This window comes from Lactuca sativa, chromosome 8 (assembly GCF_002870075.4).
Source record: "Lactuca sativa cultivar Salinas chromosome 8, Lsat_Salinas_v11, whole genome shotgun sequence".
Classification (NCBI taxonomy): Eukaryota; Viridiplantae; Streptophyta; class Magnoliopsida; order Asterales; family Asteraceae; genus Lactuca; species Lactuca sativa.
In genome coordinates, this window is record NC_056630.2 from 342,540,914 (window position 1) to 342,613,002 (window position 72,089).

General features: G+C 38.1%; 5 protein-coding genes across 6 annotated transcripts; 2 read left to right on the forward strand and 3 right to left on the reverse strand.

Moving 5' to 3' along the window:
• Window positions 1-27,389: 27,389 nt before the first annotated feature.
• LOC111916169 (uncharacterized) lies at window positions 27,390-29,142 on the reverse strand. The gene is made up of 6 exons (XM_023911802.1): window positions 28,906-29,142; window positions 28,684-28,818; window positions 28,162-28,202; window positions 27,666-28,086; window positions 27,451-27,545; window positions 27,390-27,396 (listed from the first exon to the last, which is right to left on the reverse strand). Exons 1-6 carry the CDS (start codon window positions 29,140-29,142, stop codon window positions 27,390-27,392), a joined length of 936 nt encoding a protein of 311 aa, XP_023767570.1.
• Window positions 29,143-32,336: 3,194 nt separating this feature from the next.
• Window positions 32,337-33,101, forward strand: LOC128128032 (uncharacterized). The gene has a single exon (XM_052766803.1). The coding sequence runs from the start codon at window positions 32,337-32,339 to the stop codon at window positions 33,099-33,101; it is 765 nt and encodes a 254-aa protein (XP_052622763.1).
• A 6,987-nt stretch (window positions 33,102-40,088) lies between these two features.
• LOC128128033 (uncharacterized) lies at window positions 40,089-40,853 on the forward strand. The gene has a single exon (XM_052766804.1). It carries the CDS (start codon window positions 40,089-40,091, stop codon window positions 40,851-40,853), a length of 765 nt encoding a protein of 254 aa, XP_052622764.1.
• A 9,177-nt stretch (window positions 40,854-50,030) lies between these two features.
• LOC111916170 (uncharacterized) lies at window positions 50,031-50,898 on the reverse strand. The gene is made up of 3 exons (XM_023911803.3): window positions 50,716-50,898; window positions 50,520-50,640; window positions 50,031-50,436 (listed from the first exon to the last, which is right to left on the reverse strand). The coding sequence occupies exons 1-3, from the start codon at window positions 50,754-50,756 to the stop codon at window positions 50,080-50,082; spliced, it is 519 nt and encodes a 172-aa protein (XP_023767571.1). The 5' UTR covers window positions 50,757-50,898; the 3' UTR covers window positions 50,031-50,079.
• Window positions 50,899-54,587: 3,689 nt separating this feature from the next.
• LOC111916168 (uncharacterized) lies at window positions 54,588-55,791 on the reverse strand. Of its 2 annotated transcripts, none has more exons than XM_023911800.3 (2): window positions 55,288-55,791; window positions 54,588-54,714 (listed from the first exon to the last, which is right to left on the reverse strand). In XM_023911800.3, the coding sequence occupies exons 1-2, from the start codon at window positions 55,655-55,657 to the stop codon at window positions 54,662-54,664; spliced, it is 423 nt and encodes a 140-aa protein (XP_023767568.1). In that variant the 5' UTR covers window positions 55,658-55,791; the 3' UTR covers window positions 54,588-54,661. The 2 variants fall into 2 exon arrangements, with proteins under 2 accessions (XP_023767568.1, XP_023767569.1); XM_023911801.1 differs by lacking the exon at window positions 54,588-54,714 and adding an exon at window positions 54,864-55,193.
• Between the last annotated feature and the right edge of the window lie 16,298 nt (window positions 55,792-72,089).

The following is a 72,089-nucleotide window of genomic DNA, read 5'->3' on the forward strand; positions in this document are numbered from 1 at the left end:
CCCGGTTTCTGCTTCAGTCTTTTCTTTTGTGGTTCATCGGCAACGAATAGCTGCAAAACATAATTCAAAGTATTATGAGTACTTTTTAGTTCTAAAATAGAATAAATAAGGCCAAAATATTAAGATAAAGTGTATAAAAATATATATAAAAATACACATATCAAAATACCCCACACTTAGCCTTTGCTTGCCCCCAAGCAAGTTTACTTTTATTTTACCAATATTGCACTAAACAATCCATTTAAAACTCAGCCATTATGCCAAGACCTCAACGCGTACATTTGTGTCTAATATTTTCCTAAAGTACCCCCCATATTTTAAATACTCACAATCTTCAGAAACACTCGCCCACTTTTTCCGAACAATGCTCATTTTATGCAACCCTCCGAATCCATCCGCAGAAAACCTCCTAATCCTCAAGGTATTTTTAATTGAGCAACCTAAGCATACATAATCTAGAATTACAATTTATGATACCACTATGGAGCTTTATTTGAATTCTTCATTTCTTTGGCATTTTGATCTTTGATTTCTTTGAATTCCACACCTTATTTGATTTGATTTCTGGTATCTTCAACTTTTTGGATTTCTTGGAATTTTGATCTTTTGATCTTCACTTTATTTGCTCCAAAATTCTTCAAACTTTTTCGTAATTCTTTCTTTTTTTTTTTCACATGTAACTCACTTTTTTTTTTTTCACTCAAAACCTACATGCTTAAGCAGAGGCGCTCAACCTCAACCTTTATTGGTTAATGATAATAATTTTCCTGGATACATTTCAGGTTTAGGCTGCTAAACATATTGCATCCCTCAAACCAAGCGGGGTTATGTTTTTGTTCCATGATTTCACTAAAATAAGGGAGGCCACAAATGCACTATAACGTATATTGGCTCAACTAAACATTTGAGTTCTCATCGGATCATTTCATACAATATTAGCAAAATTTAAATTATCACTAGATTTTTCTAAATTAAACTATTATTTCAAGTTTTTCAAATTTTTAAATTTTCCAAATTCTAGCAATTTCATTTTTTTCTCTTAATTTTAATTTACTTTTACCGATCCCCTACCCCACACTTATTTCATACAATGCCCTCATTGTATGCTAAAACAAATTAAGAACATAAAAAGGGAGAAAAAGGAACAGACTCCCCTGGGTAGTTGTGGCGAGATCGAATGGGCTGCTACAAGTTGCTTCAAATATCGCCGAAAGACTGAAAACTGGAACTGTTGCCTCTGAATTTGCTGAAAAATAAAATCAAGACCGCCATCTTCAAAAATGTGGTGCAAATAATGCAAAGCATAGTAACCATGACGTGGGAAAGTGTCGACCACGTCGTCTCGTCAAGAATGACATCCTCTACTCGCGATGAAAAATCCCCCATAACATAGGAAAGTGTCAACCATGTCATGGCAGCCGGAACGATACTTCTTCCTCGCATCGAAATAAAACTCTATGGTATGGGAACTGCTCATCCATATCATAAGAGTCAAAACATCGTAACAATGCCAATCTTCAAAACGATCGCTCACGAAATAAATATGCACCCCACACTTATGACAAATTGTGGGTCTCGACTATAATCTTCAACTCTCATACCGCTCTCTCTAGCAACAGTCGGACCTAGCTGCTGAACTTACTGCCAGCTTCCTAAGGGCGAAAATTCTGCAGAAATCTAAACAAGCAAAGAGCATCAACATGGAAAACAAACTAAATCAAACTAAATCAAAGTTTAATTACATACCAAATACTAAAAACTAAACTAAACTAAAAATAACACAAAACAAATAAAACAAAATAAAAAGGATCACTCGTCATCTCCATCATCATGTGGCTGTGTCCCAGAAGTACCGGCCCCATCAAATCGTGACTGGAATGGTGGTGGAAATGGAACCGAATACTGAAATCCCTGATGAGCAAAGAATGCGTTCAACGCATTCCCATACCACCGATGTTGCATGTCCACATGTGCAACATACTCGCTAAGACGATCAATGCCCTGAGCCAGATAGCGCATATCAATCTCCCGCTCAGGTCCCTGCTGCGCTCCCCGAGGAGCAGGTCGACGCCGCTGGACCCGTCTCGGCTGTGGCTCTGCAGCACCCTCCTCATCTGCCTCATCATCTGCTCGAATCCTCAAAACACCATCACCACCCCGCTCCAATACGCGCATCGACTCCAGTAGCTGAAGACTCATCGGCCTCATGTCGTGAAACACCATCGATCTCGTGATCTCACGTGTCATCAACTGGTATGATCGAGCTAACCGTGTGATAAAATGCCCTCCGCATATCGGGCTATCTCCCCTAAGTCCCCTGGCCCTTCGTCCCAAGTATGCAGCTAAAGCAACTGGAAGGTTCAGGTGCCTCCCTGGAGTAACTAGTGCCCATAGGAAATACAGGTCCGTCGAAGGCACTCTCTCACTATTCTTGTGATGCGTGAGAGACATAGAAATCAACCGGTGCAACATTCGGTATGTAGTGGACCGAATCATCCCCCCTCGAGCGGTAGATGGTGTATAGACTCCTCCCGTAATCTCGGCCCAAAAGGTGTTCTCATTATAGTCCGCTGGCCGTTCTGTGATACAGTCAGCAAGGAATGTCGGGAAATGGACACTCCTCGTCTCGTTGGCTGTGTAAATACCCACCCGAGTCGCAAGCTCTATCACGCTGCATTCCCGGCTCACTCCTCCCAGTCTGAAAGCAAAGGCTGTCCTGTCATCGAGTGGCTTCCTAGGATCATAGGAAACTGTAGCGTAGAACTCCAGCAAAAACTCCCGATACACAGGCTCCTGGATCCTGAACAAACGCGCCCATCCCTGACACACAAACAATTCCACACCACTCGCGTCCGAGTGTGTGTATTGCAAAAATTCCTGGATCAATGCAGCAAGTCCAGTCCTGGTAGCCAACTCCCAGTCGAATGAGGGTGCAATATCAATCTCCTTTGTGAGAAGCAAGCTCAAGTTGGTGACATAACGCGCCCGGGTAGCATCGTTCAGCGTTTGCGGAAATTGTAAAAAGCGATGATCAGTCACATCCTCGGGAGGGTTGGTTCTTTGTGTCCTTCGAGCCATAATCTGCACACATTAACACAAAACACAAAACCAACCCAAATATCACAGCATTAATAGATTTTTAAACCAAAAAAAATGGGGGTGGATATGGCATTACGCTGGGCGTACATCCAGCGTACGCTGGGCGTACGTCCAGGTTCAACAGATCTGTGTCGGTTCTATTACTCGTGCATAAACCATACCCCAACTCAAAATAAACACAGCAGGGCAGCAAACTGTTAACATTTCGTGGTCCAAATGCAGTAGGAACAAAAAAACGTGACCACCCTTAAAAATCAGTCCCCGTTATCTCGTAACTAGTGACAATCAAGAGTAGCAGTCAAGAACTCGAAGTCAGTCAAGAAGTCAAAGTCAACAGGGGTACGCTAGGCGTACGACCCCAAGCTCAAATCGATGGTGTGGGACGGAATTAAGACGAAATTAGGTTCTAGGGTTTAGTGTATTAACCGAAATCGGTCCATTCAAGCCATAATCAACACATACAATTGCGAAATCGGCCCTAATTCGAGAAATATATAAACCCTAGATTTCAAGCAAAAGCTAAATGCAGCTTATTCCACCGATTGAAACACAAATACATGATATTGAGTAACCGAAAAGCTTACTTGTTTGTTGGATTTAACAAGAAACGAAAAAAAAATCGAGGATCTTGGAGGCTTCTTCCGTGACAGCGTATGCGAGAAAGGAGTTGGGTTTGAAAATAACAGCAAAGTCAAAGGGTCAAGAGATATTTACCTGGTCGCTTATGTACGTGGGGCGTAACACAAGGGTACGCGGGGCGTAACCCCATTCCCCTGAAATGTTCATTCGCGGTTCGGGGCTCATTACGCAAGGCGTAATCCTACTTACGCAAGGCGTAAGTTTAAATGACAATTTCCTTTTTTCTTTTAATTGAATTTCCTTTTCTTTTTAATCATTTAATCTAGGGGACTTAAAACTTATTTATTTTTTCCTTTTTAATTTCTTAAGCTAATGATGACTTCACGATGAGTGATAAAAAAAACGGAGATGTCATAATCACTTATCTTTGTCAAGGTCAAACAACAATGGTTGATCAAAAACCTTTGCATGCAAGAATTGGTTTACGAAGACACCCACTTTCGGGACCCGTTAGAATATTTCCTTTGTTTTCCTTGCACCTTTAACTAAAAGCGGAACAAGACGTGACCTAACTAGTCAAGAACAGCAAGAGCTCGGTCTTCCACTTAACCACCACAATACGCCTTGCTATACTACGCCTCATGGATTGAGTTGGACAAATCAACAAAGTAGTAGGCTAAGCAGGTCAAGAATTCCCTAGTCGCTTTCATTCCCGAAACCCATGCAAAAAGTAAAGTCAAGCAATGTGTACAATCCCAAATTCCTGCAAAATAAAAACAAGAACCTTCCCGACAAGTGAAATGATATCATCGAAAATCAAACTAAAAATAAAAACTAAAAATAAAAACTAACTAAAAACAAATAACGAATAATCAAATAAAATAAATTAATGACAAGCCGTTCCCCGGCAACGGCGCCAAAAACTTGATGTGCACAAAAGTACCCACTAATTTTAATATTTATAACCTAACAAACTTAGACTATCTATGCACTTATAGGCAGTGTACCTAGTCAGATTACAGTATAGCTTAGGTAAGTCGGGTGTCGATCACAGGGAACGGTGGATTAATTTAATATATTTGATTATAGGTTATAGATCACACGAAAATAATAAATAAAATGGTTTAATAAATCTCAAATTAACAATTAACAACTCTCGATAAACTAACAGGAAAGCACATCTCTTCAGGTACTTTGGTTTAGATAAATTACACTTTAAAAACATAGACAATTGCATACACAAATTCATTTATTTATGTTCACCGATTCCTAAAATGATTAGATTCACGTTCACTATAATTAATCCTTTAGCAAACAAGTCAATTCAAACAGTGATCAGTTGATTAAACTAACATGCTTCCTAGTATTCAGTTCGTATCAAGCAAGACTTGTAAATATAGTTAATCAATGTATACATTTAATCAACCTCTTGTTGATGGTCATCAAACAAGGCTCACACATTAACTTACTTATTCTCAAATTAATTCTAGTTTCACATTCGTTATTTCTAGTCTTATAATCTCGATGGTCATCAAAAAATCATAAGAGACAAGCAAATCAAGCAGATGTTCAAGCAACTCAATTTACTTAACAATTAACAGAAAATAATCATCATTAACACATGAGGATCTTTTAACAAGCTTGGCAAGATAAATTAAACACAAATAAACTATTTAATATAGCAATTAGTCTAATAATCAAAGCTTCATTCAATCATAAACACAAAGTAAAAGGTTTTTACACCTAAATCAGAAACTAAATACAGAAAAGTACCACCATGGAATGCCAAACATGGTCACGTCAGCAAACCATATGATAATTGACATGTATCCGCTCTCCAATCCTTCCGATCTCCGCGCCTGTTAGCTTAACGGCCTTCCGGCCGCCTTCTAGACCCTCAAAACGGCTTAACAGAAGTTAATTGTCGACTAAATTAGGTTAGAAGTCGAATCCCCCCTCCTGGTTAGCTAAAAATCGATATTTATAATCTTTGTGGCCGACCTAAGTACGCTGGGCGTACTTAGGATTACGCAGCGCGTACTCAAGATAATCACGCGATCAAGTATATCTGGCACAAGCAGGTACGCGGGGCGTAACCTTAAGGTACACGGGGCGTACTCGCTACCTCAGCATTCTTTTCTTTCTTTTAGCTTCTAAGCCCGGTTTCTGCTTCAGTCTTTTCTTTTGTGGTTCATCGGCAACGAATAGCTGCAAAACATAATTCAAAGTATTATGAGTACTTTTTAGTTCTAAAATAGAATAAATAAGGCCAAAATATTAAGATAAAGTGTATAAAAATATATATAAAAATACACATATCACCTGCCATAAAGGAACCCATGGAGATTTTCTGTGATAACGAAGGTGCGGTTGCCTTAACCAAGGAACCGAGGGATCATGGTAGATCAAGACATATCGACAGAAAATATCATTTCATCAGACATCGTGTAGAAGAAGGACAACTCGTAGTGAAGAGGATATCATCAGAAGATAACCCAGCAGATCCGCTTACGAAGGGACTGAGTAGGGTTAAGCACTTACAGCATGCTAGGAGTATTGGGCTGATGGATGATATTAGCATAGATTAGACAATATTAGAAACGTGTAATAGATAAATGTAATTGACATTTGATGATTAAATAAAGGAGTTTTATTTATGAGTAATGATACTATCTTATGTTAATTGTTTAGCTATTGTTTCACTTTGCATGTTTTGACTTCCAGAATAATTGAGTTTATTAGGAATAATCGAATTATTCAAATGGTCCACAATCGTTCATATGTTGGGAGTAGATATGAAAGAAGATTGTCATGAATTGGTGTGTAGAGTGTCTAAATGGTGTTAGACATAGCAAAGGATTGCTGCAACGTTCATGAGTGCTTATGAACTAGTTTTGAGCATTGGAATAAACCCGCGCTTGCTGGAATCACTTTGTGGAATACGATATAAAAGGTGATCGCAAGACGATAATATCATATAGTCTTAGAACCTAGATATATGGTTTATTATTTGTTAATTGATTGTACATTGATAATGCGAAAACGCATCAGTAACTTGGTGTTATAAAACGTATTGTTGTGTATTGTTGGTTGATGAATAAGTAAATGCATATAAGTCGAAGTTTATCTGTAACTTTTATCTAAGAAGGTAAAAAGTGATATCTCGGCCGCTCGATGATTTGATTTGACTTATGTGCCAGGCCCGGTCAGAACTGAATTGATGTGTTCGATTAAGTTCTATGTCAAATAAATCAGAGATCGAGAAACCTAAATGCTTGACTAACCATTCCATAGGATTGTCAGCATGATATCTAACAGAGGACTGTACGTTCCCTTATCTAAAGGACAAGATTGATTAGATCAGAGTTGACAGCGTCTTTGAGAGCTATGATTGCAAACCAAATTGTACTTGTATAGTTGCTAGACTTATCCAAGTGGGAGACTGTTGGAATAGTGTCTAAGGCTGCAACTATATTAGGCAAGTATTTGATCCGGTTGTGCATGGTCCTTTTGGGTTGCCTTCACCATAGCAACTTGATAGGATGATTTATTAAGAGAGAGTAAATATTATGTGAATAATATAATGAATAATATATTGTTATTTGATTAATATAAGTCATAGAATTAATTGGAATTAATTTGGTGACTTAAAGAGATTAATTAAATAAAGGGGTATAAACTGTCAATTGTTTGATAGTTAAGCTTTAGACTGTAAATCCATTGGGATATGCTAGGAACGAATTCTAGAAGCTAAAAGGATAGCTAATTCGTCCAAGGCTTATCTAAGGAAAGGATGTGGATAGCCTTAAGAGAAGATTATCCAATTAGGGTTTAGGTTGTAACCCTTAAGGAGTCTACAAGTATAAATAGACCCCATAACATAGGGAATTCGACACATCTCCTAAAGCAAGGAACCTCTGGTCGAATTCCTCCCCTCTCCTCTCTCCTAAATCATTCTTATTGCTATTGGTGTTTGTAAGCCATTAGAGGAGTGACACTTGTGACTCTAGAAGCTCCAAGACCTCAAGATCAACAAGGAACTCAAAGGTATGATTCTAGATCTGTTTCAATGTTGTTATTTAACCTAATTAGTCATTAGAAGACTTGGATTCAATGCATGTTTATTAGAAAGCCTAGATCCAAGCATTAGGGTTTTGCATGCGCACATAGGAAAGTTCTTATGGCTAAAACCCATCAGCTTGAAGATAAGCTAGAACTCGACGAGTTGGAAGAACAACTCGGCGAGTTGGCTGAAGATGGCCTGAAACTCGGCGAGTTGTATGAACAACTCGGCGAGTAGGTTGAAGATAGCCTTAGACTCGGCGAGTCTGTTGTTGGAACTCAGCGAGTCTTGTCGAAGAGTTCCAATATTTTCTGGTTGAGTCAAGAATCGGCGAGTCAAGGGATGACTCGGTGAGTTATGTGCGAGTGGACTCAGAGTTGTGGAACTCGGCGAGTCTCAGGGTGAATCGGTGAGGTGAGTCGCGAACTGGGGAAGTTCTGAGCATGGGGACTCGACGAGTCGACGGGTTGAATCGGCGAGCAGGGTCAACCAGGAGGGTTGACTTTGACTGAGGACTTTGACTTTGACCATGAGTTGACCGTTGACTTTTATGGCTTGGTCAGCAATGTGGCCTTTGGGCCAAGAGAGGGGTAAAATAGTCTTTTACCCTTAAGAGGGTGCCATGAGAGGGTTGATTCTAGTCTCGAGAGTTATATTCATGAGAGTATATGTCTTACGTGTTAGGCGGTGGCGAGTTCGAGATTCAAGTGTGGGGATATCTGCTTTCTGCTTGCCAGGTGAGTATTCTCACTATACTTTACCTTGAGTAGGTAACCAGAGTTATGTGACAAAGTATTTGTATGCTATGTATGTTATGTGTTGTACTGCATTATTTCTATGTGATTTATGTTGTGCATGTTTTCAGAGTTGGAACCGGAGGGTTCCTAGAGTTAGAACCGGAAGGTTCACAGAGTTAGAACCAGAGGGTTCACAGAGCAGGGTCCACGGACCCACAGAGTTATAGCCTTGAGTGGCTAATATGTGTTATGTGTGGTATTTTAGGAAACTCACTAAGCTTCATGCTTACAATGTTTTGTTTTATGTATGTGTTTCAGGTTTCTTTCAGGATCTCGGGACGGCACCGGCTTGATTGTACACACCAGACAAAGAGTCATGTTTTGAGGATCCTGGTTTACTATGCAAGTGAAAATGGAGTTATGATTTGTAATTCGATTATGAATGAGATTTAAAACAAGTGTTTCTAAGAATTAAACGATTATTTTAAAATAAAAAAAATTGTTTGAAATTTTCGGTGTTACAAGTTGGTATCAGAGCCTTGGTTTGAGGGATTCGGATGCGCCTTCGGGTAAATCTGGACTCAAGATGAGGAAGTAAGAAAAGTTTTCAAATGAAATGAATTTCTAAAAGTGAATAAGAGTTCAAAGATAAAGCGAGAAAGAGCAGTGTGTACAATCAGCCAGAGCCCGAACGGTGATTTCCCAAAATACCCTTACTTTTGTGTTATGAGATATTTATGATGCACTTTATAAGATATTATTGCATGCTAGAGACAGGCTAGGTATTTCATATCTTAGGACTAGAGTGGCCTGATTTGTGATGCCTTATCCTAGGACTTGTTGTTATATGTGTTATGCTTTTGAGTATGTGATGAGTGAGAGTATCCAGTTAGAACCCATGAGGGGTAGACTTACAGAGTTCGGTGGTACTTTCGAGGATGAGCCGAGAAAGTGGAGTTATCATCGAGAGTGAGTTCTATGTATTCTTCGATGCTCGAATGCTGCTTGCTTTGTGCTTTGTGGAACTCTCGATGATGGGAGTCAGCTACCAAGTGAATATGACGATATTCAGGAGGTAGATGGTTGGCATCATTAGGAGCTCTTCAGGAGCTGATAGCAAAGAAGTAGGAGGACCAAGGATGAGCCTAGGGGTAACCTTAGCCAGACGAGTGCGCTGGTAGGGTAGAGAATTTCACTGGGGAGCGAGCACGCGCGATGGGATTGGTGAAAGAGCAGGTCGAGCAGCTACTTAGGAGCTCTGGAATGGTCCGTGTGGAAAGTATGGGTAGATGTGGCAGGTAGTATGGGCCCGTACTACTGAAAGCAGAGGACCCATACTTGATACAGGGAGTATTCTGAAGGTTCTAAGGAGCGGATTGAGGAGTGATGTTATGGTTCGAGTACCATACATCGGAGCGGATTGAGGAGTGATGTTACGGTTCGAGTACTATATATCGGAGCAGATTGAGGAGTGATGTTATGGTTCGGGTACCATACATCGGAGCAGATTGAGGAGTGATGTTATGGTTCGAGTACCATACATCGGAGCGGACTGAAGAGTGATGTTATGGTTCGGGTACCATACATCGGAGCGGATTGAGGAGTGATGTTATGGTTCGAGTACCATACATTGGAGCGGATTGAGGAGTTATGTTATGGTTCGGGTACCATACATCGGAGCGGATTGATGAGTGATGTTATGGTTCAGGTACCATACATCGGAGTGGACTAAGGAGTGATGTTACGGTTCGAGTACCGTACGCCGGAGCATATTGAGAAGAGATGTCATGGAATGAGTACCATGGTTCGTACGGAATGATGCTTGTGGTTCTCCGGCTATGCGGTCATGTTTGAGTTCGAAGAGGCGTCCCTTGAGAGGGAGATCGAGAGCCTCTCAGAGTATTTTAGTAAGGAGTCAGTGAGAAGGGAGAAATTCGATCTGAGTTGAGCGATCAGTCGATAAAGGAGATGTCACCTTCTATGATCTGGGTGGTACTGATTATGTTCGTGTGCAAAATATGAGAAGCATGATGTTTAAGTTTCGGGTTTGGGGGTAAACCCTGCAGGTCGTCATTGATGATGATTTCCCACCAGAGTATCAGGTAGCATGTATGCCGCGAGGCAGTGATTTATCATGATCAGATAGTCAGTTGCGACTGAGATAGTCGAGGACCACATTACACCTATTTGAGTATAGTAGGATGTATTGTAGTGGTATCAGTGGGGAGTTCAGTCGAGTTTAGCAGTGCAGAGAGTTTTCTATCTATGTTGGGTATTGAATATGGGTGTGGGTCTCTGTTCTTGAGATGATCCCGGTGTTGGAGCGTTGGTTGATGAGTTGAAGTGAGGGGTACGATGATTTTGTGGTTCAGTCTATGAGCCAGGGATGTTATTGAGCAGTTGAGTTGTTTGGTACTGGATTGGTACGAGATTTGGAACGACTAGGGGCAGTCGTGACGAGAAGTTCTTGAGGAGTTCATCGGAGGTTCACAGTATATGAGGTCGATTGATTTCCTTAAAGGGGATTATTGGGCGTTGTGTAGCACTTTCCATGGGCAGGTGCGATTTTGCTGGTGAAAATAGTTGTGGGTTGGTTGTGTGCTAATTGGTGATGGTTTGAACCCTGAGTAGGGGAGAACCGGGTACCGTATGTAAGAAAGCAGAGATTTGTCAAGAGCAGTTACAAGTGAAGTATAGAGATCTGCTGTAAGAAATCATGAGACCAGAAATGTCGGTGATCGAGGGAAGGGGGTCAGAGTGAGTTAATGCGGAAGTACTTGTTTGAGAAGGATGAATGTCTCCATGGCAGGTGTTTAATGGTCAGGAACCTGGTAGTGGTCAGTGCTGTTGCCAGTAGATAGAGAATGATTGGGCAGCCAACTCCCGGGTCGGTATGCGTATCCTTTCTTTGATTTTGAGCGGTGGGAAAAAGGGTTTCGGAGAATTATCAGCGTATTTCGTAGCACTAGCGTTTTCTCGTATTCCAATTGAGAAATTAGATACACCGAAGTTGCATTTTGGGAAAAATGTAGATCTAATTATGGGGTTCAGAGGAGATGTATTATTGTATCTATATGATGCTTGGGGGCAGGAGATCAGTGGTTGTGGCAGGATCTTGTGATGATTCTCTTGGGATATTCCGAGGTATCCGGGTATGATATCTTTATTTCGGGGTTACTTGTGAATCTGGAGTTGAGACGACTTGTGGTATATCAGGCATCTATGGATCTAGTGGGAGCCCTTCGAGTATGGGCATCCAGGGAGATTATTTAAGAAAGTGGATCTTCGCAAGGGTGGGCATTTTGATATGTCGATTGCCTCTAGAGTCTGTGATGTATATTCGAGTCGAGTATGGGTAGCTGCTTATGATAGTCTGTGGAGCATGAGCTAGTGGAGTCAGAGGGTGTTGTGATACTGCGGGGAGCCGTAGTACTCACTAGTCAGAGGGTGTTGTGATACTGCGGGGAGTCGTAGTACTCACTAGTCAGAGGGTGTTGTGATACTGCGGGGAGCTGTAGTATTCACTAGATGGCAAGAGAATGTGATGATGGAATGTCCTCCGATCAGTGTATGATGTGGAAGAGTTTTGGGCTTGAGTAGCCCTAGTATTGAGTTTTGGAGCCTGGGTGTTGAACCGGGGGCGAGACTGGGGTCTCCGTCTCTGTTGGGAGATGCGGCGAGATGCGCAAGGGATATGCGCAGCAGAAACCAGAGATCAGAGTTGAGACGATCTTCGGTTGGATTGTATTTTTCTCGCACGAGGAAAAGAGAATTTCGTGACTTGCGTGTCACTGGACCGGGATAGTGGTCACGGGGAGGAAGTTACTGGGATATTTGGATCATGATATGGGTGACCTTTGGAGGCTCAGATGTGGAGTCAAAAGCTGACCTGGTGCTCAGTCTCGAAGAGGGATATGAGAAATGAGCTAGAGCTTATCATGATGATGTCTGAGGACACTTCAGAGCGAGCGAACGACTCAGACACTCGAAGACATGCTTCGGGCATGTGTATTAGATTTCGGGGGGAGTTGCGGCACGTATATATCCTTAATTGAGTTATCCTATATTAACAGCCATCATTAGTGCATTGGTATGCCACCCTTTGAGCTGTTGTATGGGAGGAGGTGTCGGACCCTCATTTGCTGGGGAGAGGTAGCGCATGGAACCGAGAGCCCTTGCGAGCAGATCCAGAGCATGTGCGATACATGGAGTAGTGGCAAGGTTGACAAGTGGATTTCCCTGGGTAAGGGAAGAGAAAGGTATGTAACCCCTGGGGGGGAAGTGTTGGTCCACGAAAGTGAAAGTAGTAATGAGAATGGATGATTTGGAGTATGGTGGTTGAACACTGTGTCTGTGACAGTGGTATCGAATGACATCATGATGGGATGTCTACTGAGGACGCGGAAGGGATTCCGCAGGTGTAGAGCCAAGAGTCTCAGGATGGATGCAGGGAGGGAGTCTGGGACTCCCAGCTTGATTCTGATCAGGGTATTGGATATGTACTAGTGGTTCATCCTGGGGGATGTTGGAGGATATCATAAGTGTATCGGGTTTTCCCAACCTGAGGGTGCTGGAGCAAGTTCAGCATGTGTATGTGATTGCAAGAGTAGAACTCGTGGGAGTTGCTCTAAGATTGAGAATGGGTCTTTCCGTCGTCACGGAATGGATAGAGTGGGATTCGGATCGGGGATCCGATGGTTCATGGCTTTCTAGCCCTTATGGGTCGAGTGATTGTTGAGATTTGGGGGCAGTGATGCTTCATGGGTAATTCTCGATTGTTGAGTGTGATTATCAGAGGGTACAGCTGGTGCCTGGTTTGAGACGGTGGTCAGGACACCGCAAGGAAAGAGGAAGTGAGTTCGAGTTCGATGGTTAAGCTTGAGGAACCTGGTCCCGTTAGGGCCAGGTGGCGCGTCGTAAGAGTATTTTGGAGTTGAGTTGCGGTAGGCTTCGAGGACGAAGCCTAATTTAAGTGGGGGAGAATTGTAACATCCCGAAATATCAAGAGTAGAGTTGAAGGGCTAAAAGAGCAAATTGGGAAAGAGTGACTCGGCAAGTCCATGGATGGACTCGGCGAGTAGAGTCGCGATTTGGTCGCGTGTTAAGTAGCCGACTCGACAAGTCAATGAGATGGACTCGACGAGTAGGCGCTGAGTGGAGAAAACCCTAATTCTCGGGGTTGAGCCCTATATAAAGAACATTATGGTTCCTTCCCAGCCTCTTTATCACCCCTTGAGTCCCAGAAACCCTAATTTCGTGGAGGAACCCCATTGTTGAGCAAATTGGAGCTTGGAGAGGTGGTTGTTGAAGAGATCTTAGAGAAGAAGAGGCTTGGAGCAAGGGGCTTTGCTTGGAATTGAGTTTCATTGCAGTTGGGGCGTTCTTCTGAGGTAATATCTCGTTTTTGAGCTGCTATTTCCTAGATGCATCATTGTGGGGGTATTAGAGATCATATCTTTGGATGTACTAGAGTTTAGAGGTTAGATCTGAGGTTGCTACCTCAGATCTGGAATGGAGAAGGGTTGGAATGCACGAAAGTCCCTGTTTGTGAGTGGTTGATGGAGCTATTTTGTCCCAAAACTTAGCCCTAATGTGAAATTGCATAGATCTCTTTGGATTCACGTAAAGTTTGCCACTTTACGCGATCGATGAATTGTAGGAGGCTAGATCTATGTTTTGGATCAATTGCATGGCCTGGAATGCTTTGGTATGGATTCAGACCGATGGTACTCGGCGAGTCACATGGGTGGACTCGACGAGTTGCTTGAAGATAAGCTGGAACTCGACGAGTTGGAAGAACAACTCGGCGAGTTGAATGAAGATGGCTTGGAACTCGGCGAGTTGTATGAACAACTCGGCGAGTAGGTTAAAGATAGCCTTAGACTCGGCGAGTCTGTTGTTGGAACTCGGCGAGCCTTGTCGAAGGGTTCCAATATTTTCTGGTTGAGTCGAGAATCGGCGGGTCAAGGGATGACTCGGTGAGTTATGTGCGAGTGGACTCAGAGTTGTGGAACTCGGCGAGTCTCGGGGTGACTCCGTGAGTTGATTCGCGGACTGGGGAAGTTCTGAGCATGGGGACTCAACGAGTCGACGGGTTGACTCGGCGAGCAGGGTCAACCAGGAGGGTTGACTTTGACTGAGGACTTTGACTTTGACCATGAGTTGACCGTTGGCTTTTAGGGCTTGGTCAGCGATGTGGCCTTTGGGCCAAGAGAGGGGTAAAATAGTCTTTTACACTTAAGAGGGTGCCATGAGAGGGTTGATTCTAGTCTCGAGAGTTATATTCATGAGAGTATATGTCTTATGTGTTTGGCGGTGGCGAGTTCGAGATTCAAGTGTGGGGATATCTGCTTTCTGCTTGCCAGGTGAGTATTCTCACTATACTTTACCTTGAGTAGGTAACCAGAGTTATGTGACAAAGTATTTGTATGCTATGTATGTTATGTGTTGTACTGCATTATTTCTATGTGATTTATGCTGTGCATGTTTTCAGAGTTGGAACCGGAGGGTTCCTAGAGTTAGAACCGGAAGGTTCACAGAGTTAGAACCAGAGGGTTCACAGAGCAGGGTCCACAGACCCACAGAGTTATAGCTGATGGGTTTTGGTCATAACACATCCTATGTGCTCATACAAACCCTAATGCTTGGATCTAGGTTTCTCTATTGTACATGCTTTGAATCCAAGACTATAAACCCTAATTCTAGCATATGGAAATTAATATTAACATATGATTAGGTTTAAGATATTACCTTGATTGTTATGTAGTAATAACAATCCCAATTTCTCCTTGAATTGACTTTGGAAGGCTTAGAGTCACAAGTGTCACTCCTCTAATGGCTTACAAACACCAAGAGCAAATGGAGAAGGTATAAAGAGAGAGGAGAGGTGTTAGAATTCGTCCCTAGGACTTCTTGGGAAGGCTTGGACGAATTCATGAGCCTTAGGGGTCTTTATATAGGGTTGGGATTAGGGTGTCAGTCCTTATCCTTACTAGTTACTTGCCCATCAAGCAACCATAAGATAAGCCTTGAAAAACCCTTATCTCTTAGGCCTTGAATGATTTCAAGGATATCTTTATCCTTGAATTCGTCCATCCTTTAACGAGGATAACCATTGCCCTATTTTGCAACTACCACATAATTACAATTCAGCCCCTCTAGTTTAATTAATTACACTTGATCACAAAATTAATTCTTAATTAATTATTGACCAATATTAATTAAACAAATATGATTTCTCCTTTAATATATTATTCTTATAACATATTAATAAATCATAATAACCTCTCTCTTTATTTATTTCTCCAATCAAGTTGCTTTAGTGAAGGCAACCCAAAAGGACCATGCACCATCGAGTCAAGTACATACCAAAATAGTTATGGACTTAGACACTAATCCAACAGTCTCCCACTTGGATAAGTCTAACAACTATTATGCGTATCACTTTGGATCCCGATTTGCAATCGTAGCTTTCCAAAGCCGCTGTCAACTCTGATCATATCAAATACGCGTGTCCTTAGATAAGGGATCATATATTCCGCCATTCTAGATATCATATGAGATATGATTTCAAATCATTCTCTTTATACTATATCTCGATTTCTGATTTATGACGACTGACTAATTGAACAAATCAAATTAGCCCTAGCCCGGCCGAGCATTTACGTTTGTCATCACTAAATCATCGAGGGGCCCCAAGATATCGCTTTTATCCTACTTTGGATAAAAGGAACGGATAAACTTTGATACAATGCTCGCTTGCACTCACTAACCAAATCACACACAACAATATGTTTTATAACACCAAGTTACTAGTACGTTTACATAGTATCAATGTGCAACCGATTCGCAAGATACAACTCACACATCTTAGTTTCAAGAATATAAGATGTTATCGTCTCACTAATTACTCGTGATACAATTCATGGAGTGATCCATGTGAGCGTGGGTTTAATCCAATGCTCAAATTGATATTCATAAGCACTCATGAACGTTGCAGCAAACATTTGCTTATGTCTAATGCTCTTTAGACAATCCACACACCAATTCATGACAGTCTTCATTCATATCTACTTCCAACATATGAACGACTGTGGCCCGTTTGAATAATTCGATTATTCTTAATAAACTCAATTATTCTGGAAGTCAAAACATGCAAATGTGAAACACAAGAATAATACTAATCCCATATGGCCTCAAGCCTTTGAGTATAAATAAAACACATTTTATTTATCACCATATTGATTACTCATTATTTGTCGTTTCGGGTAATCAACTTCGTACTTGAATTATTACACTTGTCCCATGCTCCTAGCATGCATACAATGTTTACCTATGGTTCTTACTTTGTGAAATAGATCACATTGAACACATTTCCAATCATTCTCATTTCACAACTCCAAATCCATTTTTCATAAGTTTAAGAATTTCAAATTCTTGCCACTTATAGAATATGCTAGATTCTAACATTTTATGCAACTTACCCTTTCGTAATGCCAATGCACCAAAGTCACAAAGACTATTGCCAATGATATTACAAAGTCTTCTATCGGAGATTGTTACAAGACAATTCCTTAGATATGATGTCTCTCACTCGAAGTACATTCCTTTGAACATCCTTTTGCATAAAAGTTTCTAATCTAGTCATAGATTTTATAATATTCAATTCCCAATATGGATACATTTCCATATTTTCCATATGACAACTCATTCTTAATAGAATCTCATATATTCGTAATGATGTCGATATGGTCCATCCAATATGGACACATTTCCATATTTTCCATATGACAACTCATTCTTAATAGAATCTTTTCTATTCATAATAATGTCGATATGGTCCATCCAATACCATGCTTCCAACTACTCACAAGCGACCAATCCTCGTCGAACTTTGGATTGTCCTTTGATAGTTGTTTAATTATTTTAGTCAAAACGGATTCTAGTCCTTTTTCCCTCTAAATGCGCTAGACATTCGGAAAAATTTAGAATGGTCAATCATTAAAGCATTTGCAATCGATCCTATACCCGAAGCGTATGGGACACGACACATAATGTTTTATTTGGCTATGTTCTCAAAATTCGAATTGTGAAGAGTGATGTCGTAATCATAATCGAAATTTTAAGAACACACTATGTACCTTTGACTAAATTTATTAACATTTCTCAACCTAATCATTTAGATTTGAAATGAAGCATAATATTCTCTCCCTTAATTATAGCAAAACAACCTTTCAATTCTTACAACTTTGCAAAGTATGACTCTTGTTTTCTATAATTAATATTGCTAACCTTGCAATACTTTCCTTAATAATCATACAATCATAACATTTATGCTCCCACTATCATGATGATTATTATAAAACATAACACTTATGCTCCCACTAGCTTCGACATGTATTCATAAACATCTTAACTTTTAGAAAACAACACTTATTGAGTTTTTTAAGTTCATGTTTCTAATACTTAGTGCTTTGATAATCCTTTATCAATGCTTCTTGAACATATACACCTTTGCCTTCGATAGTTCATATGTGTGTCTAAACAATTAAGACTAATTGCCAAACCTCACAATTCAAATTATGGAAAGGGATGCTGTAACCATGATTGAATTTGAGAATGCAATTTTACAATCACTATCTTCTTAAAATCTCTCTTAGTGAAAGAATTTCTTCACAATCATTTTCATGAAGGAGGAAATCTTATGACACTTAGATTTGAGCGGTGTATGTGTTCTTATCCATGTGAATTTGTTAAAACTAAAGTTTACGACAAATTCAAACTCATATGGACCGAGCTTTCTTAATCTTCATTTCTTGCCTTATGGTAGCACAGCTGCCCACCATGTCTTCCATGTAGTTAAGCAGCTCACCTTTTCTTATCAATGTACCTTTCACTGATTAAGGTGCTTTGCCTTTTATGCGTTCAAAATGAGAACTCATAGAACTCTCATGCATAATTAACTCGATTGGATTGGCACAGAATCAAAAATAATGTCATCACGATAGGTTGTAAACCTTAACTCGTGTGCTAGTGATGATCGATAAGGTTTATTTGATTTGTTCTTGAGACCTTTCAAGACCATTAAGATTCCCACTAACTCCTTGACATATAAGGTTCTCTTGTCAATAACCATTTCTTGACAAAAAAATATTCAAGAGTTAGTGTAGTTTTTATCAAAACTCCTCATAAATTGGTCCTAGTTGATCTTTGTCTTATCTAAGACATCACAACTTACCACATTTAATGAATGTTTTAAACCTTCTTAATACTTTTCACTCATTGTCACAATCTTAACTCTAAGACTTGTTTTGGAACGAAGTATGATTGACTTCTTGATTTGACCATTTCTTCAATCTTTGATTACTCTTCTTGGACATACAATTGTACCAAGACTCACTTAGAGGATCAATTGAGATATGGTTCTTAATCATTAAGACCTATCATAAAGCATAAAAGGTACTCTCCCTTCTTCTTAGAATGGAGAAACTTTTATCTCTCTGACTACTTGATTCTTGTTATTCGTTCTACTATTGATTTAAACCTTTTCAATCAATTCAGAATTACACTTAATCTTATAAGTATAATCATATTTACTAAGCCTTTAGTAAATCATGACGAATATCTCGTTACTCTTATGGTGGACTTTGATCACACAACTTTGTGTACTCGATCTCCTAGTCCTTCACTTGACACTTTGTCAATGAATTAGTCTAATTTCCAAATACGAAATTTCTCATTCATCGTGCATCCACGTTGCATGATTCCAAGTTTCTGTCCAATTGAAAGTTGGGCGATGAGAAACTCTCCCTATTTGGTAAATTCTCGACTTTCCATAAATAACATAATAAGAACCAAATCCATTATTGCTAATAATAGAACTATTTTAACATCAATTTTTCATACACGCCGTTGTAAGGATAAATAAATAAAATTTAAAATCAAAATTTATTTTATTGCAGAAAAATTTTGTCCTTACAATGCAACTCATTTGAAAACTTATGCTAATACATCTTTCTTAGCAATCTAATTCTAACTCTAAGTAGTATCTCAAGAATCTAATCTTCGAGAAATGCGATCGAAATCCATTCCTTTACGGTTAGATTTTGCTCACTTCTTCCCTTAAGCTCCCTTTCTTTTCTTCGATCCTACAAAACATCAATTGTAATCTCTTAGGTAAATGGGGCAGCTTCGTCTCCAATGCCCCTTCTCTTGGCAATAAAAGCAAATCGACTCTTTTGGAACAGGACATGGAACTACTTCAGACATCGCCTTTCTCTTATGATCAAACTTTTCGATCATAGCATGTCTTTCGTTGCCATTGTCTATATCCATAGAGGTCTTGAAGGCAGATTCACCAATCAACTTTGCTTTTCTATTGCGCCAAATCATTGCAGATTCAGCATCAATAAGCATATAGGTGAGATCTATAAGGGTCACATCGTAGTTCATCATATAGTACTCTCTTACGAACTCACTATATGAGTTGGGAAGTGACTGAAGAACCCAATCAACAGCCATTTCCTCACAGACAACGGATCCCAACATTCTTAACGTATCAATGTGTGACTTCATCCCTAGGACGTGTGCACACATGGACTTTCCTTCTTTATGTTTACTTGCCAAAAGGGCTTGAGTGATCTTGAACTTTTCAAGCCTTTTAACTTGTGGGTTAGGGAGAATAATTGGAGGAGGTAGAGGAAGTGAAGCATGATTTCTTGTTCCTCGATTGAATCGTGGAATATCATCTTCATGTGGAATGTTTGTTCCACGGGATTTGAGAAGACCATAGTTGTCAAACTTTGACATCTACAAAACAGGAGAAAAACGAATTCAAGTTAGTTGATAGATTGAGTCCTTAGTAAATCACCCAAATGAAATACTAAGGCTATGACCCAACACAATACGCTACAACCTAGAAAAGGGATGCCGTAATCTAGTTGCAGAATATTTGAAGGTAAGTGAATGACGATTCACTAATTTCCACCATGAAAAACGAAAAAGAAATTTAAGTTTTAAATCTATGAAAACTCCTAGATCCTTTGAGATACATTGAACTTTCAATGGCATGTTTATATCTCGATATGCCCCTCTTGTTTGTGACTGGGATGCCGAGGATCACAAAGCGGGTGTGAATAACCATGCAAACTACATGATGCCCTCACATGTTATAGTCACCTATTCGATGTGCCGGTAAACCACACACACTCCACCGAACTATGACAAACATTGAGTCACCCTTTGCTACCTTTGCTTAGACCCATTTAGTGTGTCGGTTAACCACACACGCTCCACTAACGTCTTCGCAAGGGCACAAAGTGTAATTTCATGGAATTGCATCAATTCACTTTTGCCTAAGTAACTAAGATTGGGAATTTTATGAAAACATTTAGTTACTTTAGTAATTCATTATACTTATAATGGAAGGTTTCGTCCTATCCTACCCGTTCGGCTAACGACCCTCCACTAGTCAAGAGTGCGGTGGGTAAGAGTGGATACCCATTCAATCGCCATTTTATAGGCAATTTCCTTAAACACCCCTTATAGACTAGTTTCGTGAATGAGGCCTACTAACGGTAAGACTGACTTTTACTCATACATATATATAATGTTAGACTTTTAATGTTATATATAGTATAGGGTGTATTTTATACTTTCAAAATACTAGGTGGTCTAATTTAACAATTATACTTTTAATTCAATTAAATTGTAGACCTAAACTTTAATGGATTTATTAAACCTCTTTTAGTTATACACCTTAATTAATTAATAAAACCATAAGGGTGTGATTTGAACTTTTTCAAAACTATGCTAGGGTTTTAGAATTTAACATTCCTAATTAAACTTTTAATCAACTTTTAAATTCCAAAACTTGAGGGCAAGTTTTGAAACATTTCAACACATTAGGGTTTAGAATTTAAATATACATCAAAATTAAACTATTTAATCAAAATTTAAATTCCAAAACTTGAGGGCATGTTTTGAAACCTTTTTCAAAACATTAGGGTTTTAACTATTTAAATTTCAAAACAACAAAATTTTGGGTTCAAATTTAAAATATAAAACCTAAAGGGATTAATTTGAAACTATTCCAAACTTTGTCAAGAATATTCTAGATCACATAATTCAAATAAGGCAATTAACTATAATTGGTGGTTATCTAATTAGATCTAGTTCAAATTCTTGCAAGATAATGATCAAATAATTTTCATAATTTAACATATATCAAATAAGGTAACAATTATCTAATTTGATGACCAAAATCTTTTATTTTGACAAGGATAATCATAAGGGATTAACAAAATTCGAATTTTATTAAGTTTAAACAATTATGGCAATTATCCTAAGTCATAATAGGTAAAAAAATCCCGAAAATCCGCCTGTCTGACGAGTTGACTCGTCGAGTCAAGCATGGACTCGGCGAGTTCAGCTATGGACTCGGCGAGTCCAGCCTCCAGAAACCAAAAAATCGAATTTTTCAAACATATAATGCATCAATACAATAGAAACCAGTCTAGGCTCTGATACCACTGATGGGTTTTGGTCATAAGACATCCTATGTGCTCATGCAAACCCTAATGCTTGGATCTAGGTTTGAACATGCTTTGAATCCAAGACTATAAACCCTAATTCTAGCATATGGAAATCAATATTAACATATGATTAGGTTTAAGATATTACCTTGATTGTTATGTAGTAATAACAATCCCAATTCCTCCTTGAATTGACTTTGGAAGGCTTAGAGTCACAAGTGTCACTCCTCTAATGGCTTACAAACACCAAGAGCAAATGGAGAAGGTATAAAGAGAGAGGAGTGGTGTTAGAATTCGTCCCTAGGACTTCTTGGGAAGGCTTGGACGAATTCATGAGCCTTAGGGGTCTTTATATAGGGTTGGGATTAGGGTTTCAGTCCTTATCCTTATCTAGTTACTTACCCATCAAGCAACCATAAGATAAGCCTTGAAAAACCCTTATCTCTTAGGCCTTGAACGATTTCAAGGATATCCTTATCCTTGAATTCGTCCATCCTTTAACAAGGATAACCATTGCCCTATTTTGCAACTATCACATAATTACAATTCAGCCCCTCTAGTTTAATTAATTACACTTGATCACAAAATTAATTCTTAATTAATTATTGACCAATATTAATTAAACAAATATGATTTCTCCTTTAATATATTATTCTTATAACATATTAATAAATCATAATAACCTCTCTCTTTATTTATTTCTCCAATCAAGTTGCTTTGGTGAAGGCAACCCAAAAGGACCATGCACCATCGAGTCAAGTACATACCAAAACAGTTATGGACTTAGACACTAATCCAAAAATAGCCTCGAGTGGCTAATATGTGTTATGTGTGGTATTTTGGGGAACTCACTAAGCTTCATGCTTACAGTGTTTTGTTTTATGTATGTGTTTCAGGTTTCTTTCAGGATCACGGGACGGCACCGGCTTGATTGTACACACCATACAAAGAGTCATGTTTTGAGGATCCTGGTTTACTATGCAAGTGAAAATGGAGTTATGATTTGTAATTCGATTATGAATGAGATTTAAAACAAGTGTTTATAATAATTAAACCATTATTTCAAATGCTCTGGAGATGAGCAAGTAAAGAAACACCCCTTAATGTCTGAAATCCATCTCATCGCCGCAATCGGGACCTGGGTCCCGTAAAACTCCGGTGGTTTTATGTTGCTGAACTCTCGGAACAGCAATGCATCACCACCCTACGGCCTCGTCGCAGCTATAGTTGCAGTGGTCACAGCAACAACAGCCTCAGAAAGAGCAGCGTACTTCTCATCAAATGTATCTATCAGCGTGGTCTTGATAGAACCGAACATCTCTGGTATCTCTGCCATGATGGCCGCAGCCACCTCCTCCTAGATGATCCTACGGATCTCCTCATCCCTCGTACCGCTGGTCCCTGGTGTGTGGCGCGTCCCAACCATGATCTCCCTTTCTCTGAATTACAACACAAGAATAATTATCAGGGACTCGCTCGAGTATACTCACACTCAAATACTCCACCCTACTTGTCCCTTGGTACTCCAAGGATTCTTACTTGGACTGTGCACTGGCCCGGTGTCTTCAGTAGTTCAGACCCAATACTACCGTCCACACCGCATCAGTATTCACCTCAATTCCTCCACCCAAAGTCCCAAGTCCCAAGTACTCTAGTCTCTCTAATCATATGATACTCGCTAGTAGATCTCTCACAACCTCCTCGCTACTACCTAAACACTCTGAAGTATTCCTAGCAGCAAGACTCCTAGACTCATGCATCACATATCAGGCCACTCTAGTCCTAATAAGAATACCTAGTCTACTCTAGCATGCATATCATAGCTCATCATATAACATATCACATCATATCTTATAACACTTATAATAATGGTATTTTAGGAAATCACCGTTCGGGCGCTGGCTGTTCGTACACACAACTCTGCTCTGTTTGTCTCGTAAGTTCTTCTTTTGAAAACTTGTTTTATTATCAAAATTTCCTCAAATCCTCGGTTTCAGTTCAGATACGCCCGAAGGTGCACCCGAATCCTTCAAACCTAGGCTCTGATACCAACTTATAACACCGTAAAAATTAAAACAATTTATCACATTTTCAAACACATTTTTACAAACTCATTCATTCATAAAATGTCGTAGTATCATGTCTTTGTTTCACAAAATATCTCCCAAGATCAAAATACATAAAATCCCATGTGTGTGTACGAATCAAGCCGGCACCTTCCCGCGGTCATCACTAGTACCTGAAACACATAACACATAACACTGTAAGCATAAGCTTAGTGAGTTCCCCAAAATACCACTCTAACACATAATAGCCACTCGAGGTTGTAACTCTGTCGACCCTTTGGTCAATGTGTCTCAGTGGGGCCCTCCAGCCCCAACTCTCTGTGAGCCCTCTGGCCCTAACTCTAGGGACCCGAAAGTCCCATCTCTGTAACTTTGAATCATGCATATCACATATCACAATAAATCACAACACATAAATAACATGCAAATACACTGGCATATAACTCTATAGTACTCTGTCACATAACTATGTTACAACACTAGGTAAAGTATAGTGAGAGGACTCACCTCGGGTATCTCGGTAAATCTCTTACTCGGTAAACGTTGGCCTAGCCTTCGCCTAATCATATGAAATAAATACTTTATTTAATATAACTCTCAAAGGCTAGACTATGTCCTCTTATGACACTCTCAGAAGGGTAAAAGACCATTTTACCACTTTCATAACTCAAAAGGCCCCACAATAGACCATACCCTAAAAGTCAACCAAAAGTCAACTTTCTGGGTTACGCTGCGCGTACCAGATGCGTACGCTGAGTGTACCCGGTTGCATCTCAGAATCGGGGAACGCCACCCAGTATGCGGCGCGTACTGGGATTATGCCCGGCGTACTCCCCAACTTCAGCCCCTTAGCTCTGGAGGTCTTAAACAGTTAAGACCCACGTCCAAATTCTAGATCTGACCACATCAAAGCCTCTTAATCCATAAAGTTGATGACTTTAAGCCCTTACATGGCTGAACAAGTCACCAACTCCCATAATGTTCCATCCTTTAATTCTAGAAGGCTTATTACACAATCATGACCTCAAACTAACATCCAAGATGGAAACTTTATGGTTCTAAATCACTAATACCACTGAAAAGGGACAGATCTCGGACCATGGAGCACTTTACACTCATAAAGTCTCCACCTTTGGGGTTTTTAGCCCTACAAATGGCACATGCAACAACAACCAAAAGAAGAGGAAAGTTTTGAACTTTATACCTCCAAGTGTAGCCCTTTTCTCTGTAGATCTCATATCTAAAATGGCACCTCAAGCTTTAGCTTCCAAGAGCTCATTTCCTTCTCCTTCACTAAGTCACCAAAGCACAAATAGCTCCAACAACACTCTCACACACTAAGGACGATGGGAGGCTCTCTTTTAGGGTTTCACTCACTGATATGGAGGCTGAGAAATGAGCCTTAACACCTTTTAAATAGTGCATAAGATGGATTAGGGTTTTTGCATCTGGGCCGGGTACGCCCGACGTAACTCTGGGTACGCCCAGCGTACCTTGGCGACTCCGTGTCCAATTTAAGCGCATGAGTACGCGCAGTGTACCCCTCTGGTACGCCCAACGTACTCACTTGCTATAAACCCTCCACTCAATGACTAAACATGACCAATCGACAAAGAACAAGGATGAAAGAAATGTACCTGAATCTCGAGGTGTTACATAGAGTGAGAAATTTAAAATTTAAAATTTAAAATAGATAATTAATAGATTGACATGTGGCATGACAGGTGAGATATAATATTAATGAGAATTTTTAATATTGTGACACTTGTTAATAAGAGAATAAGCTTATTCATTTATTAGAATAAGGATTATTAAAAAATAAATAGGTATTATTTTTTTTTAAAAGTGGGATATATTTTTTAGGTGAAAAAATGGTCCCTTATAACTGAAAAGACAAATAACCCTGATGTGGGAGGCTAATGAGGGGGTTAACAACAATAATTTAATAGAAGTTAAGTCGGGGGACCAATTCTACGTACAAACTAGGCCAAAATGACTATAAATCCAAAAAAAATCGATGTTTGGACTGAAACCCAAAAAAATAATACCATAGGGACCGTTTTTGCAATTTTGTCTTTATATAATTCTAAACCATGGAAATAAATAAAAAAAGATAAAAAAAATTATGTGGAAAAAATTAAAAAGGTAGAAACAATACTATTCATTTTACAATTGTAATTAGATATGTATATAATTCTAAACCATGGAAATTAATGAACCTGATGTAAATAAAACAAAGACAGAAGCATGCTTCTTGATACAAACTAAGGTTTCTTGGATCGGTAAGTCTTTATTGTTTTCTGAATTAATATATTGTTTGTCAAACAAGAAACTACAGCTAGTACCCGTCACTTAGTACACCATATCTCTTCAAGATGATACTCTTTCCATTGATCTTTCATTTCACTTGGTTATTTTTCAGAAACATAAACCATGTATTTTATCATCATAAAACTTGGGCCCATTGAATTTATTGTTTTAAAAATAGAGATCTTTTTATCTCAAATGGGATGAACACTTGGGTTATATTGGGTTATTGGTGTAAATTGCCCTTATGTTTGTCTTGGTTGTAGATAATATCAACTATAATAAATGAAGATTCATTTTGACATATGTCAATCTCTAATGAGTTTTAACACTTATCATTTTATGATATTTTTGAAATTAAATAATATCCATATCTCAATTTTAGGTTTTTCTATCTTTTAAATTTAAAAAATCACATAATAATTGTATATGCAAATTATTAAATGTAATAAATATGATAGTAATTGTAATTAATACGTTTTTGTTTTTTTATTTTAAAAATTTATTTAAAAAAATATTTAATGTTTACATTTTAATATTTAGTTTTTTTAATTAACCTTTGTATATGGGTTTTACACCTAATGATGTATATATTCAAGTGAATTATCAATGACACGATTGGTTGACCAAACATCTACTTAGGGCCCTATAGAGTAATATGACGTACATGCAATAAATCATATAATAATTATAATTCACTAACAATAAAATGCATAGATTAGAAAACAAAAGTTTAGTTGCTTCTTTAACTTAAACATTGGTTGGTGTTTAATTTCTTCTTGTAGAATTTATAGTTGCTTTCTACCAATAAACAGAATCACAGAACCAAAGACTAAATCTACATTGATTCTAATCCAAGTGTGTGTCGTTAGTTATGTAAGTTTTCTCAATTGCACTTCCACCAACGTTTTTATAAAGACATCTATCCAATTCGTTCAGCTTCCCAACTTTATTTTCATAGTAGTCCACCAGCTCCGACCTAGTTTACATCAACCGCATCTCAAATCTACAAGCTAGAAAAACAAATTAAACACACAAATTAAAACATATAGTTTCAAGAATGGTACCAGTAGGCGAGGGTCTGAAATGGCGCATATCTGTCATATATCTCCATAGCCATTACATTCATATTTTTCTTGTCACAATCTTCTCGTTGGTGGACCTGATATTCATCATGACTACTTAGAAAATAGATATATTAAATGGCACTAAGCTAGCTATATATAATCGTATGGAAAATGGAAATGTCAACCTAATTTCTGTTTGAAGCAATAAAACAAACCTGTTTGATAAGTCTTACAGTTTCAGAGTCACATGGAATAGCATCATAGAATCCCATGCACATCAATGCATTGCTAGAAACAAAGTCACCGAACCCTGAAAGGGGCATCAACTTTTGGTACAATTCATTTCCATCGCATAACTTCTCCAAATCCATGAGCCTGATTTTACCATCTGTGATATTCTTAGCTAATTCATGTACGTATTGAGCTCGATATCCCAAGTTGCACTTCTTGTTCAACAATATTGGGTTCTTAAAAATGGCGACTTCTTGTGGGCTTGGGAAATTTCCCCACGACTCTTCAACACAAAATGATTGTTTCTTTCTACCTCTTTTCGCCGGATCCACCACTCCTTTTTCAATGTTCAGCCGTTTTTGGAGAACACAAAGTCCTTCCGCCAGTTCTAAACTTTCTTTGAATCTACAAAAAGATCAATTCGTTTAATTAAAAGACATCAGCTTTGCTTTTTTCCTTGACATACATTTATATTATTACGATTTCTTTAATCCTTTTAGTTTCTGTTCATAGGGACGGAACTGTTTTGGTCAAAAAAAAACAAAATTATAAAACATTTTTATATAAACTAACAGCTAGTATATATTAAAATAAATTAAAAACCTCAAAGAAAATGATATTACGTTTGTATATAACAAAGAGTAGAAAACTATATACTCATAACATTATTAATTAATGAAAGTAGATGCCATTGGAAGAAAAAGAATACTATTACCCAGCGTTAAGTATGGCCTGAAATAAAACAATAATTCTCGATCTCCTCTGATATTAAATTATTATTATTATACTGATCATATGTTAATAAATTTTGGAATATATTATTTTTTATGAATAAAAAGAGCGCTATTATATGTTGAGAAATTAAATATTAGAATTAGAGTTTGCAAATAACTTTAAAAGATGGACTGTTTGAAGGGAGCTGTAGGACTTTAATAGTATTATAAGTACGGAGTTAGGAAGGACATGTACATACGAGGCTCTGCAGAGGAGCAAAGACTTTACAAGATCTTCGAATAGAGATGGGTTACGGAAAAGACGACCAAACCCTTTCTTGGCAGCATCCTTATGTAGTCCATGAAACTTCTTCAGTTGCTCCTCGTCTGCATTAGAAAGCCTAAGCATCCTCTTTACTTGATCCTAAAAAACTCATATAATCAGAAACAGATATATATATACATGTATGTATAAATTAAACATACATGTTCACGTAAGTACTATACACACCTTTATAACTCTGGAATTAGAATATAAGCTTGGTTCATCAGGTGCGCTAATGGAGAGGAAAGTGGTACAAGGTTGGGAAATGGAGACCCTAACAGAACGGTGATCGGGTAGGCGGAGTGGTCTGACGAGGGTTTTAGTGGATGGCATCCAACGGTTTGGAGCCATCATAAAGAAACCATGATTGCAAACTGCTTTCTCTAACACAAACCCCTTTGGGACTCTCACCTTAATCTCCATTCTTATGAATTCTCAAAACTCATAACTTTCTATTGTTTTATATATAATCAACCGACCATTTTTTAGAAAATATTTACTTCCATAATTAGATATTACTTTTCAAAACTCAGATTTCTTACAAACTATTGCTTATATTCTGAAAAGTAAGACCCGTATATATCAAAGGGAAGTCTATATTTTTATAATTTGTATCCATCTGTCTTGATTTCTTTCTAATGAATAAACGAATCTCCTGAAAAAAAATATATTAATTCCTCAGAAAAAAAAAATCACATTATTAACCTGGCCTTAATTAGATAAAATAATAATTAAAATAGAGGATATTTGTACAACTTGTAGTCATGAGGTGATAGATTTACTAGGTTAAAACCCATGTAGTATATGATTGACAATTTAAAATAGCACAAATAAAGGAACCAATACTTAAAGTAATGATTTTGGACTTTGAACACTATTTAGGAAGAACATGCAAGTTAGATATAATAACTTGAACTCAAATGACATGAAGATTCTTCAACTCGATAATGATTTTCCACTACTACAAAACGTCAAATAGGACTCACGATATATAACTCGATTTATGAAAAAAACGGGACATATTATGGAAAAACCGGGACTTATAAAGGGGAGAGTTATATAACCCGGTTTAAAATGAGAACCGGGATATATGAGTGAATTAAACAACCCAGTTTCTGATGATACAGCCGACTCTTTTAGCTGTAAAGTTATATGATCCGGTTTTCCAAATGAAACCATGTTCTATGGCTCTGGACCGTGCTTTTGACAGGGTTATAGAACTCATTTGTCAACAATCAGATTTCTATGGCTTTGGGGTGTGCTCTTGTTTCTTTTTTATATTAATTTTTTTCTCATGTAGAACACAAATAATCACTCGGGTGATGCTTAAATTGTATGTTGTATTTAAAGGCATCTGGGTTTTTTTTTTAACGATTAAAGTATAGACCTCAGTTTACTTTGTGTGTATATTTTTTCCCCCAATGGTGTAGAATTACATGAAAGCATAGTCAAGTTCAATAAATTACATCAGGTGAATACTATATATTAAAAACATTGAGCATAGTTCACCAAAGATGTCCTTGGATGCACTCTGATGGATATAAATACAACACAAATTATGTGTAATAACTCACAAAAAAAATATATATATGTAATATATATAATCTGTTTATATCAATCTAAAAGAAAGGGGATTAGTTCACAATTAATGGGTTAATTATATACAAATTATGAGGCTTAATGATCAAAACCGTCACCTTGATTAGGCTAGTTAAATACAAGCAAATGAAAGGGTTTCGCCGGTTATAGACTTAGGCATTATATAAAGCTTGAGAAATCAAGTGAAAACCCACTGGAATTGTGAAAAGAGACGAAGAATCAAGGGAGAAATCGGGTGTGGAGGTTGTTGAAGATTTTCAGAGTTTTCTAGGAATTAAGGTATGTATATTCGATTTAAGCGTGATTAAGTTGCTTGATTAGGTTTGTCTGATTCGATTATGTCTTTTGGTTCCATACCACGTTTTGTTTCAGGCCACTAGTGATGCAACTGATAAAAAAATTGAAATGTTAATTCTTGAAAATAAAAAATAAATATTGCTTACCTGTATGATTACTGAAAATTGCTTATGGGTATATTTTCGTATGATGTGGGGACGATTAGAAGTGATTTTTACATATTTATTTGTCATTATATTGAGTTAAGTCAAAGCTTCAGTTTCCTTTAAAAATGGCAGCTGAGAAATAAGTTACGGGTAAAGAAGAGAATATGTCGGACTATTCGTTATTGAATGGTTGGACATAATACTTTATTTAAAAAAAATAATATAATGCAAGTACAAAGGGTAACTAGTCAAAGTCTTGTGGCAAGTTCACCGTATGATTTACCTTTTTGAAACTACATTTTACATATTCGACCTCTTTGGTTTTTATGACTTGCTGGTTTCTTTTTATAAGATACGAATTTAACAACTTCTTTGGTTTTAGTCCATACAATTTTTTTACATTTTGCTATGGATCTTTTCATTATGAAACATACAGCCGTTTTTTTTAAACACCTTATAAATATTAGAGGTACCATTGTAGGCTGAAATACATTATTTAATTGATTATTTCATTGATTTTCTTTTATTAATGCTAAAGGTGAAACTTTGTCATTTAATTATATTGGTATAATTAAAAAGGATAAATATATTTTTCAAAAGGTTACTATGAATGTCACGATTAACGTCATTAAGTATTAACCACTATGTTGGCCGAATGAAACACGAGGATATCGGAACCAAAATGACCGCATAGAGTGTTATGTAGAAGGGAGCCTTAGAAATATGTTGGTTAAATGTAGGGAGCGTGCAGCGTGACAAGCTTTGGTTAAGACCTAAAGCCAACAAGGTGAGTTTCGTGTGAATTTTGTGGTTGTTTGCATGAAAACTTGATTCTAAATTATTTGTATTTATATGTTACTGTTGTTATTGCTATGAATATTTGTGTGAAATTTTGTGAATTATTTCATATAAAAGGGTGAAAGTGGTGGGTGACATATAGGGAACAGGTGTATTTACACGGTCTTATTATTAGTCATCGTACGGGGTGTTAGTACGCGGCGGAGAGCTTACGCTCTGTTTATCTAGCCGTAAGCATATTTGTTGTTCCCGGCGGAGGGACTCGTTCCCTGGAAGTGACAGTAGTTCCCTAATGTGTCACCAAGGGTGGAAAGAAATGAAAAGATTTATATTGATAAATTGTTGCATTATTTTATTTTATTGACGTCAATATGCATGAAAACCACGAACTCACTAGGCCCTAGGCTTACCCATTAGAATTTTTAAATGCACGCAACCCAGGAAATAACGTAGCAAGTGGCAGCGGGAATGGAAAGGATAAAGTTCAGACTTGAAGATGGCGACAAGTTTTGAGGAAGACGTAGCGCACCAAGTGTTTAATTAAATTTCTATTTGCTTCCGCTCTTATTATTATTAATAATAATTACGTTAGTATTTAAATCTTGAATTTTGGAAGTTTTGGGACTATGTTAAGTTATTTTGGTATTTGAAATTTGGGGCGTTACAAGTTGGTATCAGAGCCAGGTTTAAGCAGATTAGTCGTTGTTTAAACGCCTAAGCTTAAACGGGAGGAGCGGTACATCGCCTAATCTGGAATGCGTCTCGTTTGTAGGTACGATGGATCATGGAAAGGCAATCGTCGATGGTGGGGTGTCAGTTGAGGGTACTAGTGGGTTACTTCCCCACGAGAAGTTGAAGGCCGAGTTAGAGCTCTCTGACTCGGAAGGCAATCTGGAACCAACGACCCCACTCAGCGTCTCTGAACGAGATGAAGAAGACGAGGATGTGGAATCCGAGGTGGAGCCCGAAGAAGATCCTGAGGAGGAGCCCGAAGAAGATCCTGAGGAGGAGCCCGAAGAAGACCCCGAGGAGGAATCCGAGGGAAATCACGTGGAGTACCATGCGGAGCAAAGATACGAAACATTCCATATGCCTTATGTGGAGTACACGCCAATTAGTCCTGGTACCTACTGGGAGCGACTTTATAAAGATGAAATGCCACAGGCACAGCTCGAGATTCACAGTTTGAAAAGAAAGATTGAAGAGATAGATGAACATAGGTCAAGGCTCGTACAGGAGAACCAAATAAGGGTTGATGCTGCTATGAAAAGTAAACGCAAGATACGAAGGTTGGAACAGGAGGTGTCAGAGCAAAGGAAACCGACTATCACTAAGTTGTGGGAAGGGTTTGTGGCTTGGGCAAAACAAGCCAAGGCCACGACTTGCGGATTCCTAGATAAGGTGGTTGGAAGAGAACCACCTCAGGCCGAGGTGTTGGTCATTCAAAGTGGTCCCGGAGATCGAAAAGCTAAAAAGATAAGGAAGTACTTGAAGGAGGGAAAGAGAATATTGAAATATGATGACATCGTTTTTAAAAATTAGAAAGTAGGAGTGCAATGATTTGTATTTTTTTTTTTATTATTTCTCTTGGTTGTTGGCTTGAGTGACTTGATGTGAACAAGACATATGCCTATTTTTGAAGTTTTAATAATTTGGAATAAAATTTATGTTTGTTATACTTATTGTGTTATAAACATAAATATGTAGTTGATATGTCTTCACGAAGGTCTGGGAGGTTCACTAGGGTCACTCCGGAGGAAGAGCGCATCCCAATTGGAGCTTATGTTAGAGCACCAGGAGATGTTCCAGAAACCCCACTGAACCCGAACGCTAGTCGTGGACGGGGCCAAGGAAGAGGTAGGGGTAGAGGAAGAGGTCGAGGTGCTGTTACAGCACCGATACCTGTACAATCGGCCCATGGTAGCTCTGGATCCCACCGCGGTCGAGGTCGAGGTCGTGGAAGGGGTCGTGCGGCAAACACGATCACTAGAGAGGAGTTGGCTGATGAGATTGCTCGAGCAATTCGAGACACCTTACCAGATGTAATTGCTCAGGCACGAGAAGCAATAATGGGTGAGTATGAAGGTAACTTGGGTGGAGGTGAAGAGGACTACGATTACAATACACCAAATATGAGTCGTGAACCAAGTATTGCACAACCCACAAGGCATCATGGCAACCACGATCGGCGGGGTTGTAGTTACAAGACGTTCATGAACTGCAAGCCACCCATTTTTAACGGAGAGATTGATCCCGTTTTGTCATCAACATGGATCATGGAGATTGAGGGAACATTCGATACTAGCAAGTGTGCGGATGAGGACAAGGTGATTTATGCTGCGACAATGCTAAAAGGGGAGGCAATACATTGGTGGGGCATGGTGAAGGAGGTTAGGGGGCGTGAGGCAGCCAAGAATATGTCATGGGATGAGTTCCTAAGAATTTTTAAAGAAAAGTTTTGCCCTCGTACAGCGGTTAAACAGTTGGAGGAAGAATTTTTAAGGTTGGAGCAGGGGAATATGACTGTGAGGGAGTACACCACAAAGTTCACGGAGAAGGCTAGGTTTGCCGAATTTTACGTATCTACGGAAGAAAGAAGGGTGGAACGCTATATTTGGGGATTGAGAACAGCTATCCGTGAATTTGTGCAAATTCAGAAACCGGGTACTTTCCAGTCTGCTGTTGATGCTGCAGAAGGTCGCGAACGTGAGAAGAATCGTCAAGGTGAAGACAGGGCTTTGGGGAAAAGAAAATGGGAGGGTACAAATAATGATTCGAAGAAAGGCAAGACTTCAGGGCAAGAACGTAAGGTTGATCAAAGCTCTGGAGTAAAGCAATGTCCGAAATGTAACCGTTATCATAAGGGGGAGTGTAACATGAATCAGAAAGTTTGCTACAAGTGTGGCAAGCCAGGGCACATAGCCACAAAATGTAAGAGAGGAAGGGTATGTTACGGGTGTGGTTCCCCTAACCACATTAAGTCGGAATGTCCCCAGGGTAAAGGTAACAACAATCAAGGCAGGATAACAGACAATCGGTCGATGGATAAAAAGGCTGACACTGGTAGACCAAAAGCTAGAGCTTTTCGCATGACGGCTCAGGAGGCTCAGGAGACCCCGGATGTGGTGACAGGTACTTTCCTAGTAAACTCAATTCATGCTAGGGTGTTGTTTGATTCTGGTGCAAATAGATCTTTTGTGTCTTCTACTTTTTGCAAAAACCTGGGTAGAAATGCAAAGACTCTAGAACATGCCTTAGAAATTGAAACTGCTGACGATCATTGGGTAGTAGTAAGAGAGGAATATGATGATTGCTCTATCGAAATCGAAGGTAGTGTGCTACCATTAAAACTATTACCTATAGCCCTAGGTGATTTTGATATTGTTATAGGGATGGATTGGTTGTCGAAAAACCAAGCGATTATAGATTGTGAAAATAGGATTGTTCAAGTTTGGGTGCCAGAAAAAGGAATGGTAAAAATTTACGGTGATCGGCGAATTAAGGACTCTATTTTGATATCAGTGACTAAGGCAACTCGTTATCTAAAGAAAGGGTGTCAAAGTTATTGGGCATATGTTCTCGATTCCAAGAAGGACAAGCCTGGAATAACACATATACCAGTTGTACGCGAGTTCCAAGATGTGTTCCCTGATGACCTAACTAGCTTGCCACCGGATAGGCAAGTGGAGTTTCGAATCGATCTTACCCCAGGAGTAGCACCGATAGCTCGTGCGCCCTATCGATTAGCACCAACCGAAATGAAGGAGTTGATGACTCAGTTGCAAGATTTGCTCGACAAGGGTTTTATTCGGCCCAGTACCTCACCGTGGGGTGCACCAGTACTATTCGTCAAGAAGAAGGATGGGACAATGCGAATGTGCATTGACTATAGGGAGTTAAACAAGGTGACTATAAAGAACCGGTATCCATTACCGAGAATTGATGACCTATTCGATCAACTCCAGGGGGCAAGTTACTTCTCAAAGATCGATTTACGGTCGGGGTATCACCAGCTGAAAGTCAGAGAAGAAGATGTGTCGAAGACAGCCTTTCGAACTAGGTATGGTCATTACGAGTTTTTAGTAATGCCATTTGGTTTGACCAATGCACCAGCTGCATTCATGGATCTGATGAACCAGGTGTGCAAGCCATACCTAGACAAGTTTGTAATCGTCTTTATCGATGACATATTGATATACTCTAAAAGTAAGGCAGACCATGAGCAACATCTGCGGCTAACACTTAGTTTATTGAGGAATGAAAAATTATTTGCCAAATTTTCGAAGTGCGAGTTTTGGCTTCGGGAAGTCCAGTTTTTGGGACATGTTGTAAACGAACAAGGTATCAAGGTGGACCCAGCAAAGATTGAGGCGATTGAAAAGTGGGAACCACCAAGGACCCCTTTAGAAGTTCGAAGTTTTCTTGGGTTAGCAGGATACTATAGACGGTTTATACAAGACTTCTCGCGCATAGCTGCACCGCTAACTACCCTGACAAGGAAAAATGTGAAGTTCGAATGGAAGCCAGAGCAAGATAATGCCTTTAACGTCTTAAAGGAAAAGCTTAGCAGTGCACCAGTATTATCTTTACCAGAAGGCAATGATGGCTTTGTTGTTTATAGTGATGCATCCAAGTTAGGTTTGGGGTGTGTTTTGATGCAAAACGGTAAGGTGATTGCTTATGCCTCACGACAATTAAAGGTTCACGAGCGTAAATACCCAACACATGATATGGAGTTGGCTGCAGTAGTGTTCGCTTTAAAGATTTGGTGACACTATTTGTATGGGACAAGGTGTCAGATCTTCACTGATCACAAGAGTTTGAAATACTTGTTCGATCAGAAAGATCTGAACATGAGACAGCAACGGTGGATGGAACTATTAAAAGATTACGACTGTGAGATATTATATCATCCGGGGAAGGCAAATGTGGTAGCTGATGCACTAAGTCGTAAGGAAAGAAGAGAACCACCTAAGATTCGAATGACGAAGATTAGCATAACCACCAGCTTACTAGATGATTTGAGAAAGAATCAAGAGGAGGCCTCGAAGGAAGAGAAATGGAAAAGTGAAAGGGTGGCGGGAGTAATACAATCATTGGAAAAGGATAGTCGTGGCTTGAAGTGTTTCCAAGGAAGGGTTTGGGTACCACGAGTGGGTGAAGTGCGTAACTTACTTCTCAAGGAAGCGCGCATGTCAAAGTACTCAATCCATCCGGGAACAAACAAGATGTATCAAGACTTACGAAAATCTTACTGGTGGCCTGGTATGAAAAAGGATATAGCCTATTTTGTTGAAAGGTGTTTGACATGCTTGAAGGTGAAGGCTGAACACCAAAGGCCATACGGTCAGTTACAGTCAATGGAGATTCCAGTGTGGAAATGGGATCACATCACAATGGACTTTGTGACTAAGTTACCAAAGACACCAAAAGGTTATGACGCGATTTGGGTAGTTGTGGATAGATTAACCAAATCGGCACACTTCCTTCCGATTAAGGAGACGTACCCGTTAGAAAGGCTAGCTAAATTATACGTTGACGAGATAGTGAAACTGCATGGAGTTCCATTATCTATTATTTCGGATCGGGATAGTCGTTTTACGTCGACATTTTGGGGTAGCTTCCAACGAGAAATGGGTACTCGAGTAAAATTGAGCACGGCATACCACCCGCAAACAGATGGGCAAAGTGAACGGACAATACAGACCTTGGAAGACATGTTAAGGTCTTGTGTTATTGATTTTGGAGGGTCGTGGGAAACTCATTTGCCGTTAATAGAGTTTTCCTACAACAATAGCTATCATGCAAGTATAAAAGTCGCACCATATGAGGCTCTATATGGCAGGAAATGTAGAACTCCATTATGTTGGAATGAGGTGGGGGAGAAACAGTTGGCTGGACCTGAACTTGTTCAGCAAACTACCGACAAAATCCAGGTGATTAGGGATAACATTAAGGTTGCTCAGGATCGGCAAAAAAGTTATGCAGATAAGCGGAGAAAGCCAATAATGTTTCAGGTCGGTGATAAAGTTATGTTAAAGGTGTCCCCATGGAAGGGCGTTGTTCGTTTTGGTAAGCAGGGGAAGTTAAGTCCTCGCTACGTTGGACCCTTTATAATTAAGGAACGAGTTGGACAGGTAGCCTATCGATTGGAGCTACCAAGGGAAATGCAGGGCATTCATAGCACATTCCATGTCTCTAATCTAAAGAAGTGTCTAGCGGATACCGCCATGGAAGTGCCACTTCAAGAAATTAAGGTTGATGAGAAGCTACGATATACAGAAGAACCCGTTGCGATTATAGATCGAAAGGTCAAAAAGTTAAGGAATGTGGAGATACCACTGGTGAAAGTTCAGTGGAAGTATCATAAAGGTTCGGATGCAACATGGGAGACCGAGCGAGATATGAAGGCTAAATACCCTCATTTATTTATTTAATTTAAATTCCGAGGACGGACTTTTTCTAAGGGGGGAAGTTTGTAATAACTCACAAAAAAATATATATATGTAATATATATAATCTGTTTATATCAATCTAAAAGAAAGGGGATTAGTTCACAATTAATGGGTTAATTATATACAAATTATGAGGCTTAATGATCAAAACCGTCACCTTGATTAGGCTAGTTAAATACAAGCAAATGAAAGGGTTTCGCCGGTTATAGACTTAGGCATTATATAAAGCTTGAGAAATCAAGTGAAAACCCACTGGAATTGTGAAAAGAGACGAAAAATCAAGGGAGAAATCGGGTGTGGAGGTTGTTGAAGATTTTCAGAGTTTTCTAGGAATTAAGGCATGTATATTCGATTTAAGCGTGATTAAGTTGCTTGATTAGGTTTGTCTGATTCGATTATGTCTTTTGGTTCCATACCACGTTTTGTTTCAGGCCACTAGTGATGCAACTGATAAAAAAATTGAAATGTTAATTCTTGAAAATAAAAAATAAATATTGCTTACCTGTATGATTACTGAAAATTGCTTATGGGTATATTTTCGTATGATGTGGGGACGATTAGAAGTGATTTTTACATATTTATTTGTCATTATATTGAGTTAAGTCAAAGCTTCAGTTTCCTTTAAAATGGCAGCTGAGAAATAAGTTACGGGTAAAGAAGAGAATATGTCGGATTATTCGTTATTGAATGGTTGGACATAATACTTTATTTAAAAAAAAATATAATGCAAGTACAAAGGGTAACTAGTCAAAGTCTTGTGGCAAGTTCACCGTATGATTTACCTTTTTGAAACTACATTTTACATATTCGACCTCTTTGGTTTTTATGACTTGCTGGTTTCTTTTTATAAGATACGAATTTAACAACTTCTTTGGTTTTAGTCCATACAATTTTTTTACATTTTGCTATGGATCTTTTCATTATGAAACATACAACCGTTTTTTTTAAACACCTTATAAATATTAGAGGTACCATTGTAGGCTGAAATACATTATTTAATTGATTATTTCATTGATTTTCTTTTATTAATGCTAAAGGTGAAACTTTGTCATTTAATTATATTGGTATAATTAAAAAGGATAAATATATTTTTCAAAAGGTTACTATGAATGTCACGATTAACGTCATTAAGTATTAACCACTATGTTGGCCGAATGAAACACGAGGATATCGGAACCAAAATGACCGCATAGAGTGTTATGTAGAAGGGAGCCTTAGAAATATGTTGGTTAAATGTAGGGAGCGTGCAGCGTGACAAGCTTTGGTTAAGACCTAAAGCCAACAAGGTGAGTTTCGTGTGAATTTTGTGGTTGTTTGCATGAAAACTTGATTCTAAATTATTTGTATTTATATGTTACTGTTGTTATTGCTATGAATATTTGTGTGAAATTTTGTGAATTATTTCATATAAAAGGGTGAAAGTGGTGGGTGACATATAGGGAACAGGTGTATTTACACGGTCTTATTATTAGTCATCGTACGGGGTGTTAGTACGCGGCGGAGAGCTTACGCTCTGTTTATCTAGCCGTAAGCATATTTGTTGTGCCCGGCGGAGGGACTCGTTCCCTGGAAGTGACAGTAGTTCCCTAATGTGTCACCAAGGGTGGAAAGAAATGAAAAAATTTATATTGATAAATTGTTGCATTATTTTATTTTATTGACGTCAATATGCATGAAAACCACGAACTCACTAGGCCCTAGGCTTACCCATTAGAATTTTTAAATGCACGCAACCCAGGAAATAACGTAGCAAGTGGCAGCGGGAATGGAAAGGATAAAGTTCAGACTTGAAGATGGCGACAAGTTTTGAGGAAGACGTAGCGCACCAAGTGTTTAATTAAATTTCTATTTGCTTCCGCTCTTATTATTATTAATAATAATTACGTTAGTATTTAAATCTTGAATTTTGGAAGTTTTGGGACTATGTTAAGTTATTTTGGTATTTGAAATTTGGGGCGTTACAAGTTGGTATCAGAGCCAGGTTTAAGCAGATTAGTCGTTGTTTAAACGCCTAAGCTTAAACGGGAGGAGCGGTACATCACCTAATCTGGAATGCGTCTCGTTTGTAGGTACGATGGATCATGGAAAGGCAATCGTCGATGGTGGGGTGTCAGTTGAGGGTACTAGTGGGTTACTTCCCCACGAGAAGTTGAAGGCCGAGTTAGAGCTCTCTGACTCGGAAGGCAATCTGGAACCAACGACCCCACTCAGCCTCTCTGAACGAGATGAAGAAGACGAGGATGTGGAATCCGAGGTGGAGCCCGAAGAAGATCCTGAGGAGGAGCCCGAAGAAGATCCTGAGGAGGAGCCCGAAGAAGACCCCGAGGAGGAATCCGAGGGAAATCACGTGGAGTACCATGCGGAGCAAAGATACGAAACATTCCATATGCCTTATGTGGAGTACACGCCAATTAGTCCTGGTACCTACTGGGAGCGACTTTATAAAGATGAAATGCCACAGGCACAGCTCGAGATTCACAGTTTGAAAAGAAAGATTGAAGAGATAGATGAACATAGGTCAAGGCTCGTACAGGAGAACCAAATAAGGGTTGATGCTGCTATGAAAAGTAAACGCAAGATACGAAGGTTGGAACAGGAGGTGTCAGAGCAAAGGAAACCGACTATCACTAAGTTGTGGGAAGGGTTTGTGGCTTGGGCAAAACAAGCCAAGGCCACGACTTGCGGATTCCTAGATAAGGTGGTTGGAAGAGAACCACCTCAGGCCGAGGTGTTGGTCATTCAAAGTGGTCCCGGAGATCGAAAAGCTAAAAAGATAAGGAAGTACTTGAAGGAGGGAAAGAGAATATTGAAATATGATGACATCGTTTTTAAAAATTAGAAAGTAGGAGTGCAATGATTTGTATTTTTTTTTTATTATTTCTCTTGGTTGTTGGCTTGAGTGACTTGATGTGAACAAGACATATGCCTATTTTTGAAGTTTTAATAATTTGGAATAAAATTTATGTTTGTTATACTTATTGTGTTATAAACATAAATATGTAGTTGATATGTCTTCACGAAGGTCTGGGAGGTTCACTAGGGTCACTCCGGAGGAAGAGCGCATCCCAATTGGAGCTTATGTTAGAGCACCAGGAGATGTTCCAGAAACCCCACTGAACCCGAACGCTAGTCGTGGACGGGGCCAAGGAAGAGGTAGGGGTAGAGGAAGAGGTCGAGGTGCTGTTACAGCACCGATACCTGTACAATCGGCCCATGGTAGCTCTGGATCCCACCGCGGTCGAGGTCGAGGTCGTGGAAGGGGTCGTGCGGCAAACACGATCACTAGAGAGGAGTTGGCTGATGAGATTGCTCGAGCAATTCGAGACACCTTACCAGATGTAATTGCTCAGGCACGAGAAGCAATAATGGGTGAGTATGAAGGTAACTTGGGTGGAGGTGAAGAGGACTACGATTACAGTACACCAAATATGAGTCGTGAACCAAGTATTGCACAACCCACAAGGCATCATGGCAACCACGATCGGCGGGGTTGTAGTTACAAGACGTTCATGAACTGCAAGCCACCCATTTTTAACGGAGAGATTGATCCCGTTTTGTCATCAACATGGATCATGGAGATTGAGGGAACATTCGATACTAGCAAGTGTGCGGATGAGGACAAGGTGATTTATGCTGCGACAATGCTAAAAGGGGAGGCAATACATTGGTGGGGCATGGTGAAGGAGGTTAGGGGGCGTGAGGCAGCCAAGAATATGTCATGGGATGAGTTCCTAAGAATTTTTAAAGAAAAGTTTTGCCCTCGTACAGCGGTTAAACAGTTGGAGGAAGAATTTTTAAGGTTGGAGCAGGGGAATATGACTGTGAGGGAGTACACCACAAAGTTCACGGAGAAGGCTAGGTTTGCCGAATTTTACGTATCTACGGAAGAAAGAAGGGTGGAACGCTATATTTGGGGATTGAGAACAGCTATCCGTGAATTTGTGCAAATTCAGAAACCGGGTACTTTCCAGTCTGCTGTTGATGCTGCAGAAGGTCGCGAACGTGAGAAGAATCGTCAAGGTGAAGACAGGGCTTTGGGGAAAAGAAAATGGGAGGGTACAAATAATGATTCGAAGAAAGGCAAGACTTCAGGGCAAGAACGTAAGGTTGATCAAAGCTCTGGAGTAAAGCAATGTCCGAAATGTAACCGTTATCATAAGGGGGAGTGTAACATGAATCAGAAAGTTTGCTACAAGTGTGGCAAGCCAGGGCACATAGCCACAAAATGTAAGAGAGGAAGGGTATGTTACGGGTGTGGTTCCCCTAACCACATTAAGTCGGAATGTCCCCAGGGTAAAGGTAACAACAATCAAGGCAGGATAACAGACAATCGGTCGATGGATAAAAAGGCTGACACTGGTAGACCAAAAGCTAGAGCTTTTCGCATGACGGCTCAGGAGGCTCAGGAGACCCCGGATGTGGTGACAGGTACTTTCCTAGTAAACTCAATTCATGCTAGGGTGTTGTTTGATTCTGGTGCAAATAGATCTTTTGTGTCTTCTACTTTTTGCAAAAACCTGGGTAGAAATGCAAAGACTCTAGAACATGCCTTAGAAATTGAAACTGCTGACGATCATTGGGTAGTAGTAAGAGAGGAATATGATGATTGCTCTATCGAAATCGAAGGTAGTGTGCTACCATTAAAACTATTACCTATAGCCCTAGGTGATTTTGATATTGTTATAGGGATGGATTGGTTGTCGAAAAACCAAGCGATTATAGATTGTGAAAATAGGATTGTTCAAGTTTGGGTGCCAGAAAAAGGAATGGTAAAAATTTACGGTGATCGGCGAATTAAGGACTCTATTTTGATATCAGTGACTAAGGCAACTCGTTATCTAAAGAAAGGGTGTCAAAGTTATTGGGCATATGTTCTCGATTCCAAGAAGGACAAGCCTGGAATAACACATATACCAGTTGTACGCGAGTTCCAAGATGTGTTCCCTGATGACCTAACTAGCTTGCCACCGGATAGGCAAGTGGAGTTTCGAATCGATCTTACCCCAGGAGTAGCACCGATAGCTCGTGCGCCCTATCGATTAGCACCAACCGAAATGAAGGAGTTGATGACTCAGTTGCAAGATTTGCTCGACAAGGGTTTTATTCGGCCCAGTACCTCACCGTGGGGTGCACCAGTACTATTCGTCAAGAAGAAGGATGGGACAATGCGAATGTGCATTGACTATAGGGAGTTAAACAAGGTGACTATAAAGAACCGGTATCCATTACCGAGAATTGATGACCTATTCGATCAACTCCAGGGGGCAAGTTACTTCTCAAAGATCGATTTACGGTCGGGGTATCACCAGCTGAAAGTCAGAGAAGAAGATGTGTCGAAGACAGCCTTTCGAACTAGGTATGGTCATTACGAGTTTTTAGTAATGCCATTTGGTTTGACCAATGCACCAGCTGCATTCATGGATCTGATGAACCAGGTGTGCAAGCCATACCTAGACAAGTTTGTAATCGTCTTTATCGATGACATATTGATATACTCTAAAAGTAAGGCAGACCATGAGCAACATCTGCGGCTAACACTTAGTTTATTGAGGAATGAAAAATTATTTGCCAAATTTTCGAAGTGCGAGTTTTGGCTTCGGGAAGTCCAGTTTTTGGGACATGTTGTAAACGAACAAGGTATCAAGGTGGACCCAGCAAAGATTGAGGCGATTGAAAAGTGGGAACCACCAAGGACCCCTTTAGAAGTTCGAAGTTTTCTTGGGTTAGCAGGATACTATAGACGGTTTATACAAGACTTCTCGCGCATAGCTGCACCGCTAACTACCCTGACAAGGAAAAATGTGAAGTTCGAATGGAAGCCAGAGCAAGATAATGCCTTTAACGTCTTAAAGGAAAAGCTTAGCAGTGCACCAGTATTATCTTTACCAGAAGGCAATGATGGCTTTGTTGTTTATAGTGATGCATCCAAGTTAGGTTTGGGGTGTGTTTTGATGCAAAACGGTAAGGTGATTGCTTATGCCTCACGACAATTAAAGGTTCACGAGCGTAAATACCCAACACATGATATGGAGTTGGCTGCAGTAGTGTTCGCTTTAAAGATTTGGTGACACTATTTGTATGGGACAAGGTGTCAGATCTTCACTGATCACAAGAGTTTGAAATACTTGTTCGATCAGAAAGATCTGAACATGAGACAGCAACGGTGGATGGAACTATTAAAAGATTACGACTGTGAGATATTATATCATCCGGGGAAGGCAAATGTGGTAGCTGATGCACTAAGTCGTAAGGAAAGAAGAGAACCACCTAAGATTCGAATGATGAAGATTAGCATAACCACCAGCTTACTAGATGATTTGAGAAAGAATCAAGAGGAGGCCTCGAAGGAAGAGAAATGGAAAAGTGAAAGGGTGGCGGGAGTAATACAATCATTGGAAAAGGATAGTCGTGGCTTGAAGTGTTTCCAAGGAAGGGTTTGGGTACCACGAGTGGGTGAAGTGCGTAACTTACTTCTCAAGGAAGCGCGTATGTCAAAGTACTCAATCCATCCGGGAACAAACAAGATGTATCAAGACTTACGAAAATCTTACTGGTGGCCTGGTATGAAAAAGGATATAGCCTATTTTGTTGAAAGGTGTTTGACATGCTTGAAGGTGAAGGCTGAACACCAAAGGCCATACGGTCAGTTACAGTCAATGGAGATTCCAGTGTGGAAATGGGATCACATCACAATGGACTTTGTGACTAAGTTACCAAAGACACCAAAAGGTTATGACGCGATTTGGGTAGTTGTGGATAGATTAACCAAATCGGCACACTTCCTTCCGATTAAGGAGACGTACCCGTTAGAAAGGCTAGCTAAATTATACGTTGACGAGATAGTGAAACTGCATGGAGTTCCATTATCTATTATTTCGGATCGGGATAGTCGTTTTACGTCGACATTTTGGGGTAGCTTCCAACGAGAAATGGGTACTCGAGTAAAATTGAGCACGGCATACCACCCGCAAACAGATGGGCAAAGTGAACGGACAATACAGACCTTGGAAGACATGTTAAGGTCTTGTGTTATTGATTTTGGAGGGTCGTGGGAAACTCATTTGCCGTTAATAGAGTTTTCCTACAACAATAGCTATCATGCAAGTATAAAAGTCGCACCATATGAGGCTCTATATGGCAGGAAATGTAGAACTCCATTATGTTGGAATGAGGTGGGGGAGAAACAGTTGGCTGGACCTTAACTTGTTCAGCAAACTACCGACAAAATCCAGGTGATTAGGGATAACATTAAGGTTGCTCAGGATCGGCAGAAAAGTTATGCAGATAAGCGGAGAAAGCCAATAATGTTTCAGGTCGGTGATAAAGTTATGTTAAAGGTGTCCCCATGGAAGGGCGTTGTTCGTTTTGGTAAGCAGGGGAAGTTAAGTCCTCGCTACGTTGGACCCTTTATAATTAAGGAACGAGTTGGACAGGTAGCCTATCGATTGGAGCTACCAAGGGAAATGCAGGGCATTCATAGCACATTCCATGTCTCTAATCTAAAGAAGTGTCTAGCGGATACCGCCATGGAAGTGCCACTTCAAGAAATTAAGGTTGATGAGAAGCTACGATATACAGAAGAACCCGTTGCGATTATAGATCGAAAGGTCAGAAAGTTAAGGAATGTGGAGATACCACTGGTGAAAGTTCAGTGGAAGTATCATAAAGGTTCGGATGCAACGTGGGAGACCGAGCGAGATATGAAGGCTAAATACCCTCATTTATTTGATTAATTTAAATTCCGAGGACGGACTTTTTCTAAGGGGGGAAGTTTGTAATAACTCACAAAAAAATATATATATGTAATATATATAATCTGTTTATATCAATCTAAAAGAAAGGGGATTAGTTCACAATTAATGGGTTAATTATATACAAATTATGAGGCTTAATGATCAAAACCGTCACCTTGATTAGGCTAGTTAAATACAAGCAAATGAAAGGGTTTCGCCGGTTATAGACTTAGGCATTATATAAAGCTTGAGAAATCAAGTGAAAACCCACTGGAATTGTGAAAAGAGACGAAGAATCAAGGGAGAAATCGGGTGTGGAGGTTGTTGAAGATTTTCAGAGTTTTCTAGGAATTAAGGTATGTATATTCGATTTAAGCGTGATTAAGTTGCTTGATAAGGTTTGTCTGATTCGATTATGTCTTTTGGTTCCATACCACGTTTTGTTTCAGGCCACTAGTGATGCAACTGATAAAAAAATTGAAATGTTAATTCTTGAAAATAAAAAATAAATATTGCTTACCTGTATGATTACTGAAAATTGCTTATGGGTATATTTTCGTATGATGTGGGGACGATTAGAAGTGATTTTTACATATTTATTTGTCATTATATTGAGTTAAGTCAAAGCTTCAGTTTCCTTTAAAAATGGCAGCTGAGAAATAAGTTACGGGTAAAGAAGAGAATATGTCGGACTATTCGTTATTGAATGGTTGGACATAATACTTTATTTAAAAAAAATAATATAATGCAAGTACAAAGGGTAACTAGTCAAAGTCTTGTGGCAAGTTCACCGTATGATTTACCTTTTTGAAACTACATTTTACATATTCGACCTCTTTGGTTTTTATGACTTGCTGGTTTCTTTTTATAAGATACGAATTTAACAACTTCTTTGGTTTTAGTCCATACAATTTTTTTACATTTTGCTATGGATCTTTTCATTATGAAACATACAGCCGTTTTTTTTAAACACCTTATAAATATTAGAGGTACCATTGTAGGCTGAAATACATTATTTAATTGATTATTTCATTGATTTTCTTTTATTAATGCTAAAGGTGAAACTTTGTCATTTAATTATATTGGTATAATTAAAAAGGATAAATATATTTTTCAAAAGGTTACTATGAATGTCACGATTAACGTCATTAAGTATTAACCACTATGTTGGCCGAATGAAACACGAGGATATCGGAACCAAAATGACCGCATAGAATGTTATGTAGAAGGGAGCCTTAGAAATATGTTGGTTAAATGTAGGGAGCGTGCAGCGTGACAAGCTTTGGTTAAGACCTAAAGCCAACAAGGTGAGTTTCGTGTGAATTTTGTGGTTGTTTGCATGAAAACTTGATTCTAAATTATTTGTATTTATATGTTACTGTTGTTATTGCTATGAATATTTGTGTGAAATTTTGTGAATTATTTCATATAAAAGGGTGAAAGTGGTGGGTGACATATAGGGAACAGGTGTATTTACACGGTCTTATTATTAGTCGTCGTACGGGGTGTTAGTACGCGGCGGAGAGCTTACGCTCTGTTTATCTAGCCGTAAGCATATTTGTTGTGTCCGGCGGAGGGACTCGTTCCCTGGAAGTGACAGTAGTTCCCTAATGTGTCACCAAGGGTGGAAAGAAATGAAAAGATTTATATTGATAAATTGTTGCATTATTTTATTTTATTGACGTCAATATGCATGAAAACCACGAACTCACTAGGCCCTAGGCTTACCCATTAGAATTTTTAAATGCACGCAACCCAGGAAATAACGTAGCAAGTGGCAGCGGGAATGGAAAAGATAAAGTTCAGACTTGAAGAAGGCGACAAGTTTTGAGGAAGACGTAGCGCACCAAGTGTTTAATTAAATTTCTATTTGCTTCCGCTATTATTATTATTAATAATAATTACGTTAGTATTTAAATCTTGAATTTTGGAAGTTTTGGGACTATGTTAAGTTATTTTGGTATTTGAAATTTGGGGCGTTACATTATGCATCAGATATAAATACAAAACCAATTCCGCATCACCTAATATTTGTTCATCCGTTTTGAACCTTTTGTCTAAAAATGTAATTTACTCCAATAGTATATCTATTTATCAAGGATTGTTTGATCTAAATAAATTTTATAGGACAAATAAATATCACCATATCAGTAAACCCCACGTATTGTAATTTTTGCTGACCCTGTTTTTTTTTTAACAAATCAGAACTTGTATTTAATAAAATAGATAAAAACATATGAAGTCCAGAATCGTGAATCATGAAAGTTAGGCCGATACCAAGACAAGTCTGATGGATCCTTGACTTACAAATCAACAAAGAAAAGGATATGAAGAAGAACCAAAAAACTTTAATAATACAAAAAAAGAACAAAACGTTAGGTAAGTCTTTAGTCTCGTTTGTAGCTATGGGGAGTAGCATCGAAAAAAGAGAAGTAGCGTTGGAAAAACTATTCCATGTCTCACTCTGCATAAACGAAACACAATCATCAGTGAAAAGCATATTTAAATTCTTAACTTTATCATATCAAGAAACAACAAAACCAAATAAGATTATCATAAAAGTATATTGATTTTTTAACTTGACATAAGAAAAAAAACATATAAAATTATCACCAAATAAAATATTAATTTTAAAACTTAACAGATCATGAAACAAAAAATTTAACAGATGATGGTAAAATATTTTTGAATAATAATTATCGTTGATTTATGGGATTACTTTTGCTATTTATTGCATTTATTCAACCATTAATGCAAACAAAAACCCAACGAGACAACACATCAGGGAAAAAAAGGCAGCTATGTGTTTAATCCTCCATTAACATACGCAAAAAATCTAAGTGAAGAAAGATAGACGTTGCTTGGTAGGTTCCTCTTAAGTTAACTAAGTGGTAACTTTTAATTTGTTTACACTTCTTTGCAATTCCAGTCAATTAAATATCAATACATGTGCACACAAATTTATTATTTATCTATGTATTCATAGTGCCGAGGCATGCCATATAAATGTGATAGCAAGTGAAATCTACAACACAGGTATTAACTTTAAAGTGCCCAATTTATGCAAATTAGAGTTGAAATCAACAACATTAACAAAATCATAATAGAAAGGGAGGAACCTGATGCTATGTTGATGATTTCAGTATGGAATTACCATCCTCAGTGTCTATATATATATATATATATATATATATATATATATATATATATATATATATATATATATATATATATATATATATATATATATATATATATATATATATATATATATATATATATATATATATGATGTTTTGAAATTAATTTATGTTTATCTCTACGTGCCCCTCACGATTTCTTCCCCTGTATGGTTCTCTTATTTTCTCCTCTTCTCTGAATTCTCTCTATCTCTTTTCTTTATGAGTGAATCAGTGCTTATTAATTCTATAGGGCAAAATGGAGAAAGGCATATACATAAATATATACAAAGTCAATGAAAGGGTAGATAATCTTGGTTTTTTGGCAGGAAATTAAATGCAAAAAGTAATATATAATTGTTTATTGACTATACCATATAAGTACTAACTATTTTTTATTATTTAAGTTTGTTGATTTTGTTAATTTATGATTGTTATTAGTATTTCGTTATTTATTTTGAGTTTGAGATTGCTGATTTTGCTATAAGTTATCAAACAAATTCATATTATATATATATATATATATATATATATATATATATATATATATATATATATATATATATATATATATATATATATATATATATATATATATATATATATATATATATATATATACTAGTGAATTTCTAAGGACCGTGCGTGCTGAGCACGGCCCATGAAGGGTAATTTTGGAATTTTAAGAACAATGTGTAATATATTATCTTATCATGTTTCAAATGAATTAAGTTTTATTGATTTAGATGTTTGGAAGTTGGTTAAAGGTATATATGCATATTGTTTACAAAATCACATAAAATATAAAAAGTACATTTAAAATGCATATAAATTGAAAATGGTATATAACTAATACTTACACAAAATATTTTGTATGGTAATCATTTATACATATAATAAGGTAACTGGTTTATTAGAAACTTGTATTTACATACAACGCAGACTATGAGAAGCTGTTATCAAAAGTAACGGCCTATATACACCAAAAGATGCTACGCCGTTAACTGCGGTTACTTAATATTTACATTGTGAAGTACCCAAAAAACTTGTTGACTATCTTACAAAAAAACATGTCTTTAACCATTAAAACCCAACTTTAACTATTTTTCATGTAGTCTACCTCCAACCATTCAGTCCCAAACTATGAACTATTTTATCTTTTTTTTTTCGGCCTTTTATCACGAGCTTCAGGATTGTGTTCTGTCTTTGTAGGAAGTAGTGTGGTTACACTTTTGGAGCAGCAAGTTGAAGTAACATCTGGAAAATGTGTTGTTGGTGCTGATATTGTGCTGCCAACGGAAATGACAAGGTGTTTGTTTAAAGTAGGTGATGGAGAGTTGGGTAAAACGATTGTAATATTTGGGTTTGGGTTTTCATCTCCTTTGTATGCTTTTACAATGCTAACTTTCATTTCTTTTACTCCATGGAAACATATAACATACAAACGAACAAAGGCTACAACTTCTGACAATTCCAAGGCAGCTGCAATGTCATTGTGAATGTCCATACCCTGTCACATGTTATAATGGTTATGCAATGTCTTTATAGCAAATACTTATTACAATTTTGAAGATAATAGCTAGTTATAATTGCAATTTCTTCATTGGTTTTCACTTCTTCCGGATTGAAAAGTAAAAAATTTTCTATGTGGGGTGTAGTTAGCATGGCTTCAATACTTCCACTTTCATCAGTAATTGTAACAGTTGCCCGTATCCTAAAATTAAGGTGCATGTATGAGAAATAGATTTATATTAATAACTATGAGAAATAGTAAGGAAAGTGAATTTACATTGCCTCGATGTCTGATACAACTTTACACGAAGGACACATGATAACCCATGTGGTGTCGGCTTCTAAAGCTTTATGACAATTCGAACATCCAGTGTACGAGAATCTTCTTCCTTTTTCAGAAAGTCCAAGTCTCCCATTAATCCAACCGGTCTTGAACTTTTTTTAAAGATGAAGTTACTTTGCAAGTACAACATTTACATATACCTTTTGTCCAATATAACAGTAAACTATGCATTTAAGTGTAGTAAGTTACAATGTTTGAAGAAGCAGTCACGACCCCAATGGAAAGTATAACATCATCCGGAGGACATGGGAGTAACAGTTCAATATTTTTATGGTTTTCCATACGAAGTAACTCATTAATTTCAGTTCTGTTGTCCAGGTACCTATTCATTAGTAATATATAAGCACACATATTGTTGGGAAATTTAGGGTTTGTGGTGGAGATCTGGATACCAACTTGGATCGTGATATCACTTTCCGAACTGATATTTCTACCCTATGTCTGGGCTACAAGAAATTCAGCCTAGGATAATCCAAGTGGACACTTACGTTTCTAGGCACAGAAAACGTAAGCCAATATGCTAAAGGGTTCTGTGAATGTGTGATGAAAAACCAGAGCTAAAGAACGTAACCCACTTCTAGAAAGGAGGAGTTGTTTATATATTAAACACGATTAGGGTTCCATTAGGGTTGGGCTATCATTAGATGCTTTGGAAGCAAGTAATATTAATCCGGATTAGGGTTACCAAAACTAACGAGTTTCATTAGTTTTACCATAATCACCCTCAAGAAATTGAGATTTCCATTATGTTCCCACATGTAAAATTCGGTGAGGTTTTACCATAATCAATGGGACCCCAACAAATTGAGATTTCCATGAGTTTCGTTAGTTTTACCATAATCAGCGGGACCCCAGCCAGGGGCTCTGCCCCTTGGACCCCACTAGGTGCGCTGCCCCTAGACCCCGCCAAAGGGGCGCTGCCCCCGGACCCCCGACTATTTGTCGAACCGGCTTCTGACTCGATCTTATACATGTGTGCACTCCGCACAACCCTGTACATGTATTAGAGTACAAATCATGAAGCCCCTTAGCTCACATGTTAGTTCCAGTTACTTAAAATGACATGGTGACACTAAAATCTCAACACATACGATAGTATGGAAATTATATACTTATATTAAAAATTGAAAAGTATTTATGTATATAAATGTTTACCACTTTCGTAATTGTAAGTCCTCAGAAACAGGTGGATTGATCATGAATGTAGTGTTTGGTCTCGTAGTAAGGGAAATATCTATAACATCAAGTCTCAATTTTAAACATTGTAAACTTATATAAAAATAGATAAAGAGGGGCTTGCATATATACCATATATATAGGTATATATGATATATATTAAAAAATGTTGCTTACAGTTGAAGGTTGTGACTTTTAGTCTTAAACCAAAGATCAGTGGTGGTTGTCTGATGGCTTCCAACATTCTCCCTTCGTGTTCAATAAATTATTTCCACAATGTGACATGTAACAGTATTTTTCTACAATAAACGTATGGAAATATAAAGTTCAATAACAAAGTGAAATTGAAAATTGAAAATACGGTATATTGCATACTCTTCATTGATAATGATAATATCATGTCTTGTTACAAGGTCAGCACCATGTTCCTGACTTGGTAAACATTGTAAGACAATACCCCTAACGTCTGCAATTGAAAAATTAATGAGGAAGTGCGTAAGTATAATTTACTAGGAAAGATAATTTATTAAATATTAGACGTAAACTTACTTTGCAGATTTTCTGATTCAGCATAGGCATGTAGTCTGCTGAATTTTGTAAATTCCAACAACCAAGGTATAGTTGTTGGAATACGTTCCGGTATTTCTTCCACAAGAGTACTTTTGGTCAAAATCCCTGAAAAAGGATAGGAACCAATAGAAAACTTTGGATCATTTCGTATAACAGTAGCGCCAGAGATGTTATACTTGTGATATTGGCTGAAGATAGTTGCGTAGTGACCTAAATAATCACTAAAAATGAGCTCGGTCACTGTCGTTCCATCCTGATCCATCATCATAATTGTCTTGCATGTATTCGCTATCTTCTTTGGTCATATGCTGTACATGATGACATTCTAAGATCTGAATAGTGGCAGTCCAATGTTTTCCATGTGTTTGGTCGATTTCCATTATTGGGAATATACGTCTATCCATTTTAGCTTTAACTGTGAACAATAAATATTGCTTATTTCAGTATAATATATAATAGCATAAATATATAAAGATTATCAATAAATCATAACTTTTAATCAATGTGAAACCAAATAAAAAGCAAGTGATATCATAAAAAACAAACCTGAAGATACAGACATGATGTTGTTTGTATGAAATAAATACTAACATGTAATGTTATATATAGGGTAAAAAACAACTACGTGTTAAGTTAGAATTAAAGATGATGTCACTGTACCAAGGTGGAATAAAGGTGTCATTTCTTAACAATAGATGGTAAAAACGTGGCATTAAAACAAGGGGTTAGTAGATCAATGAATGACTGTTTAACTATTATGCTTGTAAAAAAATTTAAAATGAATTGGAAACTATTAAATCTTTGTGTCTATGATATTTTGAATTATTATCCGACAATGTTATCCATAATATAGGAGTCTAATCAGGCGGATAATGAAAGGTAACTAACGTGGCATGGCTTTGAAATTTGATGTATGTCGTGGCGTTAATACAAAGATGATTAAAAATTGCAATTATCTTCAAAAAATAGAACTTATTGGTAATTATCTACATTTGCGGTATTTTTAAATACTACACATCAAAATTATCTAAATAATATATAAGGACATACATTAAAGATGCCATTTTTTCTTAAAGATAAAATGTTTTTATAACTGCAAGGTCGGAGAATTAATTTTAATTATTAATAATATAAAAGTGTATGTCCGGGCGTTTAAAAGTAACATATATTTGTTTCCATCGGAAAAATAATAAGGTATTTTATTATATTTGGTGCGACTGAAGAACTTGTAAAGATAATATTATTTTGAAAGTTGTAGATATTTACTGTTTGCCAACAATCACGTTACTTTGTTAAATTTTGAAAAAAAATAGTAAAATTGTTGCTACATTAGCATAATGATTAAAAAATCGAAGCAAGTTATTACAATAATTGGCATAATGATTAAAAATTTGAAGCATGTTTTTACATGATTTTTTAAATCGGTTTGAACCGGTCGAAATAGACAACTTGTTTTTTTGTTTATTTTTAAGGTTTGAATTTTTGGACGATATGTAGGCATGTATATGTAGGAAAATATTACAAAAAAATAAAAAAAATAAAAAAATAAAATTTATAGAAACCGGTTGACCTGACGGTCAAACCGATTAAACCGATTGAACCTGAAACAAGTAACCATACCAGTTTAACTAAATATCGGTAAAGAAATGCAAGTAACTTCCTATTATATTTACAAAATGTGTGCAAATAAATTGCACATTTGGATTTAAACCTTACTTCAACAACCTTCATTTATTGTCCCTGTCAAATAAAAAGACATTGATAAAGTTAGTTTAAGTTTTTCTTAAATTTAAATAATGTCTTTCTGATTTTGGTATGTAATAGCCAATAAAATAATATTACGTATAAGGTATATGTTTTGATTTCTCAAGTAATGCATTGATGACGTAGCCATGTGTAGGCAAGCTCTTATTTGTCTGATGTGCCTGCAAAAAAGATAAGGATATTCTTTAGAATCGTCTCTTGCACATCTATCATCTGTTGTGCGATTGTTTTCACATGCAACTGTTTAAAAATGTAGATGAAAAGAAAGGTACTTACTACAACTTTCGATTTTTAGTTGTTTGGAAGAAGTTGTAACTTTCCTATAACTGTTTTGCTGTTTGGTACAAAAGTAACAATGTGCTTCTGTCAATCAAGATAAGAGATGATGATTGTGATGGTTCAACGATATTTGTAATTGGTCACCTGCAAAGAAAGAACAAGTGTAAAAGTGAAAAACTAAATTGAAAGTAAACCTAAAAGAAAATAAAATTTACAATAATGGAAGTTCACATGTAACAATGTTGAGCTCGTTGTAAAACGTCCCGGTAGACAATGTTTTTTAGTTTTATTGTTGCAAGAAGAAGAAAAGCAATCTTTTATGAAATTTTTTATATTTTCAAATTTTTTTGCATGTGGAAGTGCAACATAAAGTTGTCCATGTGAAAAGACAGGCTCCTTCAAATAAACACCAACAAAGTCTAAAGTTTGGCCCTGGGCCTTGTTTATAGTCATCGCAAAGCATAATCTAATTGGGAATTGAAACTTGATAAATGCAACAGTATATTGTTCACCTCTTGGTGGTTGCATTGGAATTCTATGAATAAAAACTTCTTTTTCCAGCAAATTGTCCATAACTTATCTCTGCACGTATTACGTTTCTTTGAAAGTCTTTGCAAAAAAGCCTAGTATCATTACACAATCCTTCAAATGGATTCATAATTCTTAACAAAATAATAGGCGAATTATACTTTAAAATGAGTTTATGAGGTGGCATACCATTTGGAGTCAAAGAGTGCAAAAGGTCTTCATATTGAGCCTGATCATTTGGATCAGCAGTTTCATCAAAACTAATATACTTATTCTCAATACCTAGAAATTTATTTATTAAAATATCATTAATTTCATCAACAAACAAATTTTTGGTGGTCAAAACAACACGATTAGAAGCAAAAGGAAAATTCTCAGCATTAACATTAATAGTTGGATAAACAAAATCTATAAGTGCATTTAGTCCGGGCATGTTGTGGGAAGTCTCAATTAGCATTGATGATGGCAGATTAACCATGTAATCGTCTGTTAAACATTCAACTCCATTGCCAACAGTAAGAAGAAAATCTGTAAAAGTTAGATCAAGTCGTGCACGCATGTTCTCTTTTAAATGTAATTGACAAAGAGATGCCCATAATTAAGAATTAGTCAAACAAGCATCAATAATTTGTGCTTCAGTACCCTTACGAACAACTGGATGTGTCTGCCTAAAATCTCCACCAAGTACATCTACCTTACTGCGACAACCCGAAATTTATTCTGTCACGATATTCCATTTCCGTTAGTAAAACCGTTCGTATTTCAAATTTTCCGTTAACTTTCGATTTAAATTAATTAAAGTGGGACTTTCATTATGACCTCGTGAGTATCCAAAACTGTTAGAAACACATGAAAACATCCCAAATTATTATTTATAAAATTTTTAGTTTCAGCTACGTCGGGTTAAAACAACTAAATCGGGTACGACCAAAAGCCTCGTTTAACGACAGTATCGGGTAGATTTTGTTGGATTAGTGTCTAAGGTTGTAACTATATTTGGTAAGTACTTGATCCGGTTGTGCATGGTCCTTTTGGGTTGCCTTCACCATAGCAACTTAATAGGGTGATTTAGAGAGAAGAGATATTATTATTAATGTATTATAGGAATAATATGTTAAAAGAATAATAATATTATTTGATTAATATAAGTCATAAATTAATTAGGAATTAATTTGGTGACTTAAAGAGATTAATTGAATAAAGGGGTATCAACTGTCAAATGTTTGAAAGTTGTATTTGAGCTGATAACCCTTATGGATATAGGGTTGGACGATTTTAGGAATATGGATCACCTAGAAATTGTCCATGGCCTTATCTAGGAAAGGATTTAGATTGCTTTGAGGCTAAGTTATCCAATTAGGGTTTTAGGGTGAAACCCTAGGAGCTCACAGTATAAATAGACCCATAGGGTTGAGGAAATCGGCATCCTTGTGATTGGAGTAACCCTAGAGCCGATTTCCCTCTTCCTTATCTCTCTCAAATCATCTTCTTGCTAGTTGGTGTTTGTAAGCCATTAGAGGAGTGACATTTGTGACTCTAAGCTCCAAGAAGAAGAAGGTTTTCAAGCAAGTAACTCAAGGTATCATTCTAGATCTGTTTCATATGTTTTAATTGTTAGTTTACAATAGATCTAGCCATGAAAGTCTTGGATATGCTGCATGTTCAGTTAGTCAAACCTAGATCTAAGATATAGGGTTGTATGTGCACATAGGTAAAGTTCTTATGTCCAAAACCCAACAGTGGTATCAGAGCCATGATTGGTTTCAATTGAATATGATGCTTAACTATTTTACTTGCTGAAAATCGTTTTTCTTGCCCTCTGTCGACCCAACTCGGCGAGTCAGTATTTGGACTCGGCGCGTCCGAGCGTCAGACAGAGGATAATTCAGGATTTTGTTGTTGTTTTGTCTTGGATTGATATCTAAATCGTTTTATTATGTAAAAATTCGAATTTTAACTTAATTTAATGATTATCCTTGACATAAATATAGATAATTTCAAATCCTTTAAATATTGATTATTTATATGATAAATATTGGACTATTTAAGATTATTTGATAATTATCTAATGACTAAAATTGGATTAGGTCAAATACAGATAATTATGAAATTAATTTTTTAATTTGAATTATTTGTTATTTGATCCCTATTGTTTGAAAAAGTTCAATTTCTATCCCGAAGTTTTTGAAATTTGAATTTTGTGATTAATTGTTTAATTTAGAAGAATTTAAATTTCAACCCCTAGAGTTTTACAAGTTTAAAATTCAACCCTATACTAATATATTATTAAAAGCTTAATAAATATATAAGTAAAATTAAAATGCTAGTCTTACCGTTAGTAGGCCTCATTCATAAAGTCGGTCTATAAGGTGGGTATAAGGTTGCTTCCTATAAAATGACGCTTAATGGGTGTACACTCACATTCACCGTTTGCTTGACCGGTGGAGGGTTGTTAGCCGAATGGGTAGGATAGGGCAACTCTCTCTCCTCATTAATAAGTATAATGAATATATATAAAGTAACTAAACTATTTTATAAAATTCTCAATCTTAGTTACTTTAGGAAAAGTGAATTAATGCAATCCCATGAAATTCCGCTTTGCACCCTTACTAAGAAGTTAGTGGAACGTGTGTGGTTTACCGACACACTAATTGGTTCTAAGCAAAAGTGTCAAAGGGTGATTCATTGTTTATCAAAGTTCGATGGAGCGTGTGTGGTTTACCGGTACATCGAATAGATGATTGTAACAATGAAGGCACCATGTAGATTTGCATGGTAATTCACACCCGCTATGTGATCCTCGGTATCCCAGTCACTAACTAGAGGGGCATATTGAGATTTAAACATCCCATTGGAGAGTTAAATGAATCTCTAAAATCTAGGAATTCTCAATAAAACTTAAGGTTATGTTTTCGTGGTGAAGAATTAGTGAATCGTCATTCACTTACCTCCAAATTATTTGCAAGATTGGATTACGGCATCCCTTTTCTAATATGTAAATAATGTTGTTGGGTCCTAGCCCTAATTTTTCATTTTGGGTGTTTAATTAGGGATCCAAATTCTAATCAAACTTTTTCCTTTCTATTTGTAGATGTTGAACGCAAACAACGCTGCTGCTAACTCATTCACGTTAATGAGTCTTTGCCAAAAGGTGACCTTCGATGGTACGAACTTTAGCGAATGGATAAGATACATTCGCATCATTGCACGCTACGAGGACAAAGAGTATGTCCTTGACGAAAAGCTAGAAAAGGTCAACCCGGAAATCGCTACTCCCGAAGAGATGGCTGTCTTTGAGACACACAAACGTGATGCAACAAAAGTTCATTGCATCATGATAGCCACTATGAACCAAGAATTCCAAAAGTCCTATGAGGACATGTATCTGTATGAAATGCATCAAGACTTGATGGAGAGGTACCACCAAAGCGCGAGGCAAGAGCCCTGCGAGATCATCACTAACATGATCACCGCTAAGATGGGAAATGGAGAGTCGTTGACTGTGCACTTACAAAAGATGCAACGATATGTTGATTGTCTTCGCAAGTTAAATGTTAACTTTGGGGAGGATTTGGCCATCGACATTGTTCTTTATTCCTTTCCTTCATGCTACAACCAATTGAGGATGACCTACCACATGAACAAGGAATAGGTCACCCTAAGCAAACTCCAAGGACTGCTAAAAGCAACCTAAAGGACAAGTCTGTTGCACCAACTCCCGCACCAACCGCTGCTCCTGTTTTGGCTATAGGGCAGGGAAGGTCAACCCGGAAATCGCTACTCCCGAAGAGATGGCTGTCTTTGAGACACACAAACGTGATGCAACAATAGTTCATTGCATCATGATAGCCACTATGAACCAAGAATTCCAAAAGTCCTATGAGGACATGTATCTGTATGAAATGCATCAAGACTTGATGGAGAGGTACCACCAAAGCGCGAGGCAAGAGCCCTGCGAGATCATCACTAACATGATCACCGCTAAGATGGGAAATGGAGAGTCGTTGACTGTGCACTTACAAAAGATGCAACGATATGTTGATTGTCTTCGCAAGTTAAATGTTAACTTTGGGGAGGATTTGGCCATCGACATTGTTCTTCATTCCTTTCCTTCATGCTACAACCAATTGAGGATGACCTACCACATGAACAAGGAATAGGTCACCCTAAGCAAACTCCAAGGACTCCTAAGGACTGCTAAGAGCAACCTAAAGGACAAGTCTGTTGCACCAACTCCCGCACTAACCGCTGCTCCAGTTTTGGCTATAGGGCAGGGAAGGGGCAAGAAGAGGAAGGCTCCTTCAAAGAGCCACCGCAAGGGAAAGTCCCAAGATGGTTCCTCTTCTAGTGGGACCAAATTTGATCCTGCTAAGCCCAACCCTAACCCGAAGGAGGCAGAGTGCCATCATTGCCAGAAGATAGGGCATTGGAAGAGAAGCTGCCCGGAATATCTACAAGCCATCAAGGATGGAAAGATCAAGCCATCTTTTGCAGGTATATACACAATTAAATCTAGTAATTCATTTCACACTATTTCTTGGTTTCTTGATACAGGATGTGGTTAGCACATTTGTTTTGATTTGCAGGGACTAACAGGAGATAAAGATGTGGAGCAAGGAACAATATATCTAATCATGGGAAACAGAAGATCGTCGCCTGTCACCAAGATTGGAGTATATTCTTTAGTGCTTAGTAATGGATTAAGTCTAGATTTAAACAATTGTTGCTACTCGCCAGATATGGCAAGAAAAATCATTTCATTTCATGGTTTGTTTAGACAAGGATTTAGATATTCGTTTAATAATATGAATGGTTCTATTTATGCTTATCTAAATGGTGTTTTATACTTTGAAGAAATGCCTTGTAATGGAATTTATGAAACTGTTATGGTTGTAGATAACCTAGGAAATGATGTGTTGTTTATAGATTCTTCCAATAGTATGGATAAAGCATCTTTGTGGCATTGTCGTCTTGGACATGTCAACAACAAATGCATAGCCCAACTCCAAAAGGATGGAGTGTTGGAGTCATTCGACCTTAGGGAAGATGACACGTGCGAATGTTGTTTACTTGGAAAGATGACCAAGTAACCCTTCACTGGTACTTGTGAGAGGGGTGAGGGTTCATTGGATCTCATACACACGATGTATGTGGGCCCTTTAGATCCACCACAAAGGATGGAAACCGCTTCTACGTGACTTTCACCGATGATTATAGTAGATATGGACATATTTACTGTTGGATTAGTGTCTAAGTCCATAACTATTTTGGTATGTATTTGACCCGATTGTGCATGGTCCTTTTGGGTTGCCTTCACACTGATGACTAGACAGGATGATTGTTGAGGCGAGAGGTTGGTTTATTGTTAAGAATAATAAATTAGAGTATAAATATGATTTGTTAATATATTATATGAATAATATATTAATTTGGAATCATATTATTAATTAGTATTTAATTAGAAATTAATTAGGAATTCATTTTGGGATTAAAGGGATTGACTGAAAGTGCAAGGGCTATATTGTAATTATTCAATAGTTGAGGATTTGGGCCATTGGATCACCTTTATTAAGGCTTGAACGAAAATCCTAGAAGGATCTAGGAGTTTTCGTCCAAAGGGCTTAAGGAAAGGAGTCCATGGACTTGCTTAGGCCCTAAGCTAAGGGATTAGGGTTTACACCTTGAAACCCTAGTTAGCCTTAAGTATAAATAGCACCCTAAGGCACTAAGATTTCGTCCAAGCCTTGGGAAACCCTAAAACGGATGAAATCTAGGGCAAGATACCCTTCTCTCCTCTTTCCCATATTCATCCTTTCACCTAGTGTGTTTGTGAGCCATTAGAGGTACTACACTTGTGGTACTTGCTTTCAAGAGCTAAGGAAATTCAAGGAACTAGTTGTTATTGCTATATAACAACAAAAGGTATGTATTCTAGTTTATATATGAATTTCGAAAATAATAGTAGCATGCCAGGTTTCTTTTTGTGTTCATAAAGTTGTATAACTAATAGTGAAAACATAGATCCAACTCTAGGGTTGCATGCACACATAGGATTGTTTGCTTAAAACCCATCAGTGGTATCAGAGCCATTGGTTTTTGTTTTCAATTAGCATTATTCAAATGTATGAACTTGACATATTAGGGTTTAGGGCTAATAAACCTTGGAGGCTTGATTTTCGAAATTAGGGTTTCTAAACCCTAGATTTCGAAAATTTTGGTAAGATTTCCAAAACCTTTTCTTTGGCCTCAAGATTTCAATTTTAGGGTTGTCTAACCCTAGAATTTCGAAATTGCCTCTTTCCCAATGATTAGATCCTAAATTTTAGGGATTTGGATATTGCATATCTTTTAATTATCCTTTAAATGTTAAATTTGTTAATTAAAGATTTTGAATATCCCATCCCATATTTCTAGGGGATTTAAGGGATTAGGTTAAATTAATTGTTTAATTTAAAAGATATCCTTACAAAAATAAAAGATAATTTTCAAATTAATTAGATAATCATTTTCTTATGTGATAAACTTGATTTATTTGAATTATTTGTTAGATTATCTTGCAAGAAATTGAATTAGGTCATATTTAGATAATTACTAATTAATTGGTTAATTATTATTATTTATAATTTGATCTACAATGTCCTTGCTTATGTTTTGAAAAGTTTCAAAACTTGCCCTCAAGTTTTGGAATTTAAATTGTTTGATTAAAAGGTTTAATTTTGAAAAAGTCAAAATTCTAAAACCCTAATTTTGAAAAGTTGAAATTACACCCTTATGGTTTTATTAAATTAATTAAGTGTATAATTAAAAGAGAGTTAATAAATCCATAATGATATGGTTTATATTAATTAAATTAAAAGTGTAATTTATAAAATTAAACCACCTAGTATTTTAAAAGTGTAAAATACACCTTTATACTATGTATAACATTAAAAGTCTAATATTATATATGTATAAATTAACTGCTAGTCTTACCGTTAGTAGGCCTCATTCACGAAGCCAATCTATAAGGGGGGGTATAAGATTATGGCCTATAAAATGGCCGTTTAATGGGTGTCCACTCTCACCCACCACTTCCTTGACTGGTGGAGGGTCGTTAGCCGAACGGGTAGGATAGGGCAAACCCTTTGCATTAAAAGTATAGTGAAGTATAAAGTAACTAAAAGTTTTACAAAATTCCCAATCTTAGTTACTTTAGGCAAAACTGAATTGATGCAATTCCATGAAATTACACTTTGTGCCCTTGCAAAGACGTTAGTGGAGCGTGTGTGGTTAACCGGCACACTAAATGGTTCTAAGCAAAGGTAGCAAAGGGTGACTCAATGTTTCTCATAGTTCGGTGCAGCGTGTGTGGTTAACCGGCACATCGAATAAATGACTGTAACATTAGGGGCACCATGTAAGTTTGCATGGTTATTCACACCCTGTTTTGTGATCCTCGGCATCCAGTCACGAATCGAGGGGCATATAGTGATTTAAACATGCCATTGAAAAGTTCAATGAATCTCAAAGGATCTAGGATTTTTCAATAGATTCAAAACATAAATTTCTTTTTTGTTTTTCATGGTGGAAATTGGTAAATCGTCATTTACCTACCTTCAAATATTCTGCAACTAGATTACGACATCCCTCTTCTAGGTTGTGGAGTATTGTGTTGGATCCTAGCCTTTATGTTTCATTTGGGTGTCACATCAAGGATTTGAATCAACTTAACTTGAATTTTCTTCCGTTTTGTAGATGTCAAAGTATGACAGCTATGGTCTTCTCAAATCCCATGGAACAAGCTTTCCACATGAAGATGATATTCCGCGATATGATCGAGGAACAAGAGATCATGCTTCACTTCCTCCACCTCCTCCAATTATTCTCCCTAACCCACAAGTTCGAAGCCTTGAAAAGTTCAAAATCACTCAAGCCGTTTTGGCAAGTAAACATGAAGATGGGAAACCTATGTGTGCACACGTCTTAGAGATGAAGTCGCACATCGATAGGTTAAGAATGTTGGGATCCGATCTCACCTATATGCTTAATGCTGCTGAATCAGAAATGATTTGGCGCACTGGAAAAGCAAAATTGATTGGTGAATCTGCCTTCCAGACCTCTATGGATATAGGCAATGGCAACAAAATGCATGCCATGATCAAAAAGTTTGATCATAAGAGAAAGGCAAAGTCTGAAGTAGTTCCGTGTGCTGTTCCAAAAGAGTCAATTTGCTTTTATTGCCAAGAGAAGGGGCATTGGAGACGAAGCTGCCCTATTTACCTAAGAGATCTAAGAGATAGGAGAGTCAAAACGTATGGCTCTACTTTATGTAAAATCCATTAACTAACTCTTTTAAGTTTCTATTCTAGATTCTTAAGACATGATGTAATAAGGTTACATTTTGATGTTTTATAGGATTGAAGAAAAGAGAGGAAGCTTAAGGGAAGAAGTGAGCGGAATTTAATCGTGAAGAAATGGATTTCGATCGCACTACTTGAAGATTGGGTTCTTGAGCTACTACTTAGAGTTAGAATAAGATTGCAAAGAAATATGTATCAACATAGTTTTTCAATGAATTGCATTGTAAGGACAAATTTTTCCGCAAGAAAATAAATTTTGATTTTATATTATTTATTTATCCTTGCAATGACATGTATGAAAAATTGATGTTTGAATGTTTCTATTATTAGAAATAATGGATTTGATTCTTAATTATGTTGTTTGTGGAAATGTCGAGAATTTACCAAATAGGGAGAGTTTCTCATCGCCCAAGTTTCAATTGGACAGAAACTTGGAATCATGCAACTTGGTTGCATGATGAATGAGAAATTTCATATTTGGAAATTAAACTAATTCGTTGACAAAGTGTCAAGTAAAGGACTAGGAGATCGAGTACACAAAGTTGTGTGTTGATCAAGTCCACCACAAGAGTAACAAAGATATTCGTCATGATTTACTAAAGATTTAGTAAATATGATTATACTTATAAGATTAAGTGTAATTCTGAATTGATTGAAGAAGTTTAAATCAATAGCAGAACGAATAAGAAGAATCAAGTAGGCAGAAAGATAAAAGTTTCTCTATTCTATGAAGAAGGGAGGCTACCTTTTATTATGTTTTATGATAGGTCTGAATGATTAAGAACCATATCTCAATTGATCCTCTAAGTGAGTCTCAGTGCGATTGTATGTCTGAGAAGAGGAATCAAGAATTGAAGAAATGGTTAAATCAAGAAGTCAATCATACTTCGTTCCAAAACAAGTCTTAGAGTCAAGATTGTGACATTGAGTGACAAGTCTTAAGAAGGTTAATAACATTCATAAAATGTGGAAAGTTGTGATGTCTTGGATAAGACAAAGACCAACTAGGACCAATTTTGTGAAGTGTTTTGTCTTGATAAAAGCTACACTAACTGTTGAATATTTGTTTGTTGAGAAATGTTTATTGACAAGAGAATCTTATATGTCAAGGAGTCAATGGGAGTCTTAATGGTCTTGAAAAGTTCAATAACTAATCAAGAATAAACCTTATCGATAATCACTAGCACACGACTTGAGGTTCACAACCTATCGTGTTGACACTATCTTGTTTCGGTGTCGTTCCAATTGAGTTAATTATGCATGTGAGTTCTATGAGTTCTCATTTGAACGCATAAAAGTCAAGCACCTTGATCAATGAAAAGTACATTGATAGGAAAGGATGAGCTGCTTAACTACTTGGAAGACATGGTGGGCACTCGTGTTACCATAAGGCAAGAAATCAAGATTGAGAAAGTTCGGTCCAAATGAGTTTGGATTTGTTGCAAAGTTTGGTTTTGACAAATTCGCATGGATAGGAACACATACACCATTAAAATATAAGTGTCATAAGATTCCCTCCTTCATGAAAATGACTGTGAGGAAATGCTTTCACCAAGAGAGATTTTAAGAAGATAGTGATTGTGAAAATTGTATTCTCGAATTCGATTATGGTTACGATATCCCTTTCCATGATTTGAATTGTGAGATTTGGCAATTAGTCTGAATTGGTTAGACACACATATGAGCTATCTAAGGCAAAGGTGTATAAGTTTGAGAAGCTTAGATAAAGGATTATCAAAGCATTAGTTATTAGAAATATGAACTTAAGAAATTCAATAGGTATTGTTTTTCTGGAAGTTAAGCTGTTTTCTGAATACATGTCAAAGCTAGTGGGAGCATAAGTGTTATCCTTATATGATAATAATCATGATGATAGTGGGAGCATAAATGTTGTGCTTGTATGATTATTAAGGCAAGTATTGCAAGTTAGCAATATTAATTATAGAAAACAAGAGTTATACTTTGCAAAGTCGTAAGGGTTGAATAGTTGTTTTGCTATAATTAAGGGAGAGAATATTATGCTTCATTTCAAATCTAAAGGCTTAGGTTGTGAAATGTTAATAAATTTAGTCAAGGATATATAGTGCGTTCTCAAAATGTCGATTATGATTATGGCATCCCTCTTCATAATTCGAATTATAAGAACGTGACACATAAGATATTATGGCAGAAGATTGATAAAGTATCATATCTTTATGTAAGACATTATGCATCGTGTCCCATACGCTTCGGGTATAGGATCGATTGCAAATGCTATAATATTTGACCATTCTAAAATTTTCCAAATGTCTAGCGCATTAAGAGGGAAAAAGGACAAGAATCGGTTTTGACTAAGATAATTAAACAACTATCAAAGGACGATCCAAAGCTCATTGAGGATTGGTCGCTTGTGAGTAGTTGGAAGTATGGTATTGGATGGACCATATCGACATTATTATGAATAGATAAGATTCTATTAAGAATGAGTTGTCATATGGCAAATATGGAAATGTTTCCATATTGGGAGCTGATTATTGAGAATCTATGTCTAGATTAGAAACTTTTATGCAAGAAGGATGTTCAAAGGAATGTAATTTTAGTGAGAGACATCATATCTATAGAATTGATTCTGATAGAAATTGGCCAAGTCTTGATGATTTTGAGCTATGACTTTACGAAAGGATCATTGCATAAAATGTTAGAATCTAGCATACTCTATAAGTGACAAGAATTTGACATTTTTATACTTATTATAAGGATTGGGAGTTGTGAAATGAGTATGACTGTTTCACAAAGTAAGGACCGTAAGTAAAGATAATGTGCATGCTAAGAGCATGGGACAATTGTTGTTATAATTCAAGTAATAAGTTAGTTAACCGAAACAACAAATAATGAGTAATCGATATGGTGATAAATAAAAGGTGTTTTATTTATACTCAAGGGTTTGGGACCATATAGGATTAGTATTATTCTTGTGTTTCACTTTGCATGTTTTGACTTCCTGAATAATTAATTATTTCAGAATAATCGAATTATTCGAACAGACCACAGTCGTTCATATGTTGGAAGTAGGTATGAATGAAGACTGTCGTGAATTGGTGTGTGGATTGTCTAAAGTGTATTAGACATGAGCAAATGTTTGCTGCAACGTTCATGAGTGCTTATGAATATGATTTGAGCATCAGATTAAACCCACGCTCACTTGGATCACTTCATGGATTTTATCACGAGTGACTAGTGAGATGATAATATCTTATATTCTTGAAACCGAGATGTTGTATATTGCGAGTCGGTTACACATTGATAATATGTAAACGCACCAGTAACTTGGTGTCATAAAACATATTATTGTGTGTGATTCGGTGAGTGAGTTCAAGCAAGCATTGAATCAAAGTTTATCCGTTCCTTTTATCCAAAGTAGGATGAAAGCGATATCTGTGCGCCCCTCGATGATTTAATGATGACACCCTAAGTGCTTGGCCAAGCCGAGACTAATTTGATGTGTTCAATTATAGTTTATTGTCAGTCGTCATACATTAGAAATCCGGAAACAGAACATAGACTGAGAGAATGATCGTAATCCATGTCTCAGTCTATACGATATCTAGAATGGATGAATATATGATCCCTTATCTAAAGGACGCGTATCTGATAAGGTCAGAGTTGACAGCGGCTTTTGAAAGCTATGATTGCTAATCAGGATTTGTGGTTATACTTAGAATAGTTATTAGACTTACCCAAGTGAGAGACTGTTGGATTAGTGTCTAAGTCCATAACTATTTTGGTATGTACTTGACCCGATTGTGCATGGTCCTTTTGGGTTGCCTTCACACACTGGTGACTAGACTGGATGATTGTTGAGGAGAGAGGTTGGTTTATTGTTAAGAATAATAAATTGGAGTATAAATATGATTTATTAATATATTATATGAATAATATATTAATTTGGAATCATATTATTAATTAGTATTTAATTAGAAATTAATTAGGAATTAATTTTGGGATTAAAGGAACTGACTGAAAGTGCAGGGGCTATTTTGTAATGATTCAATAGTTGAAGCTTTGGGCCATTGGATCACCTTTATTAAGGCTTGAACGAAAATCCTATAAGGATCTAGGAGTTTTCGTCCAAGGGCTTAAGTAAAGGAGTCCATGGACTTGCTTAGGTCCTAAGCTAAGCGATTAGGGTTTACACCTTGAAACCCTAGTTAGCCTTAAGTATAAATAGCACCCTAAGGCACTAAGATTTCGTCCAAGCCTTGGGAAACCCTAAAAGGGACGAAGTCTAGGGAAAGATACCCTTCTCTCCTCTCTCCCATATTCATCCTTTCACCTAGTGTGTTTGTGAGCCATTAGAGTTACTACACTTGTGATACTTGCTTTCAAGAGCTAAGGAAATTCAAGGAACTAGTTGTTATTTCTATATAACAACAAAAGGTATGTATTCTATTCTATATATGAATTTCGAAAATAATAGTAGCATGCAAGGTTTCTTTTTGTGTTCATAAAGTTGTATAACTAATAGTGAAAACATAGATCCAACTCTAGGGTTGCATGCACACATAGGATTGTTTGTTTAAAACCCCTCATTTACTTAATCAAGCACAAGTCTGAAACGTTTGAAAAGTTCAAAGAGTTCAAGAATGAAGTGGAGAATCAATTGGGCAGTAAAATCAAGATGCTTCGATCCGATCGAGGAGGAGAGTACCTAAGTCTTGAATTCCACGACTATCTCAAGGAATGTGGAATAGTTTCACAATTGACGACACCTAGGACACCGCAGTTAAATGGTGTGGCAGAAAGGCGCAATCGAACCCTGTTGGACATGGATCCTTCTATGATGAGTCGTGCTTCACTACCTATCTCATTTTGGGGGTATGCCTTAGAGACTGCAGCCCATATCCTTAACCGAGTCCCTACAAAGAAGGTTGCCAAAATACCTCACGAGATGTGGACAAGGAAAGCTCCCTCGTTGGCACATATCAAGGTATGGGGTTGTGAAGTTTTCACAAGACGAGAAACTCATGACAAGCTCGAACCTCGTAGTGAGCGATGTATTTTCATCGGCTACCCGTAGAAATCCTTTGGATATCTCTTCTATAGACCGAGTGACAATGTAGTCTTCGTTGCAAGGAGAGGGGTTTTCCGAGAGAGAGAACTCATAAGCCAAGGAGACAGTGGGAGGCAGATTGGTCTTGAAGAGATTCAAGAGTCGAATGATAAAGGAACCTCTACCGCTGGCACTCAACCCGCGGAGGAAACTCCGGTTGAACCAATTGACGAGTCATTACCTCTTAGACGTTCCGAAAGAGTTAGAGTTTAACCTCAGTTGTATGGTTTTCATATTACTACCGAAGGGGACACGTATATTAGTGATAGTACACTAATAAATCTAGATGAACCTAATTGCTACAAGGAAGCCATGGCAAGCCCGGAGTCTGCAAAATGGAAAGAGGTAATGGACAGCGAGATTTAATCCATGTATGACAACCAAGTTTGGAATTTGGTTGACAATGTGCCCGGACGTAAGACAGTTGGGTGCAAATGGATCTTCAAGAAGAAGACCGACATGGATGGGAATGTGCACATGTACAAGGCGCGATTGGTTGCGAAGGGATTTACTCAAACTCCCTGTAACATCCCGAAATAGTAAGAGTAGAGTTGAAGGGCTAAAATTGTTATTTGGGAAAGAGTGACTCGGTGAGTCCATGGCTGGACCCGGCGAGTAGAGTCGCGACTTGGTCGCGTGTTAAGTAGCCGACTCGGCGAGTCGATGAGATGGACTCGACGAGTAGGCACTGGGTGGAGAAAACCCTAATTCTCGGGGTTGAGCCCTATATAAGGAACATTATGTTCCTTCCCCAGCCTCTTTATTTCCCTATTGAGTTCCAGAAACCCTAAATCGCCGAGGAGCCCCATTGTTGAGTGGATTGGAGCATTGGAGAAGTTTGTTGAAGGAATTTTGTGAGAATTGAAGGCTTGGAGCAAGGGGCTTTGCTTGGATTCGAATTTCATTGCAGTTGGGGCGTGCATTGGAGGTAATATCTCGTTCTTGAGCTATCAATCTTATGGATTCATCATTTTGGGGTTTGTGGAGAGTATGTCTTGGTATGTTTTAGAGTTTGGAGGTTAGATCTGAGGTTGCTACCTCAGATCTGGAATATTGAGGGCCCATAGTACATTAAAGTTCCTGTGGTTGGGTGCTTAGTGAAGCCATCATGTCCCAAACCCTAGCTATGAGTGAATAAGACTTGGATCTCTTGCTCGATGAGTTGTATGCGAGTGGACTCAGAGTTGTTGAACTCGACGAGTCTCGGGGTGACTCGGCGAGTTAGGTCGAGGATTGAGTGAAGTTCTGATTATGGGAACTCGGCGAGTCATAGGGTTGACTCGGCGAGTAGGGTCAGTCAGGAGTTGACTTTGACCTTGTCTTTGACCAAGGGTTGACCAGTGGTTTCCAAGGGCATTTTGGTAATTGTTAATTGTTGTTTTGAGTTCAGTGCATTGGCGGTTGTCCAGTGGTGGAAATCGAATCAGTGATCGGAGCAGTTCGGGTTACCTGTTCAGTCGGCAGTTTCGAGGTGAGTTATCCTCACTATATAAACAGGGTCTAAGGCACCAAGGCCGGCCTTTATCGGATTGAGATCCGGGTAGTTGTTGTTATGTTGTTGCTATGTTATGTTTGCATCCTGAGAGCTAGGATGGTATATAGAGACCTGTTTGAGATCAGTATCCTGAGAGATAGGGTGATGCTATGCTAGTGACCTGTTAGGTCGGTATCCTGGTTAGGATGATGATATGCTATGTGATCTGTTGATCTGCTTGTTGACTGTGAATTGCTATATGATTGTATGTATATGTGCACATGGTTGTTTGGACTGGAGTTGGGTTGAGGCGGGTCCTGCTGCGTGCTGTAGGCCAAGATACCCAGGGCGGACCGGTTGTCTCGAAGGCCCAGCGATCGGTCCGGATAGGCTGTAGGACCCGAAAGGGCGGACCAGACGTGCCGAAGGCTCGGAGAGTGGACCAGATAGACTGATGGCCCGGTGCGGGCGGACCAGTCATACTGTAGACTCGGAGAGTGGACCAGATAGACTGAAGGCCCGGTGCGGGCGGACCAGTCATACTATAGACTCAGAGAGTGGACCAGGTGGATTAAAGGCCCGAGACCGGGCGGACAAATCACACTGTATACTCGATGTATGCGGATAGACTCAGAGGGTGTACCAGGTGGACTGTAGGCCGGTGCGGCGGACCAGTCACACAGTAGACCCGAAGTGCATGGCTGTTCTGTGATCGGATATGTTATGGCATGTTATGCGTGTATGGTATTTGTTGTTGGTATTTTGGGGATATCTCACTAAGCTTTCGGGCTTACAGTTGTGGTTTCATGTTTTTCAGGTTCTTCAGGAGATCGTGGCAAGGCGAAGGCGTGATCGTACCGCTCCTCATGATTTTGTAGTGTTGTGATTCTGGGAACACGTTAAATGTTTTGTATTGAAAACCCTTTTATAAATAATTATTGGAATCGAGATGTTTTTGAAAAATTTAAAATTGGTTGTATTTTTCGGTGGTTACAAGTTGGTATCAGAGCCTTGGTTTGAGTGAATTGGGGAAACACTCGTGTGACTCCAGTCTCAAATCGAGGAGAGTTTTCAAAAGAGTATTTAAAATGGTTTTCAAAATGAGTAAGGGAGGACGCGGAGGGTACGATCAGCCGGAGCTAGTAAGTAACCCCAAAATACCATGCATGTTATCGTTTTTGACCTTTTGATAGAACAGCATGCTAGTGTTAGGCTAGGGATCTTCAGGATTTCATGATATGTTGCCTGACTTGTGATGCCTGTAGCCTAGGGTCCCTTATGGGAGATTCTCAGTGTTTCTCTAGTGGTGAGGGTTGATCATTGTTATGCATGTTCTCTAGGGTTTTGTGGTAGTACTTCATACAAATGTGGGTAGGTGTGGAAGGTAGTATGGGCCCATACTACTGAAAGCACAGGACCCATACGCGTATCAGGGAAACCATGATCTCTAGGGTGGGTTGAGAGAGAGAGTTGGATCCCAGGGTGTGGGAAGACTCTGAGATTTTGTGTGGTGTTTCTTTTCAGTATGGAGATTCTGAGGCATGATGAGAGTGGATCCGGGTCAGGATCGGGAGGTGGAGAGAGAGTTCCGGGCGAATCGGTGCCGCCCGAGGTTATCGGTCAGATGAGCACGAGCGAGTTGGACGCAAGGATTCGTTAGATCCTGCGTGATGAGATTCCGGAGTTGTTCCGGGCTGAATTGCCAGAGCTGTTTGGGTCGATTAAGACCGCCATGGTCGAGTATTTTGATGAGCGATATGCGACTCTCACTGAGACGGCTGCCGCGGCGGCTACAGCAGCTGTAGCAGCGGCAGGGGGAGGAGCTAGTCGGGGTTTTCAGTATCGGGACTTCGATAAGACGAAGCCTCCCACATTCGACGGAGTTCAGGACCCGATTGTTGCTATGAGGTGGTTGTCAAACGTGGAGGGGTGTTTCTTCACGTGTTCATGCCCTGCTGATCATAGGGTGAGGTGTGCTCTGAACCTGTTGAGGCTCGGGGCGAAGGATTGGTGGAGATTGACCACGGGGTCATCTTCGGATGCGCAGAGGGCTGCGGTTTCGTGGGATCGATTCAGAGAAATGTTCAGT

Coding starts and splice junctions, on each gene's coding strand:
- LOC111916169 (XM_023911802.1), bottom strand. CDS start 29,142: ATGGAGATTAAGGTGAGAGTCCCAAAGGGGTTTGTGTTAGAGAAAGCA. Junction 28,819..28,905: donor CTAATTCCAGAGTTATAAAG/GTGTGTATAGTA, acceptor TGAGTTTTTTAG/GATCAAGTAAAGAGGATGCT. Junction 28,087..28,161: donor CTAAAAGGATTAAAGAAATC/GTAATAATATAA, acceptor ATCTTTTTGTAG/ATTCAAAGAAAGTTTAGAAC.
- LOC111916170 (XM_023911803.3), bottom strand. CDS start 50,756: ATGTGTCCTTCGTGTAAAGTTGTATCAGACATCGAGGCAAT. Junction 50,641..50,715: donor GTATCAGACATCGAGGCAAT/GTAAATTCACTT, acceptor CCTTAATTTTAG/GATACGGGCAACTGTTACAA. Junction 50,437..50,519: donor TGAAAACCAATGAAGAAATT/GCAATTATAACT, acceptor AACATGTGACAG/GGTATGGACATTCACAATGA.
- LOC128128032 (XM_052766803.1), top strand. CDS start 32,337: ATGGATCATGGAAAGGCAATCGTCGATGGTGGGGTGTCAGTTGAGGGT.
- LOC111916168 (XM_023911800.3), bottom strand. CDS start 55,657: ATGCGTGCACGACTTGATCTAACTTTTACAGATTTTCTTCTTACTGTT. Junction 54,715..55,287: donor GCACTCTTTGACTCCAAATG/GTATGCCACCTC, acceptor CTTTCTTTGCAG/GTGACCAATTACAAATATCG.
- LOC128128033 (XM_052766804.1), top strand. CDS start 40,089: ATGGATCATGGAAAGGCAATCGTCGATGGTGGGGTGTCAGTTGAGGGT.